Source organism: Giraffa tippelskirchi, chromosome 10 (genome assembly GCF_054371585.1).
Source record: "Giraffa tippelskirchi isolate mGirTip1 chromosome 10, T2T-mGirTip1v1.2.pri, whole genome shotgun sequence".
Classification (NCBI taxonomy): Eukaryota; Metazoa; Chordata; class Mammalia; order Artiodactyla; family Giraffidae; genus Giraffa; species Giraffa tippelskirchi.
In genome coordinates, this window is record NC_137284.1 from 4,650,835 (window position 1) to 4,713,649 (window position 62,815).

Here is a 62,815-nt window from a genome sequence, read left to right on the forward strand (position 1 = left end):
CAGTGCAGGAGACACAGGTTCCATCCCAGATCCAGGAAGATCCCACATGCTGTGGAGCAACTAAGCCCACGTGCTACAACTATTGAGCCTGTGCTCTAGAGCCTGGGAGCCACAACCACTGAAGCCTGGGTACCTACAGCCCACACTCTGCAGCAAGAGAGGCCACGCGGTGAGAATCCCTCACCCCGCAACCAGAGAGAAAGCCTCTGCAGCAATGAAGACCCAGCACACCCAGAAATAAATAAAATTATTTTTTAAATGGTTAATTTTAGGAATTCCCTGGCAGTCCAGTGGTTAAGCCTCCACGTTTCCAGTGCAGGGGGCATGGGTTTGATCCCTGGTTGGGAAACTAAGATCCCACAGGCCACATGGCCAAAACAAAACAATGAAATCAAGTGGTTAATTTTACGTTCTGAGGAGGGCCAGACACAGGGCGCTGGCCGTCTCTCCCGTGGAGGACAGAGATCTCCCAGGAAGCTCCACTCCCCCCGGTGGGCTGCAGTTTTCCTGCCCTGCCCCCCCCCCGCCGCCCCGCAAGGGCCCGCAGGGATCCAGGGGAACATGCTGCTGGCAGATGCCAATCGTCCTGACTGACAGGGCTGGAAAATCCAGAATTCCTCATTCTCTCACCCTGCCAGGCATGCAGACCTTCTGGGCTGCATGTGTGAATTAGAAATGAGATGAATACGATTATTATTAAGAACATTTGGGCGGGACTTCCTGAACCATTAAGTCACCCTTCACCCAAGCCAGAAATATGGACATCTTCCCAGCCTCTCACCCCACAGAGATCAGGCGACGAATTCTGATGATTTAACCCATGAATATTCAGCAGCTGTGCCCCTCACCCTTCTCTGCCTGGTCACGGCTCCAGACTCTGGCTGCCTACCCCTTCCTGTACGATTCTGGTTCATTTAAGACACCTCCTCCTCTTGGCCATCCCCAGAGGGATTTTTCTAGAATACAAATCGGGCGGATCTCCCCCTCCTCCCACCTGTGTAAAGACCCAGGCCCACCCCCAGCCAACCAGGACCATAGGATGCCCAAGATGGAGAAGCACATGAGGACCCCAGACCCAGCAAGGATCTGTTCCGTGCTGATTACAGGACCAACACTCAGCGCTGTGGAAAACTTTTAAAATGTAAAAAGTGCAAGAACTGAATAAAATGACAAGCAACCAGAAAGTGTGAAAGTGACCAAATCCCAAAGGTCAGAGATGTTCACAATTTGGCCTTACGACTTCCCATCTTTTTTTGCTTGTGGGTGTCTTTCACATAAATTGCATGTGGGCTCAGTCCATCAGTCGTGTCCAGCTCTTTGTGACCTCATGGACTGTGTGGCTGGCCAGGGTCTTCAATCCACAGAATTCTCCAGGCCAGCATGCTGGAGTGGGTTGCCATTTTCTCCTCCAGGGGAGCTTCTTAACCCAGGGATCGAATTCACGTCTCCTGCATTGGCAGGCGGACTCTTTACTACTGTGCCACCTGGGAAGCTCTTACATAAATCGGAGGCTACTGAATAGCTAGTTCTGCATCCCATTTTTATCATTAAACATTAACATTAAATGATTACACGATGTGATTGTAAGATGATTCTACCGTTTGATTTTTACAAAGTATCTGCAAAAAGATGAATTCCTAAATATTATAGAGGAACTTAGGGGGTAATGATGGCAAGTGAAAGTTAGTCACTCAGTTGTGTCTGACTCTTTGTGACCCCATGGACTGTAGCCCGTCAGGCTCCTCTGTCCATGGAATTCTCCAGGCAAGATTACTGGAGTGGGTTGCCATGCCCTCCTCTGGGGATCTTCCCAACACAGGGATCAGATGGCAGATTAAATGCATACATCAACCGAAGGCCACTCCTCAGTCAAATCGACTGATTCCACAGAATCACCAGAAGCTCAGGAAGTGGGGGGCCTTGGGTGATGAGGAAGTGGGTGCATAGGCAATAAAATAACAAGGAGGTAGGAAAGCCTTTCAGAGAAGCAATCACTTTAGAGACAAAAAGTAGAATAGAGGTAGGAATTCCCTGGTGGTCCAGCGGTTAAGGCTCTGCTTTCCAGGGCAGGCGGTGGGGGTTCAATCCATGGAACCTGGGCCAAGGAACTAAGGTCCTGCGTGACGTGGTATGTGATCAAAATTTTTTTAATTTTTTTAAATTTAAGAATAAAATTAAAAAATAATTTAAAAAAAGAAAAGTAGAGTAGAGGTGACCAGGGGCTGGGGTAGGGAATACGGTTTAGTGGGCACGATTTCCATTTGGGGAGATGAGAAAGTTCTGGAAGTGGACGGTGGTGATGGTTGTACAATATTGTGAAATTACTCAATGTCACTGAGTTGTACCCTTCAAGGTACATTTTATGTTATGTATATTTTACCATATTTTTTTTTTAAAAAAGAAAAGGCACCTGGGACTTCCCTGGGGGTGCAGTGGATAAGAATCTGCCTGCCAGTGCAGGAGACACAGATTCAATCCGTGATCCTGGACGATCCCACATGCTATGGAACAACGAAGCCCGTGGACCATAACTACTGAGCCTGCGTGCCTAGAGCCCGTGCTCTGCGACAAGAGAAGCCACAGCAATGAGAAGCTCCCAGACTGCGACAAAAAGCAGCCCCACTCTCCTCAACCAGAGAAAGCCCACCAAAGCTGTGAAGACCCAGCTCAGCCAAAATAAATTAATTAATTAATTTTAAAAAGGCAATCTGATTATCAGATCCGACGTGCTACTCAGCATAGCCCCCTCCCCAACCCAGGAGAAGAGTCGGTGCAGGTCTGGTCTCTGCGGTGGGTAAGACGGGCCCGTCTACTCTGGGGCCAGAGGCACAATCAGGGCAGGGATCCCACGCAGAGGAAAGGGTGTGAGGAGGAGAGATGAGCAGCAGATGCCGCGAGCCCACCCTCCCACCCCTGCACCATCAGGGGTCGGACAAGTCCAAGGGGAGACAGACACTGACCTCCAACCCCCAGCTCCAGGGCCCGGCAGCAGGCTCCCTGGCAGAGCGGTAGGTCAAGGAGCCCGTGAGCATCTGAGTGTCCAGGCCTCACCGGATCCAAGTGGACAAGGACCAGGTGTCTGAGGAGAGCCCTCTAGCAAAGGCAGACAACAGAAATACGAAATAAAACCACTGCAGGAAGAGGGGCGCAGGGAGCAGGGCACTAACCACTGCTTGAGAGAGGAAGGAAGAGAGAGACGGGGAGAGAGTCGAAGAAAAAAAGAAAGGATTCTTAAACCGTGAAAATGTGATCGTATGAATTTTTAAAACCTGAATATCAATAGGAGGGTTGGGCAAATAAGGCTGAGGAATGGCTCATAAAAAGAAAGCAAAACACCAAAAGAGAGAAAACGGAAAATATATATATAAAAATAAAAAGATAATACGTCCAGATTTGCCCTACGCATGAGAGGAAAATCAAAGAAAGGGCAGAGAGACGTCACAGAGAAGAAAATCCACAGCAAGATGACCTCAGAAAACCTCCCAGCGCAGAACCATCAGAGAGCTCTGGCCGGCTGCAGAGGGACGAGCCCCAGTCTTGCGCTGGACAGATGATCGAAAGCCCCTGGAGGTGGACCCGGGGGCAACACGGGAGCAGACCCACCCCGGTGAGACTTATAAACGCCGTGAACCAAGACTCACAGAAAGAAATGCATTTACATCACAATCGCGGGTACACAAAGCCCCGAGCAAAGTTTCACCAGACAGCGCCTCCTCCGACCGCGTGTGTCACAGTCTGATCACTCCATCCTGCATCTTCTATTTCACGTCACTGTTAAAATCCCTGGTCACAGCGCCCCATGTTGATTTCACACTCCACCGTTTGGATACGGCCGACAGTTAATGCGGCGCTGTGCTTAGTTGCTCAGTCGTGTCCAGCTCTCTGCGACCCCATGGACTGTAGCCTGCCAGGCTCCTCTGTCCATGGGCATTCTCCTCAAAAGAATACTGGAGTGGGTTGCCTTGCCCTCCTCCAGAGGATTTTCCCAATCCAGGGATCGAACCCAGGTCTCCCACATTGCAGGCAGGTTCTTTACCATCTGAGCCATCAGGGAAGCCCAAGAATACTTGAGTGGGTAACCTATCCCTTCTCCAGGGGATCCTCCTGACCCAGGAGTCGAACCTGTGTCTCCTGCATTGCAGGTGGATTTTTTTTACCAGCTTGAGCTATGATGCAAAGAACTGACTCACTAGAAAAGACCCTGATGCTGGGAAAGATTGAAGGCGGGAAGAGAAGGGGAGATAGAGGATGAGATGGTTGTATGGCATCACCGGACATGAGTTTGAGTAAACTCTGGGAGTTGGTGATGGACAGGGAAGCCTGGCGTGCTGCAGTCCATGGGGTCTCAAAGAGTCAGACACGACTGAACGACTGAACTGAACTGAACTGAGCTACCAGGGTAGCCCACAGTTAATAAAAAAAAATCAAAATCCTTGGTACATACAGTAAGTCCCCTCCATGTGAGTCTTCCAGTTGCGAACTTTCAAAGATGCTAGCGTGTGCTTGTACGTCCAGCCACGTGTCTGGTGTACACCGTCACGTGTGTGCATCCTCCACAAGTGGCTGTGTTTTTGCACACTGCACAGCCCTGCAAAGAGTACATCTCTATTTCAAGCCCAGGGTGTCTGGAATCAAGCGTGAAAACAGTGGTGATGTAGCTGGTAGTGTTGTCCTTTTCGAGGTACTGTACTATTAGATCAAAAATGTTTTCTTTATTCTTTGTGTTTGTGTTTTATGTGTTATTTGTGTGAAGAGTGTTCGAAACCTATTCCGTACAGGACTGCCCTAGCCGTCCAGTGGTTAAGATTTTCCATTCCAATACCGGGGGTGGGTGTGGGTTCAGCCCCTGATCGGGAAGCTAAAGGTCCCACATGCCTGGAGGCCGAAAACCCAAAACCTAAAACAGAAAAAAAAATGTAACAAATTCAAGAAAGACTTTTTAGAAAATGGTCCACATCATAAACCTATTACAGTACAGTGCTATATAGCCGACTGCGTTAGTTGGTACCAAGGCTAACTTTGCTGGACTCATGAATAAATTGGACTTAGGAACTCGATCTTACTTACTGTATAAACCATGGAATATCAGCCATTAGAAAGAGTGAAATAACGCCATTTGCAACAACATGGATGAACCTAGAGATTATCATACTAAGTGAAGTAAGTCAGACAGAGAAAGACAAATATGTGATATCCCTTTTAAGCAGAATCTTTTAAAAAATGTATAAATGAACATACTTACAAAACAGAAACAGTCTCAGAGACATAGAGAAAGAATTTATGGTTACCAGTGGGGGATGGTTTGGGGGTTAAGGGATAGATTGGGAATTTGGGATTGGCATGTACACGCTGCTATATTTAAAATAGATAACCAACAAGAACCTACTGTAAAAAATAATAATAATAAATTAAAAAAAGAAAAACGAAACACTAATCTAGCTGGAGGAGGGAGGCAGATACTGTAACAGTGTAGTGTTAATAATAAAGTCCTGTGTGTTCCACTTTTTCTTTTTTTTTTTTTTTGGCTGTGCTGGGACTTCGTTTTGTGCAGTAGCTTTGCGCAGGCTTCTCTCCCGTTGTGGTGTGTGGGCTTCTCATTGCGGTCATTTCTCCTGTTGCAGAGCGCAGGCTCCAGGGCACTCAGGCTTCAGTAGCTGCAGCTTGCAGGCTCTAGGGCTCGGTCTCAGTAGTTGTAGCTTAGCCACTCCTCGGCGTGTGGAATCCTCCAGGACCAGGGATAGAATCCGTGTCGCCTGCAATGGCAGGCAGATTCTTATCCGCTGCACCACCAGGGAAGTCCTCCTGTGTTCCACTTTGCTAAGCTCTGAAACATCACCCAGAACCCCAGAGCCCTCTCCCTTCCAGCAAGCTCCGGCCCCCTCGTCTGTGTGTGTCACGACCACCCCTCACCCCCACCCCCCGACTGCTTTGTTGAGACCAGCTCGTGGGTGCAAGGCTGGAAGCTGGGAGACCAGTGCGTCAGTGGAGCCTGGTCAGGAAAAAGGGGAGCACCGTGGGTACTTGAGAGCCAGGATCGCATCCAGGACTCCAGCTGTGCAGAGAAAATGAGCAGCTAGCCGTCACCCCTAGCCCTGGGAGGACAGGAGGATAAGGGTGTGGTTCGCGGAGCATCAGCCTGGCATCACAGAATGGAGTAGAGAAAAGAGGACGTGGGGGAGAAAGACGCCGTGAAACAGGTGGGGACTCCAAGGCAGAGCGCAGGGCGGACAGGGCGGAGGCTGGGTCGGGATCCAGGGCAGACAGGCTGCGTGGGGGCCAGGGCAGCCACAGAGGAGGGGAGATGCGGGCAGATTCCAGCGTGCTCTGAAGGCAGAGCACAGCGGACTTGCTGGCAGGTCTCTGCGGGTGTGAGAAAGAGGTGAACAGGAGGACTGTGAGGGTGCAGGGCAGGTGACCTGAAAGACAGAGCTGCAGGTGTAGAAGGCGTGTCAGTGTCCTGGGGCGGCTTGAAACCACAGAAACTTGTTTGCTCCTGGCTCTGGAGGCCACAGGTCCAAAATCAAGGGGTCAGCAGGGCTGCGCTCGTTCCCAGGGCTCCAGGGAGGAAGAAGCCTTCCTGCTTGTCCCAGCTGCCGGGGCTCCAGGTGTTCCTGGATTCTGGCCACACCCCTCCAGCCTCTTCCTCCTTCTCCACGTGGCCTCCCCCTCTTTCCCTTGTCTGTCCTCTTTTGTCTCTTATAAGGACACCTGTCATTGGCTTGAGGGCCCACGAGCCACCAGGATGATCCCACCTTGAGATCCCTAATTACATCTACAGATACCCTTTATCCAAAAAGATCTCATTCGCAGGTTCTGGGTATCGGGATGTGGGCATACCTTTTGGGGGCCACCATCCTGCCCACTGCCCAGGGGCTGATCAGGCACTCAGATTGGGACACGTTGAGTTCGGGATGCCTCTAAATACCCAAGGGCAGATGCGAGCAGACTTCTATTTGGAGCGAGGGAAGATCGTAGAGAAGATAATCCTTGGGGCGCCATCAGCATGTAATTGGTATTAAGGCCCTGAGTGGCTCAGGCCCTGTCTCCCAGAAGCACAGGGGATTCGAGACTCAGGAGTCTGGCTTGTGGGGAACAGCCTCTCAGGGGAAGAGAGTGAGGATTCAGGGAGGGTTTCAGGGGAAGCCGAGCAAAGAGAAGGTCTTGGCTGGAGACAGGCATCAGCCTGACCCTGACGTGCTGGGGACCGGTTTCACCCAAGTCCTTCCCCCTTGAGCCACGGGCCAGCATCTTGAATCTCTGGGTTCTGCTGAGTTCTGTCCAAATTCCTGAGCCCAGAACAGGGAGCAAGATAAATGGTGGTTTTATACCACAGAGTTTTGGGTAAATTTGTTATGTGGCCATAGCAACGGGAACAGCCTTTCTGCCTGTGACGAACAGGAAAGCCCCAACCAGACCAGGAGCCCCTCAGGCCGGCGGCTTCCCGCTTCTGACTGCCCAGTTTCTGTCTGTTTTCTGGAACATGGGGATGTTTATCTTTGGGGGGGTGTGGCCCCATGTTTTTAGAATTCCTTTTTCCATTTTATTAGGACTGCTGAGTGTCGGGTCAGGGGTGGGGGTGAGGGTCCTGCCCCAAAACATCAACTCATGACGTCATCCTGACCAGAAGCCTGAGCTCTGTACCTCCTGCCCTTTGCGATGGGGGCTGGGGGACCCCCGTGGGCCTCCCCGGGGGGGATAAAGAACAGAGAGGCATGACCACTGTCCCCAGGCTTGCCGAGGACCGGAAGAGGGCTGTCTCTGTGCTGGGGGAGCAAGAGACAAGTTCATTCCCAGATGATCGGGGGCCTGGCGGCTCCCACAGGGAGGGGAGTTCCCCGGACATTCAGAGAAGGGGCAACAGTCCCTATGGGGCTTGCTGGGGCTCCACAGGCTGAACCCAGGGAGGAAGCTCACCAGCAAGCCGTAACCTCTGTCCTCTCGCTCCAGGAAAGGGTGTAAAAGACACCAGGACGCTCCGTTCACTGAAGAGGGTCAACCAGAAGTTCCCTGCCCTGGTCTGCAGTGAGAGCCAGCCCTGGGCATCACCCACATGCCCACTCACAGCATGTCTGTCCAGGGTCACCAGCAGCCTCCGCAGCATCTCTGGGCAAATTTTAAAAAAAGGGAATTCCCCAACGGTCCAGTGGTTAGAACTCCGTGCTTTCACTGCCCAGAGACTGGGTTCAATTCCTGGTCGGGGAACTAAGATCCAAGATGTTGCACAGCATGGCCAAAAAAAAAGTAATGGAAAGTCCTTCCTCTGAGTGGCTGCAGCTGGTTTCACCAGACTTGTTAGGCTGGGCACAGGTGGATTTCAACCCCCAACTCACCCCAAAAGCCACTTCCATCCACCCCCAAAGAAGGTGAGCAGGGCAGGCCCCTCTGATTGCTGAATCTGTGGGGTTGAAGGCTAAAACGAGTGACATGACAACCTCAGAACATGTTTGAGGGGGAAAGACGGGCGTGAGCAGTCCTCTGCGGGGTTTCTATCTCTCTGGGTCCTGGAATCTCTAACTCGGTTCATGAAAAGAATCCAAATACGGCTTCCCCCTAAGGCAGGGGGCCCCAGCCTCCGGACCACAGATCGACTGGTCCTCCCTGCCAGGTCAGCGGCACCACTAGATTAAAATGCCCAAAAATGTAATGCACTTGAATCATCCTGAAACCATCCCCCACCCCCGCATGCGGAAAAACTGTCTTCCATGAAACCGATCCCTGGTGCCAAAAAGACTGGGGACCACTTCCCTAAGGAGACTCACTTCTGATTTGCAACAGACACTGAAACAGTGATTTCCAGATGTTTCTGATCACATACCCCCATCAACAACATATACAAAAATTGTATCCTGTGACCAGTGGGATTTACCCTAGGAATTCAAGGTCGGTTTAACATTCAAAATTCAGTTCACGCAATCTACCATATGAGATGGTTGGATGGCATCACCGACTCAATGGACATGAGTTTGGGCAAACTTCGGGAGATGGTGAAGGACAGGGAAGCGTGGCGTGCTGCAGTCCATGGGGGCGCAAGAAGTCGACGTGACTTAGGAACTGAAAGACAAACACCAGAGATCTATGTACAAAGGATGAATCCCACGTGGTCATCCCCACAGGCACAGAAAACCTATGACAAAGTCCAAAACCATTTGTGATTTAAAAATAAAACCACTAATAAAAATTTATAAATAAATCAACAAAAATTCCCAGCAAATTAAGGAGGGAAGGGAATTTCCTGCCCTAACACTGCATTAGGGAACATGAGTGGGGGGCGGGGTGAAGGGTGGCGCAGTCCTGTGCATTTACTAGGATTCGTTGTGCTGCACAGTGGCAATGGGTGGATTTCATGGTACACTCATCCCACCTCGCTAAAGCTGTGCAGCAAAATAACTCATTGGCAGTTGTGGGCAGGGAGAGAGCTGAGTGGTGGTTCTGGTGGAAAAGGAGGGAACCGTCGCTGAAAAGGGCAGGCAGCTCACCACAAAGAGAGACGTGAGAGATGAGGAGAATTCACGAACCGGACAACCCAAGCTGGCATCACTAAGGCTCTGGCCACCCAGGGTAAGTCCAGATCGGCTCCCTGGCTCCACTTTTCCTCCGAGCAGAGAAGTTTCCAGACCAAATAAGGCTGTAGCTTTTGCAATGCTCCTGGCATGGAACACAGTCCCTGTTAAATGCCAGGTTGTAAGTCAGGCCTAAACCATCCCAAAAGCAGCCGGGTGCCCATCAACCCTCTCTGATCGCCTGGTAACACTCCAAACAAACCCAGGTAAACACGGGGCAGGGCAGGGCAGGGCTGGCCCCGCTGCCGTCCACAGCCCACCAGCAGAGGGGAGGGTGCATGGAAGGAAGCCCAAGATGCCCCCCTACCCTAGGCGCGGGGCTTGACATACAGCAATGTCGGCTGGAGGCTCCTGGGGCCCCGGGCACCCTGGCCTTGGCTGAGTGCAGGAAATACCACTTGGTGAACCTGGAGGAGAAGCCATCTATATCATCTCAGCTCTGCAATAAGATGTCAAGGACAGCAGACACTTCCTGAGCACGGAAGCACTGTGTCAAGGGCCTCGTGAGTTTAACGCATTTCCACTTCACAGCAACCCTGTGAGGTGTCCTGTCATGCCCCCATTTAACAGATGAGGAAACTGAGGCCCACGGCCACACAGGCTGTACAGGGCAGATCTGAGCGGGTGCCCCAGGGCTGACATGCTCTAAAGCCAGGGCTCCGTCCTGTATTGTATCACCCCCACACCAAAAAGAAGAAAAGAGCAGGGCCCCCACATGGGTGCCGCCCGTGGAGGAGAAGACACACAACCACCCAGAAGGGACTCCAACACCAACTGCCCCTTCAGGAAGCCCGAACCTGCAGGTGCAGGCAGACCACAATCCTCTGGTTTGGGCTGTTCCCTCCTTTTTGGGGCACCCTTTCCAGGCTGAGGGTCAGTCACTCAGTCTGTCTGATGCCTTGCAACCCCATGGACTGTAGCCCTCCAGGCTCCTCTGTCCATGGGATTCCCCAGGCAGGAATACTGGAGTGGGTTGCCATGCCCTCCTCCAGCAGATCATTCTGACCCAGGGATCAAACCCAGGTCTCCTGCTTTGCAGGCAGATTCTTTACCATCTGAGCCACCAGGGAACTCCACAGCATTTTTTAAGCTACAGATACTTTCTGAACAATGTCTCTCTGGGATGAGAAATGGAAACCTCCTGTGCTGTTTCAACTCACGACATTTTAACCACACATCAAACCTGGCTTGAGTGCAGGGCAGTGGTGGAGATGAGGACCCCATGTGGGGCCGGGGGTTACTGCCAGGGAGCCCAGTAGCGCGACCCAGGCTTCACCAATACACTGCCCACTGCCTCTCTGTGGACATCTCAGCACAGCTGGCAAGGTGGCCCACTCCCTGGTCCCTGTGACGGAGCAGCAGACGGGCTCCAAGGGGAGCCAGGTGCCGAAGCCACGTCCAACAGAGCTGGAGCCACACTCAGGGCTGCATCTCGGGGCTCCCACCACCGCTGCCACACAGGGCTGCCTTCCTCCTCTGCTTGGAGCTCTTCCTAGTGGGCTGGCCCACGGGGGGTGCACACAGACAAATGTACAGGGCCTGCCCTTTCCCTAATGAGAGGAGGGGCCCTAACTTGGCACCACCTCTGTGCCAGGACTGGACAGCCCCAATAGGATACACAGTCGTGGGCACAATTGGATCAGTGCAGATCCTTTTAGCTGCAAGGAATGGAAACCCAGGGCAGATTTTCTCATCTAGAAAAGGGGATGTATTAGTCTGAGACACTGAGAAAAATGGGTTGGGGATCAGGTATGGCTAGATCCAGGTGCTCAGACATCGTAAGCTGGTTACTCCCCCATGCCCAGGTTTGAGTCTGCTTCTGTGTTGGCCTCCTTCTCTCCTGCAGACGGGCTTCCTCAAGGTGGCAGGAGGGGTGGCTGCGGGTCATCCCCAGTGGAAGAAGTAGCATCTTTCTTTTAGCACCTGTGTGTTGACCCAGGGGGAAGATCCTGGTGGACCCTGCTTGGATTCTAACCTGTCACCAAACCTGGCCCTGCTGTGGCCATTCAGGTGTGTTCTCTGATCCGGCCGAGGACCCAGAACCTCCCTGTGGCGAGAGGATCAGGGCTTGTTAACACGGAGGCAGGGATTAGCATCCTCTAGGTGGAGAGAGCTGCCACAGGGCCCTCAGCAACCACAAAAGGATGCTTCTGACGCAGACGCCTCGTGACCCTGTCTCCCTGTCCAGGCTTCCCAGCAGCCAGGGTGCTTGAGCAGCAGAAATGGTAGCTCTGCACTAAGCAGCATTCTCTGTGCTGACCTGCATCATCCTCAGACTATGCGTGGCCCCTGGAGACCCTCCTTCCTCTTCCCGGAGAATTCAGTCCTAAAGCCACCAGATGAGGGCGAGTAAGGAAGGCATCCAGGGAAGGGGGAGGGGGAGGGGCCGTGTGCAGGTGGGCATCCACGCAAGGGGAGAGGGGCCGTGTGCTTGGAGGCATTGGGCCCAGGCAGGGGGCACATTCCCACAGGAGGTGGCACAGAGAGGGCCGCCAGGCTAGGGGAAGGGCCCAGCACTGTCAGACGCAGGGCGGACAAGCGTGTGGGCCTGGGGGGAGTTCAGGCTCCATGGAGGTGCTGGGTAAGTGGCCTCCAGGGCCCGATGGCGCAAAAAGAGAACAAACGGGGCTTCCTAGGGTGACGGAGGTCACAACAGACACCTGATCACCCGCTGCTCCCAGGCCCCAGGTGGGGGTGAGGGGTGGCAAGGGGGTTGGAGAGCAGTGGTCAGTGACGGGGGAGGCGTGGTCAGCGACAGGGAGGCGTGGTCAGCGATGGGGGCGTGGTCAGCGGCGGGGGGCGTGGTCAGTGGTAGGGAAGGAGGAGATGAGCCAAGGGCAGCGCCCCATACAGCGGGTCTGGCCTCTCTTCCCCCAGGCGCAGCTCCAGACAAACCGCCCTCCTCCCTACCTCTTTCCTCCAAGCCGGGCCCGTGTGTTCCTGTCCAGGTTACACCACTGGCAATCTGAAACTTCCCTCCTGGTTGGTAGAAACGTCCAGCAGAACAGGAACACTTTCTCCTGCATCAGCTGTGCCTGGGAGAAGTGTTCCCCACCTCCTCCCGGGCCCTGCGCACTCACCGGGCTCTCAGCCACCTTGGAAAAGGGGTGTAAACCCAACTAAACCAGACCAAAGTGAAAAAACGGAAGACTGTTCATCAGAGACATGAAACAAACATACTGTGGCTGTGTCCATGTTTTAATTTAATTTTTAAATAATTTATATTCCTTTGAAACAAATAAAGCTCTGAGAATAAAATAAAACATCCATCTGAGGTTCTCTTCAAGAAGGGACCCTGGAGCAGCCCCCCAGGGGCTTAGGGTCTGCAGGCTCGGCAAGGCCGGGGCTCTAGAGGGCTCTTCCCTGAGACAGTCACCATGGACAGTGCCGCGGGGGGTGGGGAGGGCACCAGCAGGGAGCCTTCCTAAACCACACCCGGACATGACCTGACCTCCGACCTCCAGGGGCCAGAACGACCAGAGTCACACAGGCTGCCCTGCAGGGTCAGGGCGGGGTCACTGCGGCCCCCAGGGAAGAGAGACGGGAAGCGAAGCAGCCGGTGAGGTCACAGCCCCGCTGCGGGCCGAGCCTCAAATGGGGACGTCTGAGAGAAGCGCTGGCTCTGAGACATCCCCTGTCCCATCTGACCTGAAGGGCCGGGAGCTGCCGCCCTGGGCCCCGGGGCCATCACCTTCACGGGGTCGGAGGCCCAGGCCCAAGTCCAGGGGAGCGCATGCCCGGGCGGCAGCAGCCTACAATGCACCCCAGATGGTGGGCTCTCAGGAGACCCTCGGGGGCGGGGGTGGAGGGGACACGAAGGCTCCCACCCCCACAGCAGCCCTGAGAAGCAGCCTGGGCTGGGGTCCCCCAGCCTCTCCACCTTGCCCTGTCTCGTCAGAGCAGCTCATCACTGGGTCCTCAGCAGGCACCTCGCCCGGCGGCCGGGGGACAACGTGGGTCTGGCTGCCACACAGCCGCGCGGAACCGCCACCAGGAAGGGAAAGGCGCTGCAGGTCCCGCTGGTCGCAGACCCAGAGGCCGTGGGGGCAGCAGGGTGCCTGCCTCACTTCCCCTTCTCCTTTCTCTTGTTCCGCCTCTGGCCGGTCAGCTCATCCAGCTTCTTGTCCAGCTTCCTCTGCAGCTGGGCCCGCTTGGTGGGGTCCAGGGACCTGTCCTTGGTCCCACTGCCGGGGTAGAGGACCCCTTCCCGGCTGATCCTCTGCCGAGCGTGGGCGCGAGCCCTCTCCCCACAACCGTGGACCTGGGGGGCACACAAGAGTCAGTGCTGGGCCGGGCGTGGGGACAGACGAGCACCAGGTCTGCCAGCGCAGCACTCGGGGCCGCGAAGCCCCCGCATCCACCACGGAGGGGCTCCCTGCTCTCTCCACACGCCGATTCTCACCCACGGGCTCCCAGTGAGGGCCGGGGGCAGGAAGGGTCCACACCCTGGCAGGGCTGGTGGCTAGAGTCCCAAACCCTTCCTGCGCCCCTACCCTGGGCTCAGCCCAGACCCTCCTCCAAGCAGACGGCAGTGCAGGGCGGGGTCCACTTCAGGGTCACGCACACATGCACAGGCCCACAGTCTATACACGCACCATGCACACAGATGCACAGGCCCACAGGCTGTGTGTGGGTGCGCACACCGGCCCAGAGCCCGTATGTGGGACACACACACACACACACAGGGCCGTGGTTTGCCTGGAGCCCACCCGCCCGGAATCCGGAGACGAAGCCCGCAGCTCTCCCCCGGGGCCGCGCACCTCGGGCAGGTGGTGGCTGAGGCAGTAGCGACGGCCGCAGTGTGGGCAGAGCTGGCCCAGGGTCACGACGCTGGCCGTGCACTTGGCGAGGCCACAGGTGTTGTCCGCCTTGATGGCAGCTGAGACCAGGGCATCAAAGTCCTCCTCAGTGGGCAGCTCTATGGCCGTGGGTCCTGGGGGGAGACAGGCGTCACCCCAACAGGCAAGAACAAGGGAGTGGGACGCGAACTCCCCGCCGGGCCCGCGTTGCCCGTCGAGCAGCCTTGCCCGACCCCTGCCCGCGGGGCCACCGCGAGTGAGCAGACGCTATGAGCGGGGTCCCTCACCAGCCCGTGACCGTCACGGGGCGGTGCAGCCGGGAGCTTCTGGAGGCCGGCAGGCAGGGCGCCTGCTCCTCAAAGCTCACCCGCGTAAATCCAGACGAACATTTCAATATGAGCATATCTTTCACGTTGCTGACTGTAAACGCAAATCCCCAAACTAACCCTGCCATCCAAGGAAACAGTGTATTCGTTCACGGCCCAGTGTTAGGACACCTAACATCTGTACCCAGACAACTGTGTGGAAATCCTTTAAAGCTGTAGAAAAATGCTCAGAAGGGGGAAGGAGACACAACTCTAACATGACTGTAATTCTTAAATGACGTCTCTAATTCCGGCGGCTTGAAGAAGCACCTGAAGGCGCCAGCTCCCCTGACGTGGGGCAACGTCTCCCCAGGGCACTGTTCTCAGGTGGCCGCGCTCCATACCCTCCTCTAAAGGGAGGACCCGTCCGCCAGCCACACCCATGCAGTCACGTGTTCTGAGCGTGGTGGAGGCAGGAGTGGGGTGTCCGCTCCCGTGGAGGGTGGATGGCATCTGTCCTGCCCACCAACGCAGAGCCCGGCACACAGGGGCCGCTCACGACATGGAGCGAGCGCAGACAGGCCCGAGGCGGGGAGGCGGCTGGGGGCTGTGCTCCCCGGGGCTCGAGGGCTGGGGGCACAGGACCGACCCCGCAGCCTTGCCTGGAGGGACGCTGTGACAAGGGCTCACCCAGAAGAGCCAGGCTGTGCCCTGGATCTGCAACCTCAGCGTGACATTGAGTGGGTGGGTGGTGGGTAGAGCAAACAGCCCCCAGGCGCCCGGTGGAGGCCAGCACAGGGTGTGACGGCAGAGCCCGCGGCCCTGCCTGGGACCCCAGAGCTGAGCAGGCTACCGTGACCCTCTGCGCCCTGGGGCTCTGCCCACCGCGGCTGCTCCTCGGGCCCTCTCCCTGCAGGAGGAGCTCCAGTGGCCCGGCCAGACCCCTGGGAAAAGAGGCCACCGAGGCCAGCGTGGCCCGCGGGGGCTTGGGGCTCAAGATGCAGGACCTAGGCAGGGGCCCTGCGGGAGGCGTCCTGGTTCTTCACGGTGGCAGGTGGGCCTCACACTCCCAGAGGGGGGGTACGCCATGCCTGTGCTCCCTCAAACCGACAAGCTTACCTTTTGAGTCTTTCTTCTTCTTCTTTTCTGGTAACTTCCGGGACGCGGGGCCTGTGGCGCGGGGCCCCTCCCCGGCCTGCTGCTCCTGCAGGACCCCCGCCCTCTGCAGTCTCTCCAGGTGCAGCGCCTTCAGGTCCGGCTGGTCCCGGCCGCTCCGCTCCCTGACGGGGCGCTCCATCTGCTCAGAGCTGGGGGTCTCGGGACACAGAGGGGCTCTGTCGCCAGGCCCCATGGCGGGTGCTGGAGCCGCGGGGGTGGGCGGGACCCTCTTGCTCACTATGACGAAGCGTTCCCTCCCCTTCCCGGTGCTGTCATGCCTCAGCCCGAACTCCTCGGCAATCTGGTGGACCTGCAGCCTGTCGTGTGGGTTCAGGGAGGCAGGGAACTCCAGCTGTGTCTTCTCGCTTGCCGCGAACTCCGCAATTGTGGCCCTGAAGCCGTCTGCACCGTCTCTGCTCCCGGCGCCCTCCCGGCTGCCTCCATTGAGGCTGGGCTGAGGCTGCGGCTCGGAGGAGCCCAAGGGCGCCCCACTTGGCTTCTTCCGGGCCAGCCCAGTCCCCCCGGGGGCCCTCCTGGCCGCCGCAGCAGAGCCCCGGGGCTTCCCGCCTGCCTGGGCACCCTCGTGGGAGTAGTTCTCAGGGACGATGTCGTCGAGATACTCAAAGGCCGTGCGCACCTCCCCATGCTCTGTGAGGTGGTCCACCAGGGTCTTCAGGAAGGCGTGGTTGCTGACGGTGCGGGAGTCGCAGACCACGGCCACGTGACGCCGTGCGCGCGTGACGGCCACGTTGATGCGCCGGTCCTCGGCGAGGAAGCCCACCTCACCTGAACACAAGCCCGGGTGCGCGGAGAGCAGAGACTAAGGGGCGGGAAGGCGGGCTCCCCCGTCAGCCGCCATCCCCCAGAGGACTGCCCGGGCTCCACCCGCCCCGCACCGTGGGTCCCATCCACGGGTGCCCTCCCCGCTGCCGTCTAGGACGGTTCTCTAGTCCTGCCTGGGGCTCTGGCAGTGACGCCTGTCGCTCGTCCCCAAGGTAGTACAGAGTCCTCTGCCGGAGCCCAGACCCAGGACACAGCCCGGGGCCGTGGCCAACACCCGAGGGACCTTCCAGCGCGCTCCTCCTGGCCTCAGTTTACCCACTTCTTATCTGCTTCGACCTGACAAAGCCCATCCACCAACAACTGTTCCTGGGGAAAAAATTCTTACCAGATGGAATATCCACAAGCCCTGGCTGCAGAAACCAGGCCCTGAGGCTATATCGGCCTTGGTGCCAGGAGATGAGCCCTAGGCTCTCGGGGGCCCCCTCCACAACCACCTCGAGAGGCTCGTGAAAGCCTAGTTCCCCAACCAGGGATCAAACCCGGGCCCTGGGCAGCGGCAACGCCAAGTCCTACCTACGGGACTCCCGGGAAGTCCCAGCCCCGCACCTTTCCTGTTGGATCTGACAAAGGACAGGATCACGGCCTCCTTCTCCCGGCCCTGGAAGCCGTCGACGGACCTTATCTCAAGCTCCGGGTGCCTGTGCACGAGGCTCTGTCTGAGCAGGTCCACCTGCAACAGCGAGCAAGGCCTCGCACCACAGCTCACGGCAGCGCGGCCCGACATGCTGCCCTCACCAGGCAGAGGCCGGGCCCCACACAGCCGCTCGGCCCGGGGGGGCCCCAGCAGCCTCAGGGTGACGGCTTCTGACCACCTCCCTTCCCACGGGCGTGCGAATGAACCACAAAGCAGCACACAAACGTGGCAGGGGTGACCCACACCCCAACACGGACGTTCACGCCATCACGGCTTTGGCTCAGACACCCCCAGGCATGGTGCCTCTAAACCGGGAAGGCAACTGATCCACGGACCTCATGATCTGTGAGGCGGGTGTGTTCTCCCTACCAAAGGGCACAGGCTTTGCTTCATGAGCATACGGGCCCTGAGAGAGGAAATGGGAAAAAAGCCCAAGAGAAGGGAGGAGACGTCTAGGGCATCTGCTGCCCACCACCGCACCCTTCTCCAGGCGGCACCCCCAACCTTCCCCGGCAACCTCCAGAGACGCCCAGCCCTGCGGTGTTCCATGAGCTGGAGAGCCGACTCGAGAGGGAGCAAGAACCTGGCAACTGGCCACAGCCACGAGCTCAGGTACGGGCCAACCTGAGCCAAAACCGGAAGACTCAAAGCCAAGGCTCCCGTGAGAAACACCCTAAGACAGGCCACCCCTGGGACCGCGTGGAAGGACGTCAGCCTGAGGCTGCCCGGCCCCCGAGGGCAGGCCCGAAACACAGCTGACATAGGGAGCCAGTGAGAGCCCGGGACGGGGTGGGGAAGGCACAGCCAGGGGACGGACAGACGGACGGATGGATGGAAGCTCTTGCTGAGCCCTGGATGCAGTCGCGATGAGGTCAGTTCCACCCTGCAGCTTCCGGTCACCAGAGCCCATAAATCAGCCTGTGCTGCTGGCCCTCCGGTGGAGTCACCCTGACACGCACCTGCAGGTTGTACGGCGTGATGACGGCAATGTCGGCGGCCTGGACGCCCGCGTCCACCAGCGCCTGGACGTGCAGGCTGACAAGGCGCACTTCACCTGGGGGGGACAGACGGCCCTTCAGCACGAGGGGCGCTCTCCATGGACGCCCGTCACCGGAGCCGGTTTTCCAGGCACTTTTCCAGCTGCGACGACAGGTGGCTCTGACACGTGGCCTGAGCTGGCCCCCTGGGAAGGGACACCAGAGCCCGCACACAGGGCCCAGGGCGCCCCCGCGGACGGGGCTTCCTTCCTCAGTGAGAAGCAGGTGTGCACCCTGTCCACCTGGCTGTCCTGAGGGAGGCCCTCACTGCCTGACCCCCTGCTGCCTTGACTCGGGGCCGCCCGCCCATCAAGCACGCCCACAGCGCTCCACCGCCCGGGGAGCCTGGCTCAGGACCCCCGCCCTCCCCTCCCACGGCTCCTCCCTGACGCAGGCCACTGAGAGGCCCTTCTGCGTCTGGAGAAGGGCCAGGGCCAGCCTGCTTACCGGGGTTCCCTCTGGACTGCTCATCGTTGTCCTCCAGCTCCAGCAGCCCGCAGCCAGCCGTGTCCACCAGCAGCAGTGGCACGCCCGTCTCCTCGGTGGCCGCCACGCCCGGGAGGTCCCTGCACACAGGCCGACACCGAACACACGAGGCCCTGGGGACAGGCAGGGCCCTGCTGCCCTTCCCGCCCCCTCCCCAGCCCTGATCCCACACTGGACAGCAGTGGGGGTGGGGCACAGTCATCGTGATCAGAGGATCTCATCCTGGAGGAGCCCGACCCAGCGCTCTGGCCAGAAATCCAGTCTCAGAGGCGACCTTCACACCCACATCTTTACGGATTGCAGTTCAGGGGACACCGAGTGCGGTATAGCCGAGTCACTCACCTCAGGAGGTGCCCGGCCACGGAAGGGTGGGCAGTGAGCTGCCCGTGGTACAGGGCCTCCGAGGCCCAGCGCGCGATGGCCTGGTGCATGCGGTACTGCACCGTCAGCATTCGCACCGCCCCGGCTCCACGCTGCTCCGCCAGGCGCTCCATCAGGCTGAGCGACAGCCCCGCCAGCGCAGCCCTGCCCAGGGGAGAGCAGCGAGGGGGCCTGAGTCCCGAGTCCAGCCTGAACCAGGGGCCGGGTGGGAGGCAGCCCTCAAACCTGGCTCCACTTCCCTCCCAGAACTAAGGGAACGGCCCCCCGGAAGTGCCCACGTCCACCAGCAAACCGTGGAGCCGGGACCCAGCCAGGCCGCCCAGCTCAGAGCCGCCCTCAGACCACGGATGGACAGTGCCCGGGCCCGCTGCAGGCCCCGCGCTCCCGCCTAACCTCCCTGGGTTACCGCTGTTCAGTACAGGCGCCTACCAACAGCAGGGCCGTGGACGTGAGGGGTGAAGGGACCCCAATCTCAACCGCAAACCCAGAAACACCCAGCACGACCCCACCCCACACGTCCCCCCGATCATCCGACTTCCCCCAGAGACACAGTTCCGTGCGCCTCCCTGAGGGCACACGGTCCACACAGAGGCCCGCTCCGCAGGGCCCCTCAGGCCTCCTCGGGAACCAGCCGCTGAGCCAAGGCCCCCGAGCCCTCTGCCTGGACAGCGTCCACGCCCACCCCCACCCAGGACAATCCTCCAAAGCACACTCCCGTCCCCGCTTTATCCAGCCCAAACGTCCCCTCCAGAGCCTCACTCTGAAGCCCCCGGTGGCTGGACGCCCTCTTCCTATGGGACCCTGGCCTGCACACTCCTCGGCTCTGGGGTCCCCGCTCCCCTCTTGCCGGCTCCACTGACAGCCTTGCTCACACACCCAAGTCTCACACCTCCACCTGCCACGTTAGGGGACGTCCACTCCACAGGCAGGGCCTGAGCACACACCAGGCTGAGGCCATGGGATGGATGCCAGGTGACCCACCCTCCAGGAGCACAGGGTCTGACCGGGCTGTCGTGTGAAGGAGCGAGCGTGGGAGCACGCGGTGAACGGCACACCCAGCGGTGAGCCAGCTCTGTTCTCGGAGCCGCGGCCCCGGGGGCTTCACTGTGTGACCACCTGCTCACACCAGCGTCCGTGCGTCCAGAGAAGGCCCTGAGCTCAGAGTTCCCACCGCCAGCTCCCGCTGTGCTTCACCCGGGGCCCCTTCCACAACCCCCAGAGACCAAAGCCAGGGCTAATGATCTCCGCCCCCACCACCTTACAAGCAACAGGTCTGCCACCTGCCCTCCAGCCCTGCCCGCTGCTGACCCGGGCCAGCCAGCCGCCCTCCCCCGCTCACTGCAACCCCGCCCCCACCTCTGGGGTCTCTAAGTCACACATCATGAGACCCTACTTCCTCTGTGTGGGTGTAACTGAAACTGCACCTTCAATCAAAATGACCCCGGGGTTTTCCCTCCCCTAACTGGGAGCTCGGATGCTGAGGGAGCCACTTGCCCCCCACAATCTTAGCTCAGTCCATGGGCCGGCTTCCCCACTGGTCCAGGGCCTCTGGGTGAGCCTGGGCTTCTGAGCTGGACTTGGAGGGACACACAAGGGGGTAGCGGGTGATGGGGGGGGGTCTCACTTGTGGGAGACGATGGTGGGGGGCAGCTGCTTGTGGTCTCCGGCCAGGATGCACTTTCGGGCCTTCAGCAGGGGGATCCAGCAGCTGGCTTCCAGGGCCTGGGCACACTCGTCGATGACCACCACGTCGAAGTGGCCGTCGGGCAGCAGCTTCAGCGGGCCGTCCGCAGAGGCGCCTGGTGGGAACCGGAGCCATGAGCCTTCACAGAGGCGCTGACAGCTGCGGTCACCCCGGAAGAGACCCAACAAGCCACCGGTTCACAGGCTGGCTGCGCATTAAGGCTTGTGTGACACGTTTGCCTCTTGGAATACGGGTCAGCAGGACGTGCCGGGGCTTGTGGTTCCAGCCCCTGTGTTTAAGTGTGAGGTGGTGAGCCCCGGCTGTGGGCCACCCCAATGCTTCGTGCACCAAAGTCAATCTCCCTTCTGGGGCTGGGACCCCAAAGAAGGCTGCCCTAACTCTAAATACCGCTTCTGTATCATTTCTGAATTTAGAACTTAGTTAATTCTCTTTTTAGGTGCTTTCCTGGACACACAGAACAATTAACCGCTGGGCATGCACCCAGGGAAAAACCACCATGTACCCAAAGACACAAAACCACCACACCCAGGTCCTCCTTCCTGGACAGAGCGGTTTGGTGGTCCCAGGACTTGAGGGCCTCTGTCTAACCATCACCTGCCCATGAGCTAAGGCAGCAGGGCTGCAGCGGTGCCCAGGACAAGGAGCCACTCAGGAAAATCACTGGACAGGCAATGACCACGAGGAGCAGAAGCAAACCAGGGGAGGGAAGACGACCTGACCTCCAGTGTCCGGCATGGTACCATTTACAATGGTCAGTTTCCAACAAAAAACTACAGGACACACAAGGAAACGAAGTATGGCCCACTCACGGATGAAAAGTGATCAACAGAAACCATTCCTGAGAGGGCCCAGATGGCGGACTGACCAAACACACTCTTTAACACCAGCTACTTTAAATGTGTACAAGGAGAAGAAGGAAGCCTCGTCTAGTGAAATAAAGGGCTGTCGGAGAATGATGTCCCACCAAGACTATCAATAAAGGGACAGAAATTATCTTAAAAAAAAACCCAAAACTCACAACGTTATAAATCAGTTATACTCTGGTATAAAATAAAAAGAAAAAAATAAATGATTTAAGCCATTAAATAAAACACACTCTCTGCAGCTGAAAAGTACGATAACTCAAATTCACCGTAAGAGCTCAACAGCAGATTTGAACAGGCAGCTGCTAAGTCGCTTCAGTCGTGTCCGACTCTGTGTGACCCCATAGACGGCAGCCCACCAGGCTCCTCTGTCCCTGGGATTCTCCAGGCAAGAACACCTGAGTGGGTTGCCAGCAAATCTGAAGTCAGGCCAGCTGAATTATTCAGTCAGAGAAACAGAACAAAAAAGTAACGAAGGGCAAGCCCAGCATCTTGGAGACCCATAGGACACCAACGAGCACATCAAAGGAGCCCCAGGAGGAAGGAGAGAGAAAGGGGCCAAGAGTATTGGAAAAAATCATGGAATTTGGAAGCTTCGCAAATCTGATGAAAAAACAGCGCACGGACCTAGGGGACTCAACAAACTCCACGTGGCTAACCCAGAGGGAGCCACGGGAGACAAAGAAAGCAGCACTGCGCCACGTACAGCGGATCCTCGGAGAGACTAACGCTGCTGTCTCAAGGGAAACCACGCAGGCAGAGGGCAGGGGCGGCACGTTCGTACGCCTCAGACTGTCAGCCAAGAACCCTGTCTCCAACAGAACAGTCACTCGAGAATAGAGGAGAAAAAAGGTGCTCCCAGATAAAGAAAAGATGAGACCTGTGTTTCGAGAAATAGTAAAGAGAGCCCTTCAGGGTGACATGAAGGACACGAGAGAGGAATGCAAATTTACAGAAGAAGCAAAAGGCACCAGTAACGGCAACGACACGGGTAAGTGTAACAGACAGCACGACAGTATCTGTGCGATTCTGTTTTTGTCCCGTCTGATCTAAAAGACAACCGGACAAAGCAAGAATTACAGAGTAAATCAGAAGCTGGGCTCTGTTCCTGAGAGCAGCCTCTTTGAGAGGCTGCGGCAGACAGACCCTGAGGGCTGCCCACCCAACCCTGACCCTGGCCTCCTAGCAGTCACACCCTGTGTAGTCCCTTCCGCGAAGTGTGGGTCAGACCCAGGCCTTGCTTCGAGCCAACAGAAAATGGCCAAGGTGATGGGGGGTTCATGTCGTGGTGATGTTACCAAAGACTGTAGCCCATCTTGCTACAACACTCTCTTACTCGCTGGCTTTTAAGAATCAAGTGGCCACATGAGAAAGGCCTAAAGCCGCCAACTGTGGTCTCCAGCTGGAGTGGCTGTTTTTATACCAAAGCAGACTTCAGAAGGTTTCCCAGGGGACTCAGGGGTAAAGGCTCCGCTGCAGTGCAGGAGACATAAGAGACAAGAGTTCGATCCCGGGGTCGGGAAGATCCCCTGGAGGAGGGCATGGCAACCCGCTCCAGTATACTTGCCTGGAGAATCCCACAGGCAGAGGAGCCTGGCTGGCTACAGTCCGTGGGGTCGCAAGAGTCGGACACAACTGAACGACTAAATAATAGTAAGATTTCAAAAAAAAACAACATACTAGGGATAAATAAGGTCGTTTCGGGATGATAAATTGGTTAATTAATAAAGAGTACATAACATTCAAGCCCCTAATAAGAGAGCTACAGAGGACATGGGGCAAACACTGATGGAAGTCCAAGAAGAAACCAACAGATGTACAATTACAGCTGATTTCAACACCCCTGTCTCAGTAGGTGATAGGATAAGACAGGAAATGAATAAGGATACTGACCTGAACCACAATATCAACCATGACAGGAAACTTCAACAGAACCAGGGAACACATCCCTTTCAAGTGTGCACGGGACACTCACAAAGACCATACTCTGGACCGTGAAACAAGTGCCAATGAAATGATCCAAGTTGTACACAGTATGACCTCTGCCCACATGGAATTAAGTGAGAAATGAACCATCGGAAGATATCTGGAAAATCCCCAAATACATGGAAAGAGAATGACACAATTCTAAATAACCATGGGTCAAAAAAGAAAAGGGAAATGAGACGGTATTTCGCAATGAATGAAAATGCAAACACAACACATTAGACGTTACGGAATGCCATGGAAACAGTGCACGGGAAACACTCATAACACTCAATGCCACAGCATAAAAGATGGCGGCCTCAGATCAGTACAAATCAAAGACCTCCACTTCCACCCGAAGAAAAGAGAGACTGAAGAGCGAACTAAACCCAGGTGAGCAGACAGAGAGGAATCACGTGAACCAATGCCGAGATCAACGAGACAGAAAACAGAAAAATAACAGAGAAAACTGCTGACACCAAAAGCTGGTGCTTTGAGGAGATGAGTAAAATTAATATCCCTCTTGTGAGAAGATCAGAGGGAAAAAAATAGGATACAAGTTACCAATATCAGAAGTGAAAGAGGTGACATTGTCACAGATGCTACAGATGTTTTTTTAAATGATAAGGGGTTATTGTGAACAATTTCATGCCTGGGAATTGAACAACTTAGATTAAACAGACAAATTCCTTGAAAGACACAAGCTCACTTGAGGAAGAAACACCCTGAATATTCTACGACAATTAAGGAAACTGAATTTGCAGTAAAAAACCTCCTGAGAAAAAAACTCCAGACGCAGAGGGGCTCCACGGGTGCATTCTGCCAGATTTTACAGACAACTCTATGAAACGCTCCCAGAAAGCAGAGCAAGCGAGCACACTCCCGACCCTCCGCGGGGCGCACGGGGCAGGCGGGGCGCTGGACGCCGGGCCCCTCACCTGTGTTTGTTGCGAGGACTACGTTGGCCGCCGCCAGGCTCTCCAGCATGGCTGCTTCCTCCCTGTCCTTCAGCTCCTTCCTCAGCAGCTTGATTTCATCTCGAAAATTACTCTTCTCTCTCTTATCCTGGGTCTTTTTGTTTTTCGCCTATAAAGAAAAGGAAACATTAATTCTCACTCGACTTTGCTTTTTTTTAGCTCCTTTTAATTCACAAAGCACTTTAATTTGTCATCAATTGCGCCACTTTCCTAAGTTCCTTTGAAGGTGATAAAAAGTCAAAAGTCTTGGGACTTCTCCAGTGGTCCAGTGGCTAGGACTCTGCGCGCCCAGTACAGCAGGCCTGGGTTCAACCCCTGGTGGGCGAGCTAGGTCCCACGTGCACAGCTAAGACCGAGCCCAGCCAAATAAATAAATACATTATATATATCTTTTAAAGTCAAAAGTCTTTTTTGAAAGAGCAACAGATCCACACAGGTGACGTCCTGACTGGCCTCAGAGCCCTCAGAGCCCCTGTCAGCTGTGCAGGGAGAGACGGGGGGAGAGGGTGGGGCCCCCGAGAACAGTAAACTCAGCCCAGAGGAGCCAGCCCTGCCCTGCGGCCACCAGCCGTGCTCCCGGGGGAGAAACAGCACCTGCTGGTGCAGGACTGGCTCTCAGCGGTTTACACAAAGGGAGGCCGAGTTCCTCCCAGTTTTCCACACTTGTCAGGAGAGGAAAATAGTTGCTTCAGCCCCTAAACGTTCACCTAGACCTTGACTTACTTCCACACTCAAAAGACACGTAACCCCTTCCTTATTTGTGGTTTCTACTTGGAAAGGTATTTTGGGAGGAGTGACAAGCGGGATGCCTACCTTACAGAGAAGAGAACCCTAAAAGCACGGATTGAAAAGGGAACCAGAGGCACTTCCGTGGCAGTCCAGTGGTTAAGACTCCGCACTTGCTTCCAGAGCAGGGGGCACGGGTTTGATCCCTGCTTGGGGAACTAAGATCCCACATGCCCTGCAGCTCAGCCAAAAAATAAAAAAATAACTAGGAACAAGAAATTGAAGCCCTCCACATGCGTGGTGGCATGAATCACATCAGGGCAGAGTCCTCCAGCGTCTTTAACCTTGAGTGGCCCTGTGAGTGTCCTGTCTGCCCCCGGAGTTCCCACTGCCCTGTGGGCCTTGGGGAAGGCTGAGCCTCCACGACAGCCCTGTGAGGCCTGGACACAAGGAGGTGGGCTGGCGGTGAGCAAACACAGGGGGGCGTGCAACTGAGGGAATCGGGGGGTGGGGGAAGGTGTAAACTAGAGAACCAAAGAGCACCAAAGTTCTAAAAACTCCACTTCCCACTGACCTATCACCTACCTAGTTCTTTCTCACAAGGATTACATTCTGCTTTTTTGGTCTTTTTTCTTGCTGGCTCAGCTGGGTCTTCGTTGTGTGTGGGCGTTTCATTGCGGTGGCTCCTCTCGCTGGGGAGCTCAAGAGCACAGCTTTGGGCTCTAGAACACTGGCTCAATAATTGTGGTGCACACGGGCTTTGCTGCTCCGCAGCACATGGGATCTTCCCGGGTCAGGGGTCAAACCTGTGTCCCCTGCACTGGCAGGTGGATCCTTGACCACTGGACCAGTAGGGAAGCCCCTACATTGTGTTTTAAATTAATGGACTGAAAAATTAGGGAGGATGCGTATTTTCTGAGTTTTTATTTTGGGGCTGCTTTTTTTTGCTCGTCATTATTACCCAGCCAACGTGCCAGACACAGGGAGCCCTTAAGAGCAATGTTCCTGAAAGACAACTGCTTGCCTCTTCATGAGACTGCCCTGCAGACAGTGAGCCCCTATTCAGTGCTGAGCACAGGTCTCCAGCAGGTGCGGGCAGGCCCGACGCTGCAGCCCAGTCTGTGACTCGGCACAGGCCAGAGAAACACCGGGCGATGCCACTCGCTCCTGGCAAAGACCGCAGACCAGAGAGCCACACGAGGAGCAGACACAGCCTAGAGCTACTGACCCAGGCCTGGTCGATGTCCCTCCTGATGTCGGCCACGATCTGGGCGCCGTCGCTCCGCGCTAAGACCGCGTCCAGAGAGTGCTGCTGGATGGAGTCCAGGAGGCGCGCCGGGTGGCCGAGGCGGAGAATCCTCTGCTTCCACTGGGCCAGCCGCTCCACCAGGTTGTCCACAGCGATGTTAGAGGGCGCACAGCACAGAACCTGGGGAAGCACAGCTCAAGCTCGGCTTGGGGATCTCTTTCTAAACGAAATCACCTAAGTTTACATTAAAACAAGTGGAAGGTCCTAAAGTTAAAGAGAGGAGGGTGGAGCGTGTACAGCTGGTAACGTTACGGTGTAAACATCCAGCTGTAAGGACTGGTGCAGATGGCCTGAAGGACACGCTACTGCACACTGACATGACATCTGGGTTCCAGACCTCAGGTCTAAAGAACCTACTGGGCTCCCAAAGACCAGAAAGGCTGACTGGCAACCAGAAGGAAAGGCCTCGAAGTGACCTGGGAAGATCAGTCAGGGCCGGGACACTAAGGACTGAAGGAGCGAACGCTGCAAAGGCTTAGGCGGGTGCCTGGTTTGTCAGAAGGACCCGGGGAACGTCAACCTACAGATGCTGACTGTTACCGCTTCAGTTCTTATGCTTATCCACCATTTATGACCCAGAAAGGTAACAAGCGTTTCATGTATTCAGAATCCATGAAAACTCGTGTTGAGAGTGAAAGAGCCTCTCTCAACCGTTAACAATCTAAGTGAACAGTAACACACACTATCACATCCCACATCTCAGGAACCGGGAACCTGCCATCTGCACAAATAACCGGACCACCGGATTAACGGGAAAAGGTCTGTCTCCCGTGACCGGCCGCAGGGCCTTCTCCTGAAGGGCACAGATGGGCCCAGTCACCTGCATGCCCAGCAGGCGCCTGAGCACACAGCACGGGTGCTGAGCGGGTGGCTCCTGGACTGTGGCCTGGTGGACAGTGCCCCAGGCCTCCCCAGTCCATACCCACAGCCCCGAGTACAAGCCCACAGCCCCGGCTCTGTCAGACACCAACAGGGGCCCAGCCTAGCGGTCAGTCAGTAAATGCGCGGGAACGTTCCAACCCAAGTCCTGGAGCCCAGGCTGGGGCCCTGCAGGGGCCTGCAAGTCCGGCAGACCCGAGTGACGGCTGTCTGCGGGGACTCAGCGCCCACACCCACCTTTGAGCCCCGTTTCACAGCTTGAAGGATGATCTCCACCACGGTGGTGGTCTTCCCAGTTCCCGGGGGCCCGTGGATGATGGCAAGTTCCTTCTGGGACAGCGCGAACAGGACCGCTTCCTGCTGGGAGGCGTCCAGGGCGGGGTTGCAGAAGGTCAGTGGGGCTGCAGGACAAGCGACAGTGAGGCTCCGGCTCCTCGTGACCCGGTGCCGTTCTCCCAACCCCACCCCGATGGAAATACAGGGTGTCATGTAATGCGGAGAGAGCTGGCCCTCCCTGGGTCAGCAGACAACACAAAGTCAATCTGCTTGGTTTTCAGAAGTCTTCCCCTGGACAGGAATCCGCAGGTCCTGTGTGCAGGCTCCCTGAGGGACCATCCCCAGCCGCCCGCTGCTGCACCAGCCTGCACAGCCTAGAGTGTTCACCATCTGTCCCTTTACTGACAAAGTTGGCCAACTCATGCTCCAGAAAACACAGATTCCTGTGAAGTAAGTGTCTCTTGGAACATATCTGTTCCCACCCTAGTGTTCCTTTTTATGTGCCCATAAAACAACAAAAACAAACAATGAAAAAGAAACACTAGCAGATCCAGGACGGTATTTCTATCTGAATCTTCCATAAGCGAGACTAACGATCTGCTTCGTAAGCTCTGTGCTCTGAGAGCCGGTGCCGCTGTGTCCAGCCCCGAGTCTGCAGCCTCCACCCCACAGCGCCCACTGCTGAGACGACTGTGCTGACCATGCGGGCACAGGGTGCCAACGTGGACAGGTAAGACTGAAACACATTTGCAGGAAGCATGGGAACCTGTGAGTCAGAGCACCTGTGTGCATCCTGGCCCTTCACACCACGTCCCTGCTCCCCTGGACGCTGGTGACAAGCAGGGACACTGTGCTCCTTGAAACACAGCAAGGATGGTGCTCGGAGCAGCCTCTCAGGAACTAAAGTAAAATCTTATTGGAGGAAACTGCAGGTTGTAATTGCATATGTGCAGCTCTTGCTGTTGTTTGCTTGCTAAGTTGTGTCCCAGTCTTTTATGACCCCATGGACTGTAGCCCTCCACGATCCTCTGTCCATGGAACTCTTCAGGCAAGAATACTGGAGTGGGTTGCCATTCCCTTCTCCAGGGGACTTTCCCAACCTAGGGATCGAACCCAGATCCCCTGCATTGGCAGGCAGACTCTTTACCACTGAGCTACCAGGGAAGCCCAGAAACAAAATCTCACTTAAATGTGCTTTCAGAATTTGAGAAAGTATTGGGTTGGCTGAAAAGCTCGTAAGATGTTACAGAAAAACTTGAACAACCTTTCTGGCCAACCCCATAGGAAGCAGCCCTGAGCTTAGAGACAACACCACCAGGATATCAGCGCAAGCGTGACAGGAAATGGGTGTGGGGTGGCCCTTGTGTTAGAATCACTGAAGCGATGTTGTATAAACAGGCAAGTCCAACGTCTGGAGAACTGCTCAGCGAAGGGCAGCTGCTTGACGAGGGTTCAGTTCTAACCCTCCCAAAAGGAGGTTTTCCCAGACACTGAAGGAGATGAGAGAGTGCACAGACCACCGTGAGAGAGAACAGCGGGGTGTGTGTGTGTGTGTGTGTGTGAGTGTGTGTGTGTAAGTGAAATTGACACCCTGTTATACACGGATGTGGAAAAACAGCTATCTGAATACACATGCCCATCAGTGAGGCTGACCTACGTGACAGGTGTTTCAGCGACTCCCTTGTTTGCACGCTACTTTATTTCCACATGTTCTGTGACTAACACATGTCACACTTACAATCGGATATAAGCTGTCTGCAATTTGAAGGACACAGAAAAAATAATCAAATGTATTGAGGACTGAGACTCTTCAAACCATAAAAAAAAAATGCTATCAAGCATAAAGCATTGGGTTGGCCAAAAGGTTTGTTCAGATCTTTCCGTAACATCCTGTAGGTGTCGTGGAAACTAGCACCATCTCCGCTATGCTTCAGGGACACGAGGTGCCCTGGTTGTAGCCGGCACCCAGGGGAGCAGGGACAAGGTGTGGAGCACCAGGACACATGCAGGGGCCCTGGCCCAGAGGCTTTGATGCAAGCGTGTTTCAGTCTAATCTGTCCGGGTCAGCACCCTGGGCCCATGGAGTCAGCCTGGTCATCTCCGTAGTGGACACCTCAGCATGGAGGCTGTGGATGTTATGTTTTCCATAACACCTTGTGTTGTTGGGGCTGTTGTTCAGTTGCTAAGCTGTGTCCGACTCCTTGCAACCCCATGAACTGCAGCACACCAGGCTCCTCTGTCCTCCACCACCTCCTGAGTTTCCTCAAACTCATGTCCATTGAGTCAATGATGCCATCCAACCATTGTATCCTCTGTTGCCCCTTCTCCCCTTGCCCTCAATTTTTCCCAGCATCAGGGTCTTTTCCAATGAGTCGGCTCTTCATATCAGGGGGCCAAAGTACTGGAGCTTCAGCTTCAGCATCAGTCCTTCCAATGAATATTCAGGGCTGATTTCCTTTAGGATTGACTGGTTTGATCTCCTTTCAGTCCAAGGGACTCTCAAGGGTCTTCTCCAACACCACAGTTCAAAAGCATCAATTCTTCAACACTCAGCTTTCTTTGTGGTCCAACTCTCACATCCACACATGACTACTAGAAAACCATAGCTTTGACTAGATGGACCTTCATTGGCAGAGTGATGCCTCTGCTTTACAAAACACTGTCCTAGGTATGACATAGCTTTTCGCCCAAGGAGCAAGCATCTTTTAATTTTGTGGCTGCAGTCACCATCTGCAGTGATTTTGGAGCCCAAAAAAATAAAGCCTGTCACTGTTTTCATTGTTTCCCCATCTATTTGCCATGAAGTGATGGGACCAGATGCCATGATCTTCATTTTCTGAATGCTCAATTTTAAACCAGCTTTCTCACTCTCCTCTTTCACCTTCATCAAGAGGCTCTATAGTCCCTCTTTACTTTCTGCCATTAAAGTGGTATCATCTGCATATCTGAGGTTCTTGATATTTCTCCCGGGAATCTTGATTTTAGCTTGTGACTCACCTAGTCCAGCATTTCGCATGATATACGCTGCATATAAGGTAAATAAGCAGGGTGACAATATACAGCCTTGACATATTCCTTTTCCAAATTTGACCCAGTCCATTGCTCAATGTTCAGCTCTAACGGTTGCTTCTTGTCCTGCATACAGGTTTCTCAGAAGGCATATAAGGTAGTCTGGTATTCCCGTCTCTTTAAGAATGGGAGTTTTTATTACACAGCTTGTTGTGACCCACACGGTCAAGGGCTTTAGCATAGTCGACGAATAACACCTTATGGAAAAACCCAAACAAACCTTTTGGCCAACCCAGTATGATCGGCTGTCCGCTGTTCTCTCAGGTCACTGAGACAGAAGAAATATCTTGCCACTTCAAAATACAGTATTCAGATACATTAGAAACAGCATTATTTAAAAAAAAAAAATGGAATGAGCTACTTCTTTGACAGTGTGCAGGGAATTGACTTGTTCAAGAAAGTCACATAAAGAAATTTATAAAAAGACACTAAATTAGACTTCTCCCTGCGCATTCGCAAACTCTTGTTAAAATCACCCAAGATCACACTGGTCATGGTCACACCGGTCACAATACTATCCATAGTGACTTCAATCAGGAAAGGAAAATCAAAAGCTCTTACGCATCTCGCTGGGAGGACTGGGGTCTGATGAGCCAAAGAGGACCTCTATGAGCGAGGACGCAGGGCCAGAGTGATACTTCTTTAGGGAAATCAGAGCTCTGCCAAGGGAGAGGGAAAATTAGGAGCTTAGTGACAACTAGGATTAACATAGTGCCTGAGGCCCCATGCAACACTGCCACCACCGCCCAACCATCTCCTGCAGTGCTGCGTGCTTAGTCGCTCTGTCGTGTCCAACTCGTTATGACCCCATGGGCTGTAGCCCACCAGGCTCCTCTGTCCATGGAGATTCTCCAGGCAAGAATACTGCAGTGGGTTGCCATTTCCTCCTCTAGGGGATCTTCCCAACTCGGGGATCGAACCCAGGCCTCTTGTATTGCCGGCAGATTCTTTACCATCTGAGCCACCAGGGAAGCCCACCATCTCCCTGAAGGGGCATGCAACCAACCCCAGACCGCAGCTGTTTGCCATCTTCTCCAGCAGGAATGAGATATGTTTAGGGAAAATGTTACGTGTGATTTCCAGTTACGTACACTTACTTTTTCAGTCGCTTATAAGTCACGTCGTTGGCAAGCTTCAACAGTCTGTAGGAATGCTCTTGGTCCAAACTCAGCTGGGAATCGTGGGACTCGTCAAAGGCCACGGTGACCACTTTCTGGGTGATGCGGGTCAGGATCCCAGTAGCCAGCTGACCGCCTTCGTCATACAGACCCACGATGTCACCTGCAGGAGCAAAGACCAGTTACGTAAATGCTGAACAAAGTTAAACGAGAATTACTTCATTCAACAAATGCCAGCACATTTCAACTACTGTATCTGTTACTTTCATTAGAAATGAAGTCAGTAGCAGCAAAAAAAAAAAACTTCTAACTCACATTACATAATTAAATTCACTTGCATGAAATGAACTGTTTAACACAAACATGACAGTCAGTAAAATATTTAAAGTCCTCCTCTGCGCCTGGCACTGTTCTGGGCGCTGGTCTGTATCAGGAATCAATCACAGTCCCTGCCCTCACTGTGGGAGGAGGCGAGCAAACACAACCACCTACTGGGGTCGGTGCCAAGGGCTTCAGTGAGAAGAAGGGCAGAGTGAGAACGGGGTCACGGCAGAGCACGTGGGACGGGCCACTCTGCTGGGTGGCAGGTAAGCGGGCAGGCCCCTAACAGAGTGGCCACAGGAGCTCACCTGGGAGAGAGCACTCCAGGTGGAAAGGGAATACTGCTGAAGGAGGGACGGGGGTGCTGCCCACTCCACTGGGCCTCCCGCCCCTGTGAAAGCTCTGGTGACTCACCCTCCACCAGGCGAGTCTGAGGGGCATGGGGCACACAACCCACACTCAAGCGAATCAGGGCTTCACATGCCCCTCGGGGATGAGCCTGGGGCCAATCAGAGCCTGAGACTTTTGCCCAGGGAAGCTGGAAGGAAGCCCTCACCCTTCCCGGCTAGACCAGAAACCAGAGAGGATGGACAGGCTGGAGCTGCCACCACGTGAGGCCTGAGAAAGAGCCAACCCAGAAGAGGCGGAGCCAAGACACAGAGAGCAGCTAGGTCCAGGTGACCCCTCTGAGCTCCAGAGCCACCTTCCAGTTATCACAACCCATGCGCCCCCTTCCTCTCCAAGCCCGCCTAGCTCAGGGTTTCTGTCCCTTGAACACCAACAGTTCTGACCAAACAAGAGTCCATGCTGAGATTCAGCCCGGGCCCCCCACATACTCACACCCCATTTATTCTGAGTCAAAGTCCACGCCACACATCAACCAGGCACCAGGCGTGATTTTAGCCCTAACCTATCTTCCTTCTAGGCAATGAGTTTCATCTGTACCTTGAATCTTTCCTGTCTCCCTCTCCAACTTTTAAAGACAAAGAGAAGGTGGCAGCAGTTCCCCCGGGCTCAAGGTCTGGTTCTGTGCATGGGGGTGGGGGGGTCTCCATGGGGCTGAGTGCTGGGGGCTCCGACCCCACTGTGCCTTCCCCACCAGCTGCCCTGAGTGGGGCCCCACATTGCAGAGTTCACATGTCTAAGCTACAGAGCCTTAAAACTGTTCCTCAGAAAATGGAAACCTAACAACCAACCCTACCTATATCTGATCGGGAGCTGTAGCAACACATCGGATTTCGGATCTGCGCTTTTCCACCTAAAGGACCACCTTCCTCCAACTTCTTGTTTATCCGTTATTCATCAACCTTGAAGGTCCTGCACTCCACAGCACTTCCTAACTGAACATAATACATTTTTCCTTTGATTTTCAGAGTTTACAAACGCCCAGCAGGGACATTCGGTACTGCCCACTTAATCCTGACGGTGAGGCCAAAAGCTCAACTGTAACCCCCTTGGCCCATGTCTTTAGAGGACAGACGACTGACTCCCGGCCACTCAGCAACACAGTGTGTAAGATCTGACTCCGACCAGCAGCCTCCCCTCCTCCCATCTGTCTCCAAATGCAGCCAGGATTCCAACAAGAGGAGGGCAAGCGGCCAGAAACTCAAAATATGAAACCAACAAACCCTGTCATCACCAAACCAGGGCCGAGAGACTTTTCCAGAGAAAATGCAGTGCTTGGTGGTGATGCTCTCTCCCCGTTTCCAGCTCTGACTGAAAACCAGAGTCCCAGGTGTGAGGTCAAGAAGCTTCTTCCAACTGCCCCTTCTTTCCAACATGGCTGCCACAAGTTTACCCAAAGTATTCTTAGTACAAGGAAGGTCTGGGACTACACAGCTGTGTACAATGAACCATCTGGTCCAGGGTTATGGGGAGGGAGGGGGAAGGGAGGTTCAAGAAGGAGGGGACATACGTAAACCTATGGCTGATTCATGCTGATGTATGGCAGAAAGCAACACAACATTATAAAGTAATTACCCTCCAATTAAAAATAAAATTAGAAAAAATAAATACATACTGTGATATTCTGGAAAAAAAAATAAGAAATGAGACTCGTGTGTAATCTTACATTTTCTAGTAGCCACACTGTGTGTTGTTACGTGTGTGTGCTCAGTCACGTCTGACACTTTGCAACCCCCTGGACTGTAGCCTGCCAGGCTCCTCTGTTCACGGGATTTCTCAGGCAAGTATACTGGAGTGGGTTGCCATTTTCTTCTCCAGGGAATCTTCCAGACCCAGGGATCGAACCCATGTCTCCTGCATTGGCAGGCCGGTTCTTTACCACTGAGTCACACGGGAAGCCACATTAAAAAACCGAAAAGAAACAGGTAATTTTAATAGTATTTTACTTAATCCGATATATGAAAGATATTTTCATTTCAAAACATAATGGGTAGTCATAGAAACTACCTTTTCTTTTGTAGTACCAAATCTTCAAAATCTCATGTGCATTTTACACGAGCAGCCATCACTAGCCATATTTCAGGTGTTCAGCTGGTTTCTGCCAGTCGGGACAGTGCCAGTCTAAACTACCAAAAAGCCTCGTAACTGTTGGATTTCTAAGTGAGAGCTCTCCATTGCAATGCTTTATTCCCCCCGCTGGTCGTATGTGACCAGATCTTTACAGCCCACATCTGAAGACTGCAATATTCAACGCACACCCTTGTCAACAATGTACAGACCGGAAGTAAAGCTGTTACTGGGAAGCACAGCTGCAGACACACATCTCCTGGGCTCGAAGGTGACGAGCAGCCGTCCGTACAGCCCGGTCCGCTGGCTGGATACCTGCAGCTTCAGCAAACAGACACCTCGGCTCTGGAGTTCCTTCAGAGAGACATTTTCTTGCCAGGATCTGGGAAATACCCAATGCTGAGACTTCAGTATTTGTATTTTACCAGTTTTTACCTCCAAACACGCAGGAGGAATAGAGGAAGTCTATGCATAGGAAACTCCAAACCTGCCTCCTCTCAGACCTCTTTCTCCTACAGCCCCCCATGCCCTCCTCGCAGCACCCCGAGGCAGCACCTTCACTCACTTTTGCCTTCTCTCCTGGGCCCTGTGTGTCACTGAGTCCCACCAGGCCCCTTCCATTTGTACCCAGAATCCACCCCTGCACCCTCACTGCCGAGGGCCATCCTCTGCACAAGAATATAAAATCAGAGGGACTCCTCTGGCCATTCAGCAGTGAAGACTGTGCTTCCAATTCAGGAGGTACAGGTTCAATCCTCAGTTGGGGAATTAAGATCCCACTTGCAGCTCGTCACACACACACAAAAAAGACTAGAATACAAGCTTCTTCCCCAGGCCCTTCTCAATCTGATCCCGTGTACCTTTCCATGGGTGCTTACTCTGTACTCCAGACAGTGCTGAGCCCTTGACTTTTAGATCACTGCATTCCCACCTCACTGGTTTGCTGTAAGGATGATCTCATTTTACAGATACGATGACTAAGGCTGCAAAGTCACCCAGCCATAAATGATGGAGCCCGGATTCCACTGAGGACAACAGGACTCCAAACTCTCAATCGTCATAATCAAAAAGTTCTAAATCAAATCCTCTCCCCTTAGGCAGCACAATGGTTGAGTACAAACTCTGGCATCAGCCTGTGTGACCTCAAATCCTGGCTCACCCTGTGTTACCTGGGGCAAGTGACTTAACCTCTCTGTTCCAGCCTCCTCAGACATAAGATGAGAATCGGTTACTGTAGTAACCGATTTTGCAGAGTTGACCTGAGGTTTAAAGAGACTGATGCCTGTGGAGTGCTTCTACACCCCTCAATAAACGTCAGCTCTCAGTTTCAGCCTTAGGGGTGAAAGCCCGACATTTTCAGGGCTCCAGTCCTGGCCTGCAGGGGTGCGCTGCTTTCCCACATCTCCTCCAGGAAACTCCTCCCCGCATCCTCCTTAACCCCTATTTTTCTGCAAGCTGTGCTCAGGCCCCACCGCCTCCAGGAAGCCATCCTCCACTAAGGCTCCGCAGGGTCGACGGTCCTTCCTCCCCACAGCGCTTGGCCTGCACACACAGTTCAGCACCTGTCAGGCTGGAACGGGGCCGTTCGCGCCCCCACCGGCCCCTTCCGCGCACACCGGTCGCCCGGGGCCCGTATCAACGACTCCGTCTCATTCGGGGCCCGGCACGGAACAGGCGCAAACGCTGACGGCGGGACGAGGAGGGAAGAGGGCGGAGAACACGATGGGGATGGGAGTGGGGAGACAGGCCGGGCCCACGGGGCAAAGTTCAGAGGGGCACTTCAAACGGAGAAGACCCTTCCGAGGGGGTCCCCAAAACGGAACTGGCCGCCCCGGAGGGTGAAGAGGCTTCCATCCTTGGAGGCGGCCGAGCCCCCTTCACTGTCAGGAGGGCAAATCCCGGCCCCAAGCTTGTCAGGCCGAGCCCCCGGAGGCTTCATCTGTGGGATCTCAGCTGAGGGAGCAGGGGGCCTGGGGGAGCCGCCGGGCCGACCCCAAGAGGCCCAGGCCGGCGGCCGTACCTGCGCTCCTCGACCTCTGCGTCTCTCTCGAGCTCCAGCAGTTCCAACTGCTTGGTCACGAAGCTCTCCACAGGCGTCGAGGCCATGGCCAGTCCTGCCGGGGCCCAGAGCCGCAGAGGTCCGGCTGTCGCGCGCGGCGCTGCTCCCGGCCGGACCCGGTGCGTCGACACACCAGGCTCGCACCACTTCCGCTTCCGCTCTCGGCGGAGGCTGCGGGAAGATGGCGGCGGCCGTGGCGGCCTGGTCCCTGCCGGTCACCTTCGGGCGGCTGGCGTCTGCATGCAGCCGCAGAGTCCTGAGAGCGTCGGGACTCGGAGCCGGTGAGGCCCTCCCCGCGGGGTGAACGGAGGAAGCTGGGCACACGGGGCGCCGTGCCACGTGTGTCTGCGTTCGACCGGTGTTAATCGCTTTTTTTGATGCGGTGATTATCGGTCGTGGAAACCCTGAGTTCAGACCCTGGTTCCTTTAGTTAATAGCTTAGATACTGATGATAGCTCTCCAACTTCCATATAGCCTCCATTGAAGTTGGGGAGCAAACTGAGGCTCAGAATGGTCAGGTAATTTGCCCTTGGACACACAGCAGGGAAGTGGGAGAGGACTGAATCAGATAGCTTGGTCCGGCTCCAAAGCCTGTGCTTTCAACATCACTCCCCGGGCTGCAAGCCACTCTTTAAGCTTCCTTGTCCTCATCTGGAAAACGGTGGTGAATGTCCTTGCCCAGTGGTAGTCAGCCCAGCAAAAGCTACACCTGTATTTTAGGCACTGGGTTGTCATGAAGCTCAGCAAGGTCTTGTTGGCCAAAAACACTGTAAACCTCCCTTCAGAGTGGTTGGAGCGTATATTTGTGTGAAGGAATCTTTATGTATGTAAAGAAGTTTTCCCTTTTTAGGTGTGATAATGATGTTGTGGTTATGTTTGTTTGTTTCTAAGATGCTTTATCTTTCATAGAAGTACACTGACAATTGCTTTAAAATACAGTTGGAGCTGGAGCAGAGGCATTGTGAATGAGTCAGGCTTGGCTGTGAGTTGATGACTGTTGCGTCTAAGAAGAGATACAGGAGGACTCCCTATTCTCTTGACTTTTGTGTGCTTGTCATTTTCCATAAAACTTGGTTTTAAGCAGGCGGGAAAGTTTTTATAGAAGCGATGGACTTACTTTGTTCTACCAACATAAAGCTACCTCTAGAATGCTGTGCTCAATTCCCCGCCCCCCGTTTTCAGAGAGAAGCGCAGATAAAGTGAGCTGAGTAAAGAGAGGGTGACCAAAATGGGGAACAGGCAGGATCTTGAAGAGTGACTGAGGGAAACGGGATGGACACATCACAGTTCTCAGGGACTGAAAGGTGGTCCTGGGGGAGAGGAGGGCGCACATTTGTTCCCGGTGGGGTCGGAGCTAAGCCAAGGCCATAGGCAGGAACTACAGGGAAGCAGATCAGATGCAGAAAGGTGCTGAGCTTTCACCAGTGAGATGGCCCTCGGGTGGGCTCAGTCGCTCAGTTGTATCCAACTCTTTGCGACCCCATGGACGATAGCCCGCCAGGCTTCTCTGTGGGGGTTTTCGGGCAAGAATACTGTAGTGGGTTGCCATTTCCTCCTCCGGGAGATCTTCCCAACCCAGGGATCGAACCCGAGTCTCCTGCATCTCCTGCACTGACAGGCAGATTCTTTACTACTGAGCCACCTGGCTTTCAAGAGTGGCCAATCATGAGTTCCCAACCTTGGGGTGTTCCACAGGGGCTTCATTTAATGGCTTAGAAGAGATTTCATTCATTCGTTCACCATTTATTGGGCATCCATTACAAGTCAAACTCTGGTCCAGGATTGCAAATATGTCAGTTATAATCATACACCCCTGTTTTTACGGAGCTCACATTCTGATGGGGGGAGGGGTTTGCAGAGAGATGAGCAATTTTACAAAGAAGCAAATTACACAGTATGTTCGAAGCTTAAGAAGAAGCAAATTACATAGCAGGTTCAAAGCTGGTAAGTCTTATGGAGAAAAATAAAGCACGAGTTGGGAAGAAAGTGTTCAATTTTAAATAGGGTGGTTGGGGAAGCCTTCTCTAGTGAGATAGTGTTTGAGTGGAGACCCAGAGGAAATAGTGGATTAGCCTGGTGGGGGGTGGGGCTCCTGGGGTCGGGGTTTTCCCGAGGAAGAGCAGTCAAGGCATAGGCCCTTGTACTTGACATCCTCCAGGAATAGCCAGGAGGCCTGAGTGGCAGATGTGCAGGGAACAAGGGGACGCTTATGAGGCAAGACTCAGAGAGACGGGGTCACACTGCCCGCTGCCCTGCTGGCCACTGTGAAGACTTCGGCCTTTTCTCTGAATGAAATGGGGCACTCTTGGAGGGTTCCTCTAAGTAGTAACCTGATCTGTCCTCATACTTTGTTTTTCTGGTTTTGGGGGGATTTGGGGCCACATCGCATGGTATGTAGTATCTTAGTTCCCTGACCAGGGATCGAACCTGTGCCCCCTGCAGTGGAAGCGTGAAGTCTTAGCCACTTGACCACCAGGGAAGTCCCCTGCCCACAGTTTTAACAGGATCCCTCTAGCTGCTGTGCTGAGAGAGAGGCAAGGGTGAGAGCAGGGTATCAGTAACAAGCCAGGCAGCTTGGGTGATTGAAGTGGTCAGAGCCTGGATGTCTCAAAGAGAGGCAGGGGATTTGCTGACAGGTTGGTGGCTGAGGGGTGTGAGGGAAAAGTCGTAAATGAGGTTTTTGGCCTGAGCAACTGGAAGGATGAAGTCGCCATCGTGTGAGATGTGGAGGGGCGTGGGAGAAGCAGGCGCGGGGCAGATCAGGAGCAGGTGTTAGGTTCTGAGACAGGTGACGACCAGGTGATGTCAGCAGGCAGGCGGGTGCCCGTCGTGTCTGAGTCCAGGCCGCAGGTGTCCACTTGGGAGTCACCAGTGTGCAGGTGACGCTGAAATCCATTCAGGCGGATGCAATCCCAGAGGAAAGACCATAAATAAATAAGAGGCAAGACCTGGGTTTTATGACAGCCCACTCCAGTACTCTTACCTGGAGAAGCCCATGGACAGAGGAGCCTGGCGGGCTGCAGTCCATGGGGCCACAAAGAGTCAGACACGACTGAGCACTAAACACAAAGACCCAGGTTTAGACTGCAAGCACACCAAAATGGTGGAGGGGAAGAGAAGCCAACTCAGGAGACTGGGAATTGGGAACAGCTGCTAATGAGTGAGTTTTAAAAGAGTGAACTCTATGGCATATAAATTATAGCTCAGTTGAAAAAAATAAAACCAACAGTAGTTATTGAGAAATCTGTCCTCTGCTTCTTGCACCTAAGCATGGGGCATTTTGTTTCTGGGCCCTTCTCAGCAGGCTGTGGGTGCCTTTGTCCCTAGGTGTATTATTATCAGATGCTGTGTCCTGAGTTACCCAAACCCAGCAGCTTAAGATAAGTAACGTATACTATGTCACACTGTCAGTGAGGGTCAGGATGCAGGCACAGCTGAGCTGGGCTGAGCTGGCTCCCCGTCTCGTTAGATTCAAGTCAGGCTGTTTCAGGTTAGAGTCAGCAGGGCTGGCAGAAGCTGCTTCCTGGCTTCCCCGGACAAGGAAGCCTGGCATGCTGCAGTCCATGGGGTTGTAAAGAGTCAGACATGACTGAGCCACTGACCTGAACTGGGAAGGTTGAATCCCAGGGGCCTCCCTGGATGGGTGGCAGGAGGCCCCTCCAGGGGCTGCTCACAACATAGCGGTCCTGCCGCAGAGGGGACGCCAGGCCGGCTGCTGCTCTGATTACCTCCTCTCGGAGGTGCTGTCTGTCCTTCCTGCCACATGCTCTTTGTCACTGAAAGCCGCTCCCTTGGAGAGGGGGAGCAGGACACGGGGGTGAGAACCCCAGGAGGTGTCCTGGAGCCTGCTGCCAGACTTGGGTGCCGAACAGGGCCTCAACTTGGTGGGCACTTGGGGTCACGGAATGAGTTAGCAGGTAGGTGATTCGGTTTCAGGCCCTTTTCGATGGTGTGATGAACACATCTTGACGCTTATGGTAACAACCAGTAACTATGAGTGATGGTCTTTTAGTTTTCTTTCTAGATTTTTCTGTAGATGCGTCGTGATACGGTTTGAATCGGGTGCCAGTCACAGTAGCAGCACTCGTGCATTGAGCATCATGAGGGGCCCTGTGGGTTTCGTCCTAGTAACCACGTGTGTCTCTCTTGTTCCCTCAGCTTCCCTGCGGTCCGCTTCTCGGAGGTTCAGTTCACAGAGCGCTTCATTTCCACAAGGGTAATATCAAAATGTGGGTTTTGCTGACTCTCTTCCTTTCCTTTCTTCTAAAGTCAAAACTTGGAACATTCAGGTTTTTAAGAATATACAAGTTTTAACTTTTTTGACAGTATGTTACTCAGACCCTTAACATGTAGAAATACAGACAGAACCTCAAGAATCCAAAGAGAATGGTGTTCTGGGCCTTGCATAGCTGTGTCTTTCTTAAGGAAAAACTTTTAACTCCTAATTGGGAATTTCTAACCGGGAAGGTTGAATCACAGGACAGACTCTCTGGAGGACCTGATGTAATTTGAAAGAGCATATTTAGTGTTAAAACTGTATTTTTAGATTTAAAAAAAAACAACAACATAAAAATTTAAACTAAAAAAGGTAAATCTAACAAAGTCACGCTTGAGTAGGAACATACAGGGCCCCGTACCGGCCCTTCCAGCCCGGGCCCCTGAGCAGGGTTGGCCTCGGGCTCTGGTTCCTCTTCGAGAAATGGAAGTGATATCAGTCTGCATCGCAGTGGGTTTTCGTGAGAGCCAAGTGAATTGCTACATCCAGAGAGCTTATTAGAAGGACTTGTGGTTGCCAAGGGGGGAGGACTGAAGGAGGGATGGATTGGGAGATTGGATTAGCAGGTACAAACTGTTACATACAGCACAGGTAAGCAGCGAGGTCCCTCTGTATGATATACAGCATGGGTAAACTGCGAGGTCCTGCTATATGGCACAGGGAACCATATTCAGTATCCTGTGATAGATGATCAGGAAAAAAATATGTGTATAGGCATGTATAACTGAGTCACTTTGCTGTACAGCAGAACTACAGCAGAAACTAACAATGTTGTAAGTCAACTCCACCTCAATAAAGAAATTCCTTAAAAAAGAGCTTCAGCGAGCGCCTGGCACTAGGAAGCTCTCAGTACAGCTGCCTGCACTCCTGCAGCGGGAGTCTCAGCAGCGCGGGACCCGGGGCCTGGTGTTTCCCTGAAGGAGCAGTGGGCTCCCCAGATGAGGCTGGAGGCGGAAACCCTAAGTGGCTGCTTTCATGAACCCAGCAGATTTCCCTCAGCGCTGCTCTGAGAGGTCACTGCTGCCCCGGCTCCCTTGCAGCTTTGTCCCTCGTCCTGGCTGGCTGCTGCTGGGCCACCTGGGGTCCTGAGCCTTGGACATGATGCACGGCTTTAAAACACAACCTAACTTGGGGGCCAGTTGACTCCCAACAGGGACGTCTGTGTTCAGCACACCTGCTGTGACAGTGCTGAGGGCCCTGGGCCTGTGCTGGAAGCAGCAGTTTCCCCAGTTTTCCAGGGTCTTCTGGCTGGTTGAAGAGTTCATTTGATGTGAGACAGGTTAACAGGAGAAAATTAGACCCAAGTTTAATAACCTGTACACACGGGAGAGACCTGGGAGAAATGAGTCATTTGCCAGAACGACTGAAGCCCTCTGCTGAAACGGCTCCTTCAGCTAAAGACAGAGAGGATGTTGAGGGTAGGGGTCTGGGACTTCAAGGTGGGGGAGAAGGCAGTTCACGTGGAGGTGGAAAAGCAAGTGTTCGGTGGATAAATGTTTGCTGGGCCTGCAGGGACTGTGGGACACGGAGCAGCCTCTGTCCTCTGGGCCCACGTGTTCCCGCATCCTTTCTGGGGAAGCTGTCTCAGGACAGGCCCGCCATCTCCAGGCAGCTGCGTACAGACCCAGGCCTGCCTGCCTGCCTGCCTCCCGCCAGAGTTTCTTCTGGAGTCTTGGGCCTTGATTGTTTTCAGCTTGAAGTAATCCACACGCCTGAGAGACATTTGGGGGGCAGGTTTTGCTCCCCCATGACTGTGGGGGCTGCTGCCCTGCCAGCCACTAGGGCGTCAGAGATGTGCTGGATCCTTGTCTTTTCTGGTGTGCTGAGCACAGCCATAGCTCACAAGTTTGGAACCATCTTTTCACGTGTGTATGACCTGCATGCAAAAACATATTTTTACAGATATGTTCCTAAAACCTCACTGAGTTCACCACCTTGGCCAGAAGTTGTTCTGCCAGACCCCATGGAGGAGGCCAGACACCACGCCGGTAAGAGGGGCAGAAGCGAGGGTGTGGGGTGCCCTCCCAGCCACGGAACAAGGGCGTCACGTTTCTAGGTGCCCAAGACGGGCACGATGTGGGCAGTCCGGTTCACAGGATGCAGCATGGTAGGAATGCATCCTTAAGTGTAAATTCACTTAACACTAGAATTCAAAACGCTCACTCATTTAGCAAACCCTCCCGGGGCACCAGCTGAGTTGCAGGTAGCTGACACGTTTGGTGGCAGGGCTGGGCCCAGCCCAGTCTCCCCGCTGTTGGTAGAAACGTGGATGTTCAGGGAAAGAGAACAAGGAGCACACTCATCGGTGGAAGCGGCCCCGGCACGGGTGCTGAGAGGCTGGCCGGGTTTCGGGAGGAGGGCACCGTGCCCGCCACACCCAGCGCTGGGAGGCAGTGAGGGTCCTCGGTTTCTAAAACCTGGAAATCCATAGCAATGCGTGGACTCTTCCTGGTTTTAGATATGGTTGAAGGCGGTGGTGGGAGAGCAGGGAGGAGCCCCCGGCACACGCCAGTCCTCGGATGCTCAGGGTCGCGCGGCTGTGGGGGTGCCAGGCACCCGGGCAGGGGCAGAGCTGTGACCCTGACTGCCCTTCTCCCCACAGAGGTCGTGGAGAAGGTGAACGAGCTCATCGCCGGGGGCCAGTACGGCAGGCTCTTCGCCGTGGTGCACTTTGCCAGCCACCAGTGGAAGGTCACCTCTGAAGACCTGATTCTAATTGAGAACAACTTAGACATTGCCTGCGGAGAGCGGATTCGGCTGGAGAAGGTGAGGCCCTGAGTTTCTCCGTGTATCTGGAACTCGGTCCCTGCTCCCCAGGGTCGGCTCTGGTGGAGAAGGCTGGCGCCCTTCCTGGGATGGGGCAGGCTGGCTGGGCAGGTGCAGGGAGGCCTGAGGGTGTGGGGTGGGCTGCCCGCAAGAGCGGCCCTGACCCGGCAGGGTCCCTCCTGACGGGGAGACGCTCAGCACGTTTCCCCAAGGAGGAGTGTGTGTCTGTGGGTCTCTGTCTCACACACTCCCCTGGCGTGAGGTGTGGCGGCAGCTGCTGTCCAAAATAGTGAGCACTGGTTTCGAGCCGTCTCCCCGGACGCCGTTCATATTCTGGCCTCCTGAACCGCTCCATGGTCTGTCCCGTTCTTAGCCCTGTGCAACTGCTTCCACTTAGGATTCTGTTTGTTGTGTTCAGGGGCCTGCTTGGTTTTTGCCTGTTCTACTGTAGGTGAACTATGAGGTCTCTGCACCGGATCCTGTTTCTAGGACATAGTTAACTTGACATGATGTAACATGACAAATGGTTTTCTTTATCAGTTAAAACTCCTCCTTTGTGATCATGGCTTCTTGGTGTATTTACACCCAGGGCAGCATTACGCTCCCCTTTCTCAGGTGGTCCTCCTGCAGCCTGCGGCCAGACTCAGCGCTGAATGAGGGTCCCGTGGGAACACTAGCGGCCAGCACAGCGCCTTCTCCATGGGGGCCCCCAGGGCTCCATCACGAGCTCATGGACAAGAGCGTGTTTACTTCTCACGCCTAAAATCAGACACTTCAGAAGTGTATTTGTAAGGGTCTCTTAAAAGACATTATTTTGAAACATTTCACACTAACAAAAACGTAGGAAGCCCCACCCAGTAAAGATGATTTTCACAATATAGGAAACCCAGCAGGAGAGACCGTGTCAGGCTGAGAGTGAGTAAAACGAGGTTCTTTGTCGTTGCCTAACATACATGGTCCATGGACGTTGTTACAAGATAGGCTTTGTCTTTCGACATTGAGGTTTAATACGATCGAATTTTCTTCAGATCTGTAAAACTCCAGGCAGTCTCCCAGCATCTGATAAGACCCCCCTGCACTCAGGTCGCAGGGCTCTCTCCACCTGAGGCCTCCCCTGGTGGCACAGCTTCCCTCCTGCTGCCTGGGGGCGTGGGGTTTTGCAGTCATTGAAAGAACGAACGCCCTTGAACCTAAATCTTCACAGAATCTGCAGGACTGTCAACTGCTGAAAGGCCCCCACTGTCTGGTTTGTGCATTTTTCCCTGTATGTATGTACTTCAGTGAGAAGGTTTAAGTCCGTTTCCGGAGGAGATGATGATGTGCTGACCGGATGTGCCACCAGGTCCCACGTCCCCTCCGTGCCAGTCAGATGGGCCTGTGTCCCTAGGGATTCGGCGAGCCCGTCTCCCCCCCGAGCCTGGCCCCGTCTCCCCCCCAAGCCTGGCTCTGTCTTCCCCCTGAGCCTGGCTCCGTCTCGCCCCCGAGCCTGGCCCCGTCTCCCCCCTCCGAGCCTGGCCCCGTCTCCCCCCCAAGCCTGGCTCTGTCTTCCCCCTGAGCCTGGCTCCGTCTCGCCCCCGAGCCTGGCCCCGTCTCCCCCCCCCGAGCCTGGCCCCGTCTCCCCCCCAAGCCTGGCTCTGTCTTCCCCCTGAGCCTGGCTCCGTCTCGCCCCCGAGCCTGGCTCCATCTCCCCCCCCCAGCCTGGCTCCGTCTCCCCCCCCAGCCTGGCTCCGTCTCCCCCCACCCAGCCTGGCTCCGTCTCCCCGCCCGAGCCTGGCTCCATCTCACCCCCCGTGCCTGGCTCCGTCTCGCCCGTCCCGGCAACTCTGTTCTGTGGTTGTGTTATGTGTTGGTGACACGCCTGCTTGGTTCCAGGTCCTCCTGGTCGGGGCCGACGACTTCACGCTCCTTGGCAGACCCCTGCTCAGGTAACGTGCACCCAAGGGCCAGGCAGGGGCGGGCGGGGGCTCCGTCACACCTGGTCAGCAGCAAGCTCGGCACGCTGACACTGCGGTTCGTGGGCGCTTAGTGCCCTGCGTGCAGAGCGTCCAGACCACGTCTCTGGCCTGTTACTGCCTCACTGCCCTTTCAGGGGGCACTGCCCTTGGCCCTTTTAGACGACCCTGTCCCTCACTGTGTAGTGTCTGCGGGTGGAGGAGGGGGACATTGATAACCAGCAGAGAAGGAAGTTTTATTTTAGAACTTCTCACATGTAAAGTACCAGGAAAATGGAAAAATAAGAAGGTGCATCCCCGTTCATTCTCCTGTCTTCTAGAAAGGACCTGGTTCGAGTAGAAGCCACGGTCATCGAAAAGACGGAATCGTGGCCAAGAGTCAACATGAGATTTCAGAAAAGGAAAAACTACAAAAGGAAGAGGAGTAAGTTGGGGAAAGCGGAGCTGCGCTCCCGTCCTCTGGGTTTGCCCCGAGTCCTGCCCTGGGCGGGTCAGACGGGCACCTGCCCTCTGCTGGCGCTGTCGGGGTTGTGGCATCTGGAGACCAGCGGGCGTGCACGGCCCTGCCCTGGCTCTGACCGGGGGTGGGAAGAGGCCGCTGACCTGTGGAGGGCGTGGCCGTGGGAGGTGCGGCCAGGAGCATCAGCGGCTGCTGAGACCCCTGCAGCACATCCAGCATCCCCCCGGGAAATGGACAAGCAGGCAGAGGATGCCCTGTCAGTAGATGTTGCCCAGAGTGCAGGGAGTGCCCACCTCCACCCAGGGGGACGATCTTAGACCGTGTGAGGGTGAGACGCCCCATACAGCCCAGAGATGGGCGGAGCTCAGCCTTATGCTGCCGGGCACACAGACACATCCACACGTGTACACATGTGCATGCACAATGGCACATTTCTATAAGAGGAGTGGGACCGGCAGAATCACAATAGCTTACATAGAATTTCCTTTGTATCTCCACCTGTTCACATGGGCGTTTACAGAGTATTAGGCCATACACGTGATCTGGAGATGGTTTAGCATGTACAGGAGGGAGTGTGTAGGTTACACGCAGAAACTCCATCATCTAGTGTGAGGGGCTTGAGCATCCTTGGGTGCTGGAATCCTCAGGAGCCCCCCCCCCCACAGATGTACATTGGTCCAGTCCTCGGTCATGGGTGGCAAAATGCACTGGAGGTGTAGCTTCAGCTTTCCTAGAGTCAGATCATTAGGAAAGCTCTCCTCCGGGAGCCTCGGGTCACCAGATGCGCCCCTGCCCCCGCCATGCCGTGCGGGGGTCTCCAGGCACGAGGAGGGGCGAGGCCAGAGCCGTGGCAAGGGCTCCCGGGGTGTCACAGCCCTTGCCACGTCTGACGGGGCTCGGGGAGTCAGTGGTGAGACGGGCGGTCTGCGCGCCCCAGGGACACGCCACGTGGGACCTGGCTGAGTCCAACCCCCATGGGCTGAGTGGGCGGTGGCTGGTCTCACAGCTCGTTCACAGCCTCGGGGTCTGCGCTGACGCCCCGGCCCTTTTCTCTCTGTCAGTCTTCGTGAACCCGCAGACCATCCTCCGGATAAACACCATCGAGATTGCTCCCCGTCTGTGTTGATCGTCCAGGTGATATTTATAGAAATATAAAAATAAATCTGTTTTCTGAGGAGAGCAGGTTTCTATGTTTTGCTGTAGAAAACTCTGTTATGAAAAGCTGAATCCTGTTGTGGGTGGTTCTAGACTGAGCGCCCTGACTGAGAGCTTTTATTCTTAGTAAGCACCAGCCTCCCGGAGCCTGGGAAGCCAGGAATTCAGGAAGAATCACAAGCACGGCCCTCCTGGGGCTGGAGCCCAGACGCTTGTGTAAAGAGAGGCTGGCGCTACCGGCCGCCACCCCACCCCCCACCCCCACCCCCGGCATTGCGGGGCCACAGGGGCGTTACGGGTGGCACAGCTAGGCCCCGGCGCTGACCGTGAGAAACACGATCCGGATTCCGCTTCTGCGCAAGATGAACAAAGTGCCATCTCCTGGGCAATCCAATTATTGCTGCTGCTTCTGCTGCTGCTAAGTCGCTTCAGTCGTGTCCGAGTAGCTGGGTTCAAACCAGAGGTCTGGGCACTGAGCCCCTGCCCTCGTCCTTCGGCCCCGCTGGGTCCAGCAGGGAAGGAGGATCGCGGTGCTGGTGGCGGCATGGCTCAGCGGGCTGCCTGGGCGGGCGGTGCGCCTGGAGCCCCAGGGCAGCAGCACAGCGCATTCTGGGAACTGGACGTGAAGGACGGAGCAGAGTGGCCAGGGCAGTTCCAGCCTTGGTCTTGACAGCAGCCTTTCAGGATCCCGGGAGGGTGGGGGCTGCCCAGGCCGGTTGGTCAGGCAGGCACCTCACCCTTGTGCAAAGGGAGGGGTCCCGAACCAGAGTGGCCAGGGCTGGAGGGCAGATAGAAGGACTTGGTGCGGGGGGGTGCTCCCAGACAGTCCAGACCCCTGGTTCTGTGTCCTTCACAGAGGCTGGGCTTTCCTCCAAGAGAAAAGTTAGGACTTTTCAAGCAGCACAAAAAGGCTATCAAACATAGTTAATACTTGATTCTGCAAGATTACTTTGCAAGTCCGTGGGGGGTCGTCCTTGTGACGAGGGGTGGGGGGCCGAGAAAGGCTGAGGCCTGTCCTCAGGAGACCTCCCCCTCCTCCCTGACCCCCTTCAGGTACCGGTCACCCTCGGGCGCTGGGGGATGCCCCCTGGTCCGGCCCTGGGGGACACCGCGCTGCCCCTGCTGCAGTGCCCTCCCTGTACAGCAGGGGGCAGCGGTTCTGCTTGTGGAGATCCCGGATTCCGGCCTTCGGTTACAGGCTGCAGTCCTGGAGGGGCGAGGTCCAGCTCAGCGTGCAGAGCTGCCCCTCTGACCCCGCCGCCTCGGGACCTGGGATGACGTGCCACACACCATAGCTCATAACTCTTGCGGACTTCTCTGAGAGTCACGGCTCTGGATCCCGGGGCCAGCCTGACGCCCTCTCCTGTGGAGGACTCTGGCCGACAGTAGCTGCCCGCCCAGTACTCAGCGTTTGTGATCTAGAACAAGGCGGAGGCGCTGTGCTCTGCGGGGCTGGTGCTGTGCTTATAGGGTGCTGACTCCGGCGATGCGCTGGCGAAAGTGGACTCCTTTTAAAAGCCAGGCTAGGCATCGTTCACAAAAGCCAGAGACTCACGTCCGTCCAGAGATGGACAAACAAAGGTAGCCTGTACTTACAATGGAATATTAGTGAAGTGAAGTCGCTCAGTCATGTCCAACTCTTCACGACCCCATGGACTGTAGCCTACCAGGGTCCTCTGTCCATGGGATTTTCCAGGCAAGAATACTGGAGTGGGGTGCCATTGCCTTCTCCAATGCAATGTTAGTTCTAACAATGGAATATTACTCAGCAATAAAAACGAATGGTGGGGCTTCCCTGGTGGTCCAGTGGTTAGGACTCTGAGCTTCCACTGCAGGGAGCATGGGTTTGATCCCTGGTCAGGGACCTAAGATCCCACAAGCCACACAGCACGGCCAAAAACAAGGAATGGGGTTCTGATAGACATGACAGGACAGATGACTTTGAGAACACTGTGCTGAGGGAACGAAGCCAGACACAAAAGGACAAACATTGTATGATTCTACTTGGACATCCCTGTGCCAACAAAGGTCTGTAGAGTCAAAGCTGTTTTTCCAGTCACATACAGATGTGAGAACTGGACCATAAAGAAGGCTGAGTGCCGAAGAATACATACTTTAAATTGTGGTGCTGGAAAAGACTCTTGAGAGTCCCTTGGACTGCAAGGAAATCAAACCAGTCACTCCTAAAGGAAATCAGTCCTGAAAATTCATTGGAAGGACTGATGCTGAAGCTCCAATACTTTGGCCACCTGATGTGAAGAACTGACTCCTTGGGAAAGACCCTGATGCTGGGAAAGATGGAAGGCAGGAGAAGGGGACGACGAGGATGAGATGGTTGGATGGCATCACTGACTTGATGGACATGAATTGGAGCAAACTCCAGGAGAGAGTGCAGGACAGGGAAGCCTGACATACTGCAGTCCATGGGGTCACAAAGAGTCAGACATGACTTAGCAACAACAACTTACATGAAATACCCAGAATAGGCAGATTCAGAGACAGAAAGTAGATTTGAGGTCACCAGGGCCTGGGCGAGAGGGGAATATAGGATTATTGCTTCCAGAACACCGAGTTTCTGTCTGAGGTCATAAGAAAGTCCGGAAGTAGATAGTTTCATGGTTGCACAACGTTGTGAATGTCATTAATGGTGATGAATTGTCAGTTAAAAGTAGTTAAGTTGGTAAATTGTGTGTTATGTATATATTTCACCACAATTCTTTCAAAATAGGAAAAAAAAAACCTCATTAAGTTAATGAGTCACGTCACTTGACTGAAAAAAAAAAAAGGAACAAAAATTGGATCCCTGTGACTTTGATGACTAATTATTAACTCTCTTAGCGGTGACTGGACACTGCGGCCTTGGGTCACCTGAGGCTGGCAGGAGGCTCCGGCCGCACCACCCTTACTGCCTCAGGACAGTGTCTCTGTTCCCTTTCTGACGAGAACACTTTGCTGTTCAGTCAGCAGCAGGGGAGGCTACGGCTCCAGGACTCTTGCCTGGAGAATCCCATGGACAGAGGAGCCTGGTGGGTTACAGTCCACGGGGTCACAGAGAGTCTGAGCAACTGGCATCTTCACTTCCCTTCCTTCAGCAGTAGGGGCTCCACCCTGGCCTCCGAGCACCGGCTTGCCTCGCTACCCCCTCCCCGCCATTAACCCAGCCGCCCACCTGCCAGCACCACCTTGACCTTGCCCGCCTGCCCCTCCAAGACTGCCCCTCCATCCTCTGCTGCAGTTCGCCCACAAGCCCATGGGGCTCACCCTCTGACGGCCAGGTGTGGCTGAGGCCACTGTCCCCTCAGAACCTCCCAGCAGGCCCCACGAGATAGTGGGGGTGAGAGCGTAAGGAGGGCATGAAAAGGGGGTAAAGGGAGTGCAGGAAGCTGAGGGACCAGGCACGAGAGCTCTGACCAGACTCTCACCCCGCCCCTGACCAGCGGGCCCGGCTGCTACTGCAGTGCCTCGCTGGCTCAGATGGGCTGTTTCAGCAGGTCCCTCCCGGTCACTGTCCCTGCCCCCCGTCTACCTGCTGTCAGCACAGGTCTGGCTCCGTCCCAGGTTCTCCCCATCCCTCCCAGACTGCCGGCTTTGGGTGGGGGGTGGGTATCTGTTTTATTCACTAACGGACACCCAGCATCCACTCCCACACCTGACTCGAGACGAGGATGGAGGTAAATGCAGGAATGTCTCCATCAGAACCCCTGATTCCACGCGGCTGCTGACAGGGAGGCATTGAAGTGGCTCCGTCTGTCTGCAGGGTCCCAGGCTGGGCTCCGGGCGGTACGAAGGGTGGCATGGGGGCTGGGGGAAGAGGGGGCTGGGGGGAGCCCACCCAGTGGTGTCGGGGAGGCCGCAGGCCCAGTGGTTTGATGGAAGAGTTGGAGCTCTTGGCGTCTGGCGGGTCTACCGTCAGACAGAGCTGACGAACATTAAAGATGTAAATGGCTGGGAATTGCTGCGTGGCCCAGTGGTTGGAATTCTGTGCTTCCACTGCAGAGGGCACAGGTTCGATCCCTGGTGGAGAAACTAAGATTCTTCGTGCCTCACAATGAAGCAAAAAAAAAAATGGTTTTTTAATTGGAGGATCATTGCTTTACATTGTTGTGTTGGTTTCTGCCACAACCGCATGAATTAGCCAGAAGGATGTGTGTGTTCCCTCCTCCTTCAACGTCTCCTCCATCCCCCATCCCCCATCCCATCTCGCCTCTCTAGGTTGTCACCGAGCACCAGGTTGAGCTCTCTCAAAAATTTTTTAAAAAACAAAAAGTTGTAAATTATATCGCAGTGCCAGGTGGGGGGCTCGGCGGGGCGGGGCGGGGGACGTACTGCTCTGGTTCCTGAAAGCGAGAAGCCCAGCAGTCAGGACCCTGGGGGACCTCAGATTCCTGGGGCCACTTCCTCTTGAGTCAGAACGCAAACCCGCAGGGCCCAGCTCTCTGAGATAAGGGTGGCACACCCGGCCGCTGGGTGCCCTTTGACCCACTTCCTGGGAGGCACGGCAGCAGCGATGGGGGAAGACAGAGGTGCCATCTGGTCCTCTTCCCTCCCTCCTCCCAGAGACCAATCATGCCCCAGAGCCCAGGCCACGCTCCCAGGCCTCCGTGTGCAGAACAGAGTTACGACATCCGTCCTGCCCTACCCCGGGCTCTGAGAGCGCCCGGGGCTGGCAGAGCCGTTATCAGTTTGTCCTGGAACAATTGCAGAGGGACAAAGAGCACCTCACAAAGGCTCATTCTCAGGTGGAATTACCTGGCGTGGGGCCTGCCTGCAGCCAGCAGGCCAAAGCGGAAATTCGAAAGGTGGGGGGAGGCGCCGCCCCTGCCCCAAGGAGACTTGTGCCCGGCACTGGGGGACCCGCAGGCCAGACCCTGACGATGGTGATGTTTGCTGAGCTGCTCTGGGTGCTGGACCAGGCATGGGTGCTGATTCATCTACGCCTCCAACAGCCCTGCAGCGTGGGCACCATCATTTCTCACCATTTTACACACGAAGCAAGTCAACCACAGAGGACAGATGGCAGGTCTCAATGCTGGCTGCACCACAGAAAGGCCAGTGTTATTTGCCAGCATGGACTCTGCCACACACCACAGCAAATCAGCCCCTCCCTCCAGGGCTCCGCACAAGGAGGTTCTAGTTCCCGCTCGCAGAAAACCTACTGCAGGTTGGGCGACACCTCTAACTTATATCAGGATCCCGGAACAGGTGGGATGTGAGGAGGTATTGTTTTCCGCCAGCCCCCCAACCCCCACATACTAGAGTCCTCCTGTGGACCCCCAGGGCCTGTGCTGGGGACCCTGGCATCAACTGCATAAGTGGTTGGCACAGAACAGACAAGGTAATTTTGGGATCGCTAAGACCAGCAGACTTATTGGACTTCCCTAGTGGCTCAGATGGTAAAGCGTCTGTCTACAATGCAGGAGACCCAGGTTCGATCCCTGGGTCGGGAAGATTCTCTGGAGAAGGAAATGGCAACCCACTCCAGTACTCTTGCCTGGAAAATCCCATGGATGGAGGAGCGTGATAGGCTACAGCCCATGGGGTCGCAAAGAGTCGGACACGACTGAGCGACTTCACTTTCACTTTCAAGACCAGGAGAAGCAGGAAGCCGGGACAGAGGCTGACCAGGAGGGAGCACCCCCAGTGGAGGACCAGGAAGCCTTCGTGACACAGACATGACACCACCCAAGAAATAAAAGATGCAAAGCTTCCCAAGCTCCAGAGGCGGGACAAAGCTCAAGTGTCCTCGGAACTGTCCATCTGACAGCCACTGCAGAGAGGAAGAGAGTTTTAAGAGACAGCCACAGAGGGGCATCCCAAAACTGGACTTACAGAAGGGAATCTCCGGGCTTCCCTGGCAGTCACTGCAAGGAGCACCAATTCCATCAGGGCCAAAATCTCTTTGTGGAAACAGTAAATATGGGCTTTTAGGCAAATGTACAGTGACATGCAGACATCTGTTTAGGGAGCATCTGAATAAAATGCTGAGTCTCGTGCCAGACGAGGCACAGCTTGGGGCCTGCCTCCCCGCACACAGCCCAGAGAGGTGTCCAGCTGGGTGGGACCCAGCGGCTCCCAGCTCCTGGTGAAGCTGGGCCTGGCCACGTGGAGGACTTGCAGTGTATGCCTGCTGGTCATCCAGGCCTGGGTGTGTACAGACAGGGATGGAAGGATATCTGGCCTCTCTGTTCACGTTCTGGAACCAAGAGCTGTGGGCAGGTGGGCTGGCCTCTCTGCTGGGTCTTCTGAACTCTGCTCACGGCCTTGCAGGTGAGAAGACAAAAGATTTGTGAGGTTCTTAGACCATAGCCAGTGCCCTGGGGCATTGCCCCCTATGCCAGGGCGTCAGGGCCCAAGCGTCCTCCAATCACCCGAGAGCCACGTCCAAGGCCTCTGGCTCCTCAAGGGGAAGTGGCATGCCAATTCCTCGGGGAATTCCAGTCTAGGGGCATCGAGGCTCACCCGCCACAGCCCATACCTGGGAGGAAGCCTCACCCGTCACCAGGGCGGGCGTGGACAAGGTAGCCCAATCAGACAACCTGGCTAAAAGGATGATGGGTGGCCATGACGGGCTGGACTGTATCCTCCCAAAATGTATACGTTGAAATCCTAACTTCAGAACGTGACTTTGGGCCTTTCCTGGGGATCCAACAGCTAAGACTCAGATCCCAATGCAAGAGGACCAGGTTCCATCCCTGCTCAGGGAACTAGATTTCTCATGCCACAACTAAACATCCCCCAAGCTGCAACGAAGACCTGGTGCAGCCAAAGAAATAAATAAATATTAAAAAGAAAAAAGAATGAGGTTCGTTTGGAGGCAGGCCGTTTGCAGATGGGATTAGCTTCCCAGGTGGTGCTAATGGTAAAGAACCCGCCTGCCACTGCAGGAGATGCAAGAGATGAAGGTTCAGTCCCTGGGTCGGGAAGATCTTCTGGAGGAGGGCATGGCAACCCACTCCAGTGTTCTTGCCTGGAGAATCCCATGGACAGAGGAGCCTCATGGGCTACAGTCCAAAGAGTCACAAAAAGCAGACATGACTGAGTGACTAACACTTTAGATAAGATGAGGTCACCCTGGGGACAGCAAGGAGATCAAACCAGTCAAACCTAAAGGAAATTAAGCCTGAATAGTCATTGAAAGGACTGATGCTGAAGCTGAAGCTCCAATACTTTGACCACCTGATGCGAAGAGCCAGCTAACTGGAAAAGACCCTGATGCTGGGAAAGATTGAAGGCGGGAGGAAAAGGGGAAAACAGAGGATGAGTTGGTTGGATGGCATCACCAACTCAATGGACATGAGTTTGAGTAAACTCCGGGAGTTGGTGATGGACAGGGAAGCCTAGCGAGCTGCAGTCCATGGGGATGCAAAGAGTCAGACAGGACTGAGCGACTGAACTGAACTGATCTACCCTTTTTTTTTAATTTGTTTGGGTGGGTGGGGGGGTTATTTTTAAACAACAAAACCGTCCCTGTTTTACAAATGTAGTCTTTACAGGACCAGAAAGGTGGCTCCCGAAATCCTTCTACCACTCCCAAGGCCTTCCCTGTTTATCTTCAAAGGCTTGTAAACATTAAACAAAGGGGAAACTAAGTCATCTCGGAAGAACTTGCCTATGTTTTTGAGATGAAAATGTCCTCTCTGGTCTTCTCAGGAACTCTTGGGCTTCCCTGGTGGCAAAGGACATTCAGCTTCAATCCCTGGGTTGGGAAGGTCCCCTGGAGGAGGGCATGGCAACCAACTCCAGTATTCTTGCCTGGAGAATCCCATGGCAGGTTGCAAAGAGTCCTAGTGTCTGAAGTGACTTAGCATCTGCCCTTTAGTATCTTTGGAATTTTTGCCAGGGGCAAGTGTTGCCTGTGTGAGAGAATTAATGAAACTCGAAAAAAACCTGGTGGCTCAAGTGGGGCGGGGGGGGGGAGTCTGCCTACCAAGTAGGAGACATGGATTTGATCCCTGTGTCAGGAAGATGGCCTGGAGAAGGAAATGGCAACCCACTCCAGTATTCTTGCCTGGGAAATCCAATGGACAGAGGAGCCTGGTGGGCTATAGTCCAGGGGGTCACAAAGAGTTGGACACGACTGAGCAACTAAACGTGAGCACAAAGAACAGGCATCTTGGGACTCCCCCCTGACCCAGCAGTTAGGAATCCGAGCTTCTACTGCAGGGGCACAGGTTTGATCCCTGGTCAGGGAACTAAGATCCTGCACCACAGGGTGGAATAAAAAGAAGAGGAGGAAAAAACAAATCCATCTTAACATTCTAATTTCCCACTTATTCTCTGGCTAGAACTCAGAGGGTCTTGTTCAAAGGGACACAAAAATTCTATGTATGTGCAATGAATTTTTGAGAGCAGACAAGAGAGCCAAAGAGCCTGCTGGACCCATCAGGTGACACCAGGCAGAGAGGTCCCTGAAGGCAGAAGCAACCCACAGGGGACAGATCCAAGGAGGTGATCACACCAGTGAGCGGTTACGCACCTGCGTCCCAATATAGGATGGACAGCTCGCCATCTGTACACCCATCAACGGAGACTCATTGAGTAAGTTCCAGGGACTTCCCTGGTGGTCCAGTGGGTAAGACTTTGCCTTCTAGAGCAGAGGAGTCAGGGTCAATCCATGGTCAGGGACCTAAGGTCCCACATGCCTTGTGGCCAAAAAACCAAAACACAAAACAGAAGCAATATTGTTCACAAATGATTCACATAAAAAAAAAAAAAATCTTAAAAAATAAATAAATTCCAGCTTAGCCACACACTGGAGTAGTATGTTGTAGTTGTTGTTGTTCAGTCGCTAAGTCCTGTCCAACTTTTTGCAACCCCATGGACTGCAGCACACCAGGCTTCCCTGTCCTTCACCATCTCCTGGAATTTGCTCAAACTCATGTCCATTGAGTCAGTGATGCTAGCATGTCCATTGAGTCAGTGATGCTAGCGAACCATCTGCCGCCCGCTTCTCCTCCCGCCTTCAATCTTTCCCAGGATCAGGGTCTTTTCCAATGAGTTGGCTCTTCGAATCAGGTGGCCAAAGTACTGGAGCTTCAGCTTTAGCAGCACTCCTTCCAATGACTAGTCAGGATTGATTTCCTTTAGGATTGACTGGTTGGATCTCCTAGCAGTTCAAGGACTCTCAAGAGTCTTCAACACCACAGTTCAAAACCATCAGTTCTTCATGCTCATCCTTCTTTGGTCCAGTTCTCACATCTGTACATGACTGCTGGAAAAACCATAGCTTTGACTATACGGACCTTTGTCAGCAAAGTGATGTCTCTGCTTTTTAACACTGGAATAGTATGCAACTGGTAAAAGCATAGTTCCTGTGACTGTAGACAATGTCTTCATTGCCCCCAGAACTCACCATTCAGGACATGAACACAGGTCCTACTGAAGCCCCCCAGGCAGGCAGCTGGCTGTGCTGTGCAGTCAGCACCCCCCCCCATGCCCCACCCCTGGCTACACACACAGCTGTCAAGTTGGAGAATCAATATTGGAACATCCCTTCGAGTGAGCAGCATGAGGCATGCCTCCTGTGTCTCCCAGAGGTTCCCACAGGGACTGGTCACAGTTGCCCAGACTGGTGACCTGCCCGCCGATACCTGTGGTTTTGCTTCCCTTTCCTCCCTCATCTCGCTTTTCCCATCCCCCATCCATATGTCCCGGATCATCAGGGGTCATCCCCCAAAGAAACGACATTCACCCAAACCCCCGTCTCAGGGTCTGATTCTGGGGGAACCCAATTTAGCACCCAATTTATCAACATAGACAGATTTCCTAATAGGGGACTGGATGAGACGCCAAGTTACAGAGCATCATGTACAGTGTGCACGTGTAGGTGCAGATGCACACACACACGTGTTCACACACACAGCAAAACGTGTACACCAAGTGTTAGCAGTACTGAGCTCTATGTGATGATATTTCAGGTATTTTTAAATTTCTTATATATATATATATACATATATCTTTACTTATATTAAAAACAAATCAACTTTTTATTTTTAAATAGTAAGTCTGAACATTTGAAGAGGTGAAAGGCAAACTTTTTCCTTTTAAAGAATAAGGTGATGATGATTTAGTCACTAAGTCGTATCCAACTCTTGCGACCCCATTGAACTATAGCCTGCCAGGCTCCTCTGTCCATGGAATTCTCCAGGCAAGAACACTGGAGTGGGTTGCCATGTCCTTCTCCAAAGAAAGAGCAAGGAATCAACATTAAAAGTGAAACTTGGGACTTTTCCTGGCAGTCCAGCAGTTAGGACTCCGGGCTTCCACTGCAGAGGCACGGGTTTGATCCCTGGGTGGGGAAATAAGATCCCACAAGCCACCCAGTGAGGCAAAAAAAAAAAGGGAAATTCTATGCCTCTGAGAACACAACACCAAGGTAGAAAGGAAATGACCAAATGCACAAAGGAAAAATGTAAAAGGCCTGTGAGTGGAAGCAACGCCTCTCTGATTCTCTGCTCCGCCACACCCTCACATTGCTGTGCGCTCAGGACCGCACGCCTGGTCACCGAGTGCGGAACTCCCACCACACCAAGCAGTCCTCAGACTCAGGACACCAGCTGGGGGTCCACCAGCCTGGGGGAACCCCAGACCCAGTCCCACGAGACAGCCGCACTTCAGAGCCCATGACTGGTGCAGGGCTTCTGTGCTTCTGACCAACAGCAATAAACGGGAGTTTCTCATGTTCTCAGAGTCCACAGTTCACTGGCAAAGCTCACAGAATGCAGGGAAACAGTTTCCTTATTAAATTACTCACTTGTTGCACAGATACTGTGTATGTGCGTGCTCAGTCACTTCAGTCGTGTCTAACTCTTTGCAACCCCATGAACTGTAGCCCGCCAGGCCCCTCTGTCCATGGAATTTCCCAGGCAAGAATACTGGAGTGGGTTAACATTTCCTACTCCAGGGGATCGAACCCACGTCTCCTGCATTGGCAGGCGGATTCTTTATGGCTGAACCACCAGGGAAACCCATTAAACAAATACCTAACTGTGAACATGAAACCGCACGTGTCCGCCCCCTACACACACACCCGCCACGCCTGGTGGCATGTGGGATCTTACTCCCCAATCAGGGATTGAACCCATGGACCTGCAGTGGAATGGTGGAGTCTTAACTGCTGGACCACCAGGGAAGTCCAAAACTGCATTTCTGTGACCCAGATTTCACCCCGAGCCTGGACTCACCCAGGCCATTTTGAATCCCAGCCTATACTGACTACTATGGCTATGGGTCTTGAGCCTCAGTTTCCACCTCTGAGAAGTGGAGAGGACCTGGCAGGTGAGGTTGCTGGGAGGTCAGTTTGTAGGTGGACTGCCTAGTGGCCCACAGCAGGTGTGGGAGGAGTTCTACATCCCCCTGCCCTTCTCTCCTCCTCTGCAAAGTGTCTGACTCTGCCTCAAGCCAAGCGAAGCCCACTGCATCACTACCTTCCATCCAGTGCCTGCTATAGGCCAGGTGCTGTGCCAGGCACTTTGCATGCGCTTTCACATTGGGAAAATTAATAAAGGGGAACCTCATTAAACATGGATTCAGGAGGCCGCAAGGGGGAGCTCTCACCACTTGACCCCAATTCAGATTCTGGGCAGAAGTGACACTGCTTACTACCTCTAGACCGAGGAACAAAGATTTTCTCCTTGCCTGGCAACAGCTCAGCCAATGAGAGACTGTCAATACTCAGCCAATGAAAAGACACTACACTTCCAGCCCCCAGTCAGTTTCCTCCAATGGGCTTTTTGTTCACAACAGTTCTTCCCAACGCCCTCTCTCTTCTATAAAAGACTTTCCTCTCCTCTGGTCTGGACTTGTATGTGGTTTGCCATAGTCCGGTGACTGTATTGCAATTCTTTGCTGCTCTTGAATAAACCTGTTTGCTAGTAAAATAAATAAATAAATAAATACCTGGCTATTTTATCGCTTTAGGTTAACAATAAAATCCCCAAAATAACCCCACTGTATTAGGGCTATTCAGAGAAATAGACCAATAGGATATATATAGATATAGAGGAAGAGATTTATTATGAGAGACTGGATCATGCTATTATGGAGGCTGTCTTGCAAGCTGGCGACCCAGAAGAGTATAATTGTAGTCCAAACCTTAAGGCATGGGAACCAGGGACATTAGTCGCTCAGTCATGTCTGACTCTTTGCGACCCCATGGACTGTACCCCACCAGGCTCCTCTATCCTTGGGATTTTCCAGGCAAGAATACTGGAGTGGGTTGCCATTTCCTTCTCCAGAGCGTCTTTCCAACCCAGGGATTGAACCCTGTTCTCCTGCATTGCAGGCAGATTCTTTACTGTCTGAGCCACTCGGGAAGCCCCAAGAATCAGGGGAGCCAATGATATAAGTCCAAATCCAAAAGTAAAAACCAGGAGCACTGAAGTCCAAGGACAGAGAATGGGTGTTCCCGCTCAAGCAGAGAGCAGATTTGCCCTTCCTTTGCCTTTTTGTTCAATTCAGGCCCTTTATAGAGTGGATGATGCTGCCTCATTGATGGGAATTAGGCCACCTTCTTTACTCACTCTGTGATTCAAACACTAATCTCTCCTGGAAACACCCTCACAGGCACACCTAGAAATAATGTTTCACCAGCATCCCTCAGCCTGGTCAAGTTGACAGATAAAATTAACCATCACACCCATGTAATTCTCCCATGTAATAATCTTACAAGGCAGGCTTTTATTATCCTCTAATTATCAATACAAATAAGGAAATTGAAGCTAGGAGAAGTTAGGAAACCGAGCCAAGGCCACACTTCTAGTGTGGGCTCTAGCAGAGGCACCTGGACTTGAGGCCAGGTGGCCTAGGTCCCAAGCCTAGCTGGGGAGGTTTGTCCTGGCAGGGGAGGAAAAAATGCTTTCCTCTACCCATCTTAAGTTCTCCTGCTGGGGCCTTATAAGTGAGATGGACCAAAGGCAGGTTAATAAGAAAAAGGCAGGGACTTCCCTCGTGGTTCAGTGGCTAGGACTCCGTGCTACCACTACAGGGGTTCGATCCTTGGTCAGGGAACTAAGATCCCATGTGCCATGCAATGTGGCCAGAAACATAACAAGAAGCAAAAAGCAAAAAGAAGTTTATTAGCCTGGGCATCTCTTATGGACACAAGGGAGCATCAGTGATGAGGAACGCATTGGGGTGGTTAGAACTTGACCTTAAATACTATCTAAGCTTAAAACCAAAGAAAAGAGTATTTGCGCTTTTGGATCAGTGAAAACAAATTCCAACAAGGTGACTTCTGAAAGAATGAAAATCAAGGGTTGTTTAGCGAGGCTTGCTCTGCAGGTTTAAGTTTTACCTTCTCCATTGATGAGAGTTTCTAGTCCCCTGCTTCCTAGATGGGACAGTGAGATTCTTTACAAAAAGAAATTGCCTTCTTAAATAAAAATTTCTGGAATTCACTGATGGTTCAGTGACGAGGTACTTTGACTGCACGGGGCACTGGTTTGATCCCCAGTTGGGGAACTAAGATCCTGAAAGCTAAGCAGTGTGGTATAAAATAACATAAATTTCCTTTACAAAAGGAAAACCTGTGCCCTGTCTTTAGAGGTTTTTTAGAGCTTTTTCCGTGTCTGATGGTTCTCAATGGCTTTTGTTGTTGTTCAGTCGCTCAGTCATGTCAACTCTTTGCGACCCTGTGGACTGTCCTTCACCGTCTCCTAGAGCTTGCTCAAGCTCATGTCCACTGAGTTGGTGATGCCATCCAACCATCTCATCCTCTGCCGTCCCCTTCTCCTCCTGCCCTCAATCTTTCCCAGCATCAGGGTCTTTTCAAACAAGTCAGCTCTTTGCATCAGGCGGCCAAAGGATTGGAGCTTCAGCTTCTAGGTCAAAATAACCCAAAGGCCCAATAGATCTAGGTTGGGGTGGCTTGTCTCGTGCCCCCAAGCCTGCTTCTCCCCTCCACCTGCCCCAGAATTGCTCTCAGCCTCTCGGAGGACCCTATACCTGGAGGCCCAGACTCCATCGGAGAAGCCTCTTGAGTTCAAAAAGCTGATTCAAGGTTTTTATTTCACCATCCTGGGGCTGACATCTTCAGAATTCTGTAGGGTGGGGCACGGCTGAAGGACGGCTGTTGGTGCCATCACAGCCTGCTCTGGGTGGGACCCTATCAAGGTACAGAGTACCCTCAGGGCCGACGGGATAGGCGATCCCATCAGAGGTTAATGCTTGTTGCTTTCATGGCCACAAAAGTACCTCTCCAAAACAGCCAGCCCTTATTCCAAGCAGAGACATCTGAGCCACACTTGGGGAGTTCGCTTCATTTTATTTATTTGTTCATTCATTCCTTCATGCTGTGTGGCATGTGGAATCCAGTTCCCTGACCGGGGATCAGACCTGTGACCCCTGCATCCGAAGCTTGGAATCTTAACCACTGGACTGCCAGGGAAGTCCCAGGACTCCATTTTAAGTAAGGTTTCCCTTTATTGGTTTTCACAACTACTTGTCATGTGTGTGTGTGTGTATATGTGTGTACTTAGCCGCTCAGTAGTGTCCAACTCTTTTACGATCCCATGGACTATAGCCTGCCAGGCTCCTCTGTCCGTAAGATTTCCAAGGAAAGAATACTGGAGTGGGTTGCCATTTCCTCCTCCAGGGATCTTCCTAAACCAGGGACCAAACCGGCATCTCCAGCATTGGCAACCGGATTCTTTACCGGCTGAGCCATCAGGAAAGCCCCAATTACTTGTCAACTATCCCCCAATTAAGTTTTTTTTTAATTCAGTAACTAAACCATGTTTCAAAAATATTTAATAAAATGGCAAACAGTATTGAAATAACATAACCTTAAGGGGAAGGGAGAGTGGCATCTGGTGGCTCAGATGAGGAAGAGTCTGCCTGCAATGCAGGAGTTCAGTTCAGTTCAGTTCAGTCACTCAGTCGTGTCTGACTCTTTGTGACTCCATGAATCGCAGCACACCAGGCCTCCCTGCCCATCACCAACTCCCGGAGTCTACCCAAACCCATGTCCATCAAGTCAGTGATGCCATACAGCCATCTCATCCTCTGTCGTCCCCTTCTCCTCCTGCCTCGAATCCTTCCCAGCATTAGGGTCTTTTCCAATGAGTCAACTCTTCGCATGAGGTGGCCAAAGTATTAGAGTTTCAGCTTCAACATCAGTCCTTCCAATGAACACCCAGGACTGTTCTCCTTTAGGATGGACTGGTTGGATCTCCTTGCAGTCCAAGGGACTCTCAAGAATCTTCTCCAACACCACAGTTCAAAAGCATCAATTCTTCGGCGCTCAGCTTTCTTCACCATCCAACT

At 54.1% G+C, this 62,815-nt stretch overlaps 2 protein-coding genes across 14 annotated transcripts; one reads left to right on the plus strand and one right to left on the minus strand.

The window, feature by feature from the left end:
* Positions 1-12,742: 12,742 nt before the first annotated feature.
* On the minus strand, positions 12,743-37,038 carry IGHMBP2 (immunoglobulin mu DNA binding protein 2). Of its 10 annotated transcripts, none has more exons than XM_081531769.1 (15): positions 36,904-37,038; positions 35,092-35,237; positions 32,070-32,253; positions 31,534-31,631; positions 27,865-28,028; positions 26,668-26,868; positions 24,675-24,822; positions 20,828-21,002; positions 19,165-19,347; positions 18,784-18,902; positions 18,259-18,353; positions 17,212-17,335; positions 15,784-16,608; positions 14,321-14,493; positions 12,743-13,821 (listed from the first exon to the last, which is right to left on the minus strand). In XM_081531769.1, exons 4-15 carry the CDS (start codon positions 31,535-31,537, stop codon positions 13,624-13,626), a joined length of 2,409 nt encoding a protein of 802 aa, XP_081387895.1. In that variant the 5' UTR covers positions 31,538-31,631; positions 32,070-32,253; positions 35,092-35,237; positions 36,904-37,038; the 3' UTR covers positions 12,743-13,623. The 10 variants fall into 10 exon arrangements, with proteins under 10 accessions (XP_081387895.1, XP_081387890.1, XP_081387887.1 ...); XM_081531764.1 differs by having other exon boundaries at positions 18,784-18,935; XM_081531761.1 differs by having other exon boundaries at positions 35,096-35,265.
* Positions 37,039-37,099: 61 nt separating this feature from the next.
* MRPL21 (mitochondrial ribosomal protein L21) lies at positions 37,100-50,236 on the plus strand. 4 transcript variants are annotated; one of them, XM_081531773.1, is made up of 8 exons: positions 37,100-37,223; positions 41,101-41,171; positions 43,121-43,206; positions 43,821-43,984; positions 45,857-45,909; positions 46,257-46,360; positions 47,458-47,530; positions 48,605-50,236. In XM_081531773.1, exons 3-7 carry the CDS (start codon positions 43,182-43,184, stop codon positions 47,520-47,522), a joined length of 411 nt encoding a protein of 136 aa, XP_081387899.1. In that variant the 5' UTR covers positions 37,100-37,223; positions 41,101-41,171; positions 43,121-43,181; the 3' UTR covers positions 47,523-47,530; positions 48,605-50,236. The 4 variants fall into 4 exon arrangements, with proteins under 4 accessions (XP_081387899.1, XP_081387897.1, XP_081387898.1 ...); XM_081531771.1 differs by having other exon boundaries at positions 41,101-41,158; XM_081531772.1 differs by lacking the exon at positions 48,605-50,236 and having other exon boundaries at positions 47,458-47,573.
* The last annotated feature ends 12,579 nt before the right edge of the window (positions 50,237-62,815 follow it).

Bases quoted from the DNA above. Each gene is read 5' to 3' on its own strand.
- IGHMBP2 (XM_081531760.1), bottom strand. From the start codon at position 36,989: ATGGCCTCGACGCCTGTGGAGAGCTTCGTGACCAAGCAGTTGGAACTG. The intron at 16,609-17,211 runs GTGCGGGGCTGG...GCTTGTGTTCAG, and splicing joins TGTCAGATCCAACAGGAAAG to GTGAGGTGGGCTTCCTCGCC. The intron at 13,822-14,320 runs GTGCGCGGCCCC...TGTGCCCCCCAG, and splicing joins TCAGCCACCACCTGCCCGAG to GTCCACGGTTGTGGGGAGAG.
- MRPL21 (XM_081531771.1), top strand. From the start codon at position 37,124: ATGGCGGCGGCCGTGGCGGCCTGGTCCCTGCCGGTCACCTTCGGGCGG. The intron at 43,207-43,820 runs GTAAGAGGGGCA...TTCTCCCCACAG, and splicing joins GGAGGCCAGACACCACGCCG to AGGTCGTGGAGAAGGTGAAC. The intron at 45,910-46,256 runs GTAACGTGCACC...CCTGTCTTCTAG, and splicing joins CTTGGCAGACCCCTGCTCAG to AAAGGACCTGGTTCGAGTAG.